Below are 60,791 nucleotides of genomic sequence, written 5' to 3' on the forward strand. Positions count from 1 at the left end.
CTCCTTATCCATGCAATTCGCTTCCTCCGCTACTTTCTTAAGAGAACTATGCTCGCATTTGCACTCCTGGCAGTGCCTAATTTTCGGCGGATCCCAAAAACCCGATTCTCTCAAAAAAAACAAAAAAAGCAGCTACACGCCTCACCGTACATTTTCGGAAGCAGAAATATACTTATGTTTGCAGAGATTACAACTTAACATAGTCCTATCAGATTTCACCGGACTGAATACACAGTGCAGAATTTTTTCAGAGATTTCCAAATTATATTTATTTGCCTTTAGTTCAATGTTTGGCGTTTCAATAGGTTCACAAAATTTTAATTTTAATAATTTAATTTTTTTTTTTCTTAAAAAATCTCTTCCACATAAAATAGGATAAGGAATGTAGTTATCTGGAACAACGTAACATAATATTCTGTGCATAATACCAGAGAATGACATAAATATCCAGATCTTCCCAAACGTACATAACCGAAAATTTCCCAATCCCTTAAAGTTCGTTTCCTTTAAACTGTTTTCTCTTAAATTAAGTGGTAATGCGGAATGACGTATTAAACTAATTGCGCTGCCGGTATCAAAAAGAGAAGTATACTGATTATAAATCCTATCTGGCGTATCTATAGTGTCGCACGAGATTCTTACCGTATTTATTACTGCCACTTCGTTATCGTCTACCACCTTGCTAGTCCCTTCCTGTCGGAATTGTTCCGACAATGCCACCGCTTTATTTCCTGAAGGTGGTGGGACCTTGCAGTTTTTTGATAGCATGGTCCATGGAGCCGCAACGGAAACAGGAGCCCTTCATCCTCTTGGGCTGTGTACACGATTGAGCGATGTGTCCAGTGCCCGAACAATTGTAGCAGCGTACCGTAATTCCACTGCTTGCCGGAATGCTATTGTGTCCCATCAGCTTCTTTGCCGACTGCGATGCGCTCCAACGTTTTTTACGCCTTTCTTCGTAACCGTGCGACAGCTTCACAAGTTCGCCAATAGTTTTGGCCGGATAGAATATGGCAATGTCCGCGGAATCGTTTTTTAGCCCGTCGATCACGAACTGTACGGCTTGTTCTTCGTCGATCGGAGCTCGTTGCGCAATTTCTTGCATTTGCAGTACATAACCTAGAACTGACATCTTTCCCGGGCAATAAACCGTAGATTTGAGAGTGTTTATTACCTCTACTATTGAGGAAATCCGGCCAAATGTGTCCAGGAAACCTTTCTTAAAGGCAGCATACGACGTCGCCTTGTTTACTTTCAAAAACAATTCTGCGTCCGTTTCCGCCTTCATTAAACGTCGCACGCACCTGAGCTTAAACGCATCCGTCCCCTTGCAGTTCAGTTCAAACTCTTCCATCCATGCATGAGCGCTGTTTACTTTTCCTGCATACGGTTCCATAATCTTGCGCAGTTCTTCCAGGGCTTGCTTCCTCTGGAGCAAACTTATCTCTGCTTCTATCATAAGGCGTTCGGCTTCCAGCCTCTTAGCTTGTGCATCTGGCGAAATTTCTGAACCGTCTGATTTTACTTCCATATTCTTGCTTTCTTCACCAGGTAATTCCATTAAGTCAGCGCCATTTGCCATTGCCAGTTGCCGAAGCTGTCTGAATGTTGCAGCCTGATCGAACTCAATGTTATTTTCGATCAGCCACTCTGAAACTGTGTGTCTGTTCATCTTCTGCAGAAACTGCGACGCCACGCCAAAATCTAACGGTACCGAACGTTCCAGAAACAGACAAATGTTCTGTATGTATGTATTTGCTTATGCTGCGACGAACAGACGCCACAACGTACATATGTAGGTCGTGCTATCTCCCTTCTGCTACTGGAGTCTTATGTGCCGAATGTATGAGTGGCAAAAAAAATTCTTCGAATTATAGGCACGTTTCCTTTATCCCACTTCTGAAGTTGTGAAGGGTTCTCCAAAGCACTATTTTGTATATTTTTACGGAGTTTAAGATTTATTTTTGCACATGTTTCCTTAAATGTATTTTTTTTTATATCCTTCTCTTCTCCATGGTGAAATTACTACGGATTCACCACAGTGCTTCTCATTCGAGGCCGATAAATCTTGTCAGTCGTTTGCCAAACGTCGACGAAAGAGGTTGAGTAGCGCACGAATTTTTTCATTGTCTTCTTCTTCTTTTTCTTCATTGCTTGCGAATGAAGGCGTAAGCGGAAGACAATGAAATTAAGTACTGTACATGCAAGTACTTTTTTATTTTGGATGTATTTTTTATTTTTAGAAATGAAAATGTCTGCAAAATATTGTTTGCTGTGCCGATCCAAAACTTTGCATGGAAGTATTTTAGCTCCATTATTTAGCTCATTTATTATCGAACACCTTTTCTTTGCTGTCAGCAGAAACATTAAAAACGAAGAGTGCAGAACGTAAAACGTTTTCTATCTGCTAGAGAGAGATAGCTTGCCTCTCTGAGAGCTGAGAGAGCGTGGTGAATAAGCTTATGGGCCTGCACTCAGCTGACGACGTTACCTATTAGTAATTCTACCATGCTCTTCTCTAAGCAATCTCTCTCTCCTCCTTCACTTCCATCGACTCCCGGCCCGATCCAGCTATCGATCGCTGGTCCACGATAGTTTATCGATAGTTAATATTTTGTTACTCGATAGCCTACTAGCTACTTCACACTCGATAGTTAACATTAGTTACTCAATAGCTTAAACTACTTAACACTACTTAACAATCGATAATTAACATCAGCTACTCACTAGCTTAAACTACTTAACACAATAAACATAAACCCCCACATTTTTGGGGGCTCGTCCGGAATTGAAGTAAGATTTAAAGAAGGCCCCACATTTTTTGAGGCTCGTACGTGTGTGAAGGAACATCGTGTGAAGAATAAGTAAAAAACTATAAGTGACGGTACGACGACGACGGCGGTGCAAGAAACGTTATTTCTGGAAACGACGCGGATATTAACAAGTTTAAAAAAGCAGAGTAAACTAAATAGACGATCTTTTTTATCTCAGCAAAATGACGTGTTTAAACGAGTTAATTCCGAAAAGCCTACGAGGAGCCACGAAATCCAGCATTTGTGCGTTACATAAATTTGTGTATGAGAGAGAAGGAGACAGAGGTAACCGAGGCCGGCTGCGCGAATTTAGTGGATTCGAATACGACGAAAACGACGCCAGATTTTTAGCGAAGCGCACTTACATACAAGCGGAGCTGACGGACCGTGATCTTGTTTCAGTATGTGTGATATTGAGCATAAAAAAAAACGCCAAAGCAACGTACAAAGGGAAAACTACGATGAGCAGGTCACACCCCGGTTTGCTATAAGTTTTCGCGATATCGAAGAGTCTATCCGAATGTTTGACGGCTCTGACCAGATAGCTGTCGAAAAATGGATAGCAGAGTTTAAGAGCAGGCTGAGTTCATGCGTTGGACTAATTTACAGAAACTTATTTTTTTGCGAAGAAGTCTGTGAAGGGCATTGCCAAATTATTTGTTTTAAGCGAAAAACATTTGAACTCATGGGAAACATTGAAGTTTGCGCTGTTGAATGAGTTTCAGTCGAAGGTAAATAGCAAACAGATACACATGCAACTCAACGAGAGTAAACGACGACCGATAGAGAATGTTCTGGAATATTTTTATCGCATGAGAGATATTGCTGCAAGAGGAAATGTCGAAGACGACGCACTCATGCAATACGTGATTGACGGAGTCGACGAGATGGCATTAAATAAATCTATTTTATATGGTGCGAAAAAGATGTCTGATTTTAAGGACAAATTCAAAGATTATAAGAAAATAAACGAGAAAATAAAAAAGAGTGAGAAGACGGGAAGAGATAAGAAGATGTCGGTTGGACAAAATTATACCCAGACTGGCAAAAAAGACGTCGTGTGTTACAACTGCGGAGAGAAGGGTCATGTGTCTAGCAGTTGCTGGAGCAAAGAGAAGGGAAAAAAGTGCTTCCAGTGCAATCAGTTTGGGCACATTTCAAAGAACTGCAAGGAGAAAAGTGAGAAGGCAAACGAAGAAAAACAAAACATGCGTGTAGTTTTGAATAAAGCGGAATTGACATCCAAAGAAGTTTCGATTAAAAATAAGAAATGTATGGCACTATTTGACACTGGCAGTAAATTCGATATTTTGCGCGAAGACTTTTACGACGAACTGTGTATGCCGAAATTAAAGAACTGCAGAGTGCGCTTGGTCGGTTTCGGAAATGAAAGCAAGGCTGACAATATCAAGACGATTGGTCAAGTGGAGCATAGCATACGTATTGACGACGAAGAATATGTTTTGACATTTTATGTTGTTGCTGCAAAGTTCATGGATATTAAACTGATAATCGGGGAAGAGCTTTGTTTGCACGCAGAAGTATCATTTAATCGCCATGGAGTAAAAGTTAATAAAATGCCAAATGATAATAGCGAAGGTGCGTATGACGAATCGTCCATAATGAAAATCGACGTAGCGGTGGACAATTGTGAACTGAACATAAACGAAGCGATAAACGAGATTACACGAAATGAAGTTCGCGAAATAATATCGACGTATTAACCGGAAAAATTCAAACCATTGACTGACATAACGAAGAACAATGCTAAGTTTGTAATTGGCCCAGACGAAGAGAACGCTATTGGAGTGTTGAAGAAATGTTTGACATCAAACCCAATGCTAGCCATTTACAATCAGCAGTACGAGACAAAGCTCCAGACGGATGCATCTATAGACGGTTTTGGAGCCGTGCTTATGCAAAAATATGACGTGCCGCTGCAGACCTATCACATCGACTTTTTGGGTCCACTGAAGTCAACCAGCAAGAGCTACAAACACATACTTGTGGTTATCGACGCTTACACGAAGTTTTGCTGGCTATACCCCACAAAGTCTACTACATCTAACGAGGTCATATTAAAGTTACGAAGCCAAAGCGTGACGTTTGGCAACCCTGCTTGTATCATTTCAGATAGAGGTTCGGCGTTTACAGCACAAGATTTCCTACAGTACTGCGAAGACGAAAAAATTAAACTGGTGAAGACGACTACCGGACTGCCACGGGTAAACGGGCAGGTGGAAAGGCTCAACTCAGTGATCATCTCCGTGCTAGCCAAGCTCAGTGTAGACGATCCATCCAAATGGTTTAAGCACGTAGATCGAGTCCAGCGAGCAATAAACTCGACGTACACCAGAAGCATCGATACAACTCCTTTCGATCTTCTGATGGGTATCAAGATGCGCACCAAAGATGACCAGCAGCTTCAGAGTTTGATCCAGAAGGAGTCCATCATTGCATTTGAAGACGACTGCAATGAGCTACGGGCTAAAGCGAAAACTGCAAGCCTGAATCTGCAAGCCGAGAACAAAAAGACGCATAACTTGCGACGTAAACCACCCAGACATTACGACGTTGGCGACCTAGTTGCCATAAAGAGGACTCAGTTTGGAAGCGGACTCAAACTTAAGCCAAAGTTTTTGGGTCCTTACCAGATCATTAAGGTGAAGCATAACAATGCTTACGACGTAAAAAAAGTTGGCAATTCCGATGGTCCAAAGCACTCCTCTTCGTGTGCGGAGTACCTAAAGCCATGGTCCACGAGCAATGACGACGATAGCGACGATGCATTCGAGGCGAGTGCATAGTCAGGACGGCCGGATGTGGGCTGGGTTTTGCCAATTGCGATCCCTAGACAAAACACCAAAACGAGCAAGGGCGAATTCGCGTCACTGCGAATTCCAAACACGAGAGTAGATACAAAGAGAAGACGAAGGAGAGCGAGAGCGGACAACCGATCGGCGAGAGAACGCTGAGAGGGGAGTTTTCTATCCAACCTCCGACGTAAAAGGTTGTGTGCGAGACCAGACGACGAACGACGCAGATATCTAATTCTTGTACCGCTATACCATACTTAATCACTTATTAACCTTTACTTATAAACAATAAACATAAACCCCCACATACATTATTTGTGCGAAACGTTTCCGACCCCATAAAGTATATATATTCTTGATCAGCATTAATAGCCGATTGAGCCATGTCTGTCTGTCCGTCCGTCCTTATGAGCGCCTGGATCTCAGAGACTATAAAAGCTAGAGCCACCAAATTTTGCATCCAGACTTCTGTATGCTCACACTGTTACAAGTGTATTTCATAAAAATTCGCATATGGTGTAATAGTGCCCTGTGTGTCGTTTTAAAAATACATTTCCGGGCAATATAAAGTGCTGTGCCGTGTACTAAATTGTGCTGAAAAATGTTCAGCATTGCTGTAGCCTTCTGCTGCCATCCAGGGATCCTCAATCGCTAAGCCTACCGCGAAGAAGGCGGCTTCAATTATCTCCAAGGCTACATACAGGACCAGATCTAAGACTAATGCTGGTCGCCCCAGGTCAAGCAACTTCTTCGAAATTCTTTCGCACAACGAATCAATGGCTGTGGATGACTGCAGCGTGGGAGAATCGAAGCTGGAGGTACCTGTCCCCAACAACAGGCCCTCTACAGCCACCAGATCTGCCCCTGTACTTAAAAATAACAATGTTCATAATGCTACATCTACTGACGCCAAAAGCGTTGGATTATGCTCTCCAGATTCTGCCAGCACTGGCAGCAGCGATTCAATGCCGGGTCTCTGCAATAAAAGGTTAATTTCCCGAACCAAAAGGATAATCCACACATACCTTGACGCCCCTGAATGCTTTGTGCAAACGCACAAACGTTCAGCATTTGTGGTATCAGGGACGTGTCTTCAGGGAGTGACGACGACGCTTGAGCACCTGCCAACGTGCCCTGTAGCGCTGCCAAATGATCTGGCCATCGCTTTTCGTGTAGTGCCATAGCCATTGCCGCACTCCAGGCTGTCCGACACAATGGTGCTGGCATCGTCCACCGTATTCGAGAGCACATGAGGCTGCAGCGTGGTCGAGCTGTTATCCATGGCGGGCACCACTAGGCAGTAGGTTTTCATATTGATTGAATTTGCCAGTCGATTGGGTTGGCTCCTGGGAGTCATCTCACGGGGTCGGCGTTGCCTCCTGTGACACATCTGAGGGTGTCTGTGATGTTTGTGCAGAGTCTTCCACTTGCATGAGTGTTTCCAGCGGCTTCTCCATGCTCGCTTCTGCTCCATTATCTGGTCGATTCTCCTTGTTGTCTGCCGGAGCAGCAATAACGTTGGCTTTTCCCGCCGCACTCAAGTTGCTTTTGGCGTGCTTTTGTTTCTCGGGTTTGCGCCTCAGTTTTTCCCTCTTTTTGGCGGCGAACTGGTGCTGGGCTTGTCATCGTTTGGCAATAGGATGTCTTCCGGCAATGGCTGCTGGCTGTCTGCCACTGTGGGATATGTTTTAACCTCAAATTCTAGATTGTTTGGCTTTTCCTCCTTCACGATTTGTTGCCCTGCAGCTGCTTCTGTGACCTGCGTCTTTACCTCCACTGGAGACACATCTCTGGATGCCTTTTCTGCCTTTTCGTTGGCTATTTTAATGGCCAGTTTGCTGGACTTTGGTTTCTTGATTTGATTCAACTCATTCTCGTTCTGCTCGTTGGCTTCCGACTTGAAGTATTACGGAAACTCATAAGCATCAAATTCAAAGTAATTAAATCCCTTCGACGGCATCCCTTCAGTGGGAAACTGCAGAACGGACATGCCAGTGCCTGCCATGGCCAGAATCCGCTTAAAGTTTTCGCTCTGCTTCGGCGATGAGATGAATGTGATGGCAATGTCCTTTGACCCGAAGCGACCGGCACGCGCCGTCCGATGCAAATATGTGACATGATCGTTGGGCGGATCCAAATTGATCACCAGCTTGTCATGATGCGGCGTGGCCGCGTGCAATCAGATCCGTGGCCACAATGGTGCGCACCGAAAAGATGCGATAGCTCTCAAAGACCTCGGAGCGCTCGCTCTGGGCGAGATCACCCGACAGCAGCATGCAGGGTATGCCGCCGCCGTTCAGGTAATTGCAGTACGAATCTATGCGCATTTTATACCCGGTACTCGAAGAGTAAATAGGGTATATTGTATTTGTGCACAAAGTGAATGTATGTAACGCACAGAAGGAAACGTTTCCGACCCCATAAAGTATATATATTCTTGATCAGCATCAATAGCCGAGTCGATTGAGCCATGTCTGTCTGTCCGTCCGTCCGTCCGTCCGTCTTGTTTGTCGGCTAGTTCTCAGAGACTATAAGAGCTAAAGCCACCCAATTTTGGCTCCAGACTGCTGTATGCTCACACTGAAACCAGTGTATTTCAAAAATTAGCCCCGCCCCCTTCCGCCCCCGTAAAATGGCGAAAACCACCCAAACCTACAGTTTTGAAGATAAAAGAAAACAAACGAGATCTGCTCCTTATCGGTTATTTGTCAAATTTTACATTTTCTCTTCATCTGTCATCTACATCAACAATACTACTCACGCCAACACGCTCCTTTAGCTCGCCACCCTCCCCTAGAGCAACACACTGCAGAGTCAGGGCAGAGTCTCGCCAGAGACGCGACAGAAGCAGAGACGTGTCAGAGGCAGAGGCCACAAACTGCGCGAAGCAGAGTGTGAATGAGAGAATGTGAAAAAAACAAATATAAGCTGCGGGACGGCGTGGGTTTAGCCACGGCTATGGCAGAGGCGCAGGAACGGCAGGGGCAGGCGCCTCACACTGCGCGAAACAGAGTGTGAATGGGAGAATATGCAAAAAACAAATACATACATACATATAAGCTGCGGGACGGGGTGGGTTTTGCCACTGCAAATTAATTTCTTCATTGTGACCATAATAATGCTCCAATCGGATCCCAATTTGGTGATCTGATAGATATGGTCATTCCGTACTGAATGGCGTTTTTAGTTTTCTTTTATTTTCTTATTTTTGCAATACACTGGTTTCAGTGTGAACATACAGCTGTCTGGAGCCAAAATTTGGTGGATCTAGCTCTTATAGTCTCTGAGAACTAGCCGACAAACAAGACGGACAGACGGACGGACAGACAGACATGGCTCAATCGACTCGGCTATTGATGCTGATCAAGAATATATATACTTTATGGGGTCGGAAACGTTTCCTTCTGTGCGTTACATACATTCACTTTGTGCACAAATACAATATACCCTATTTACTCTTCGAGTACCGGGTATAAAAACGCCATTCCGTAGGGAATGACCATATCTATCAGATCACCGAATGTGAATCAGATAGGATCATTTTTATGGCCACAATGAAGAAATTAATTTGCAGTGGCTAAACCCACCCCGTCCCCCAGCTTATATTTGTTTTTTTTACACATTCTCTCATTCACACTCTGCTTCGCGCAGTTTGTGGCCTATGCTATGTTTATTCACACAGTGAACGCTGAATACTCTAACGGAAAATATATGCAACGCCAAGTCAATTGCGGGTATTCATTATTTATATACATATTTAGATGTTTATAACCGTTTATCCCTTTCGTCCTAAATGTATTTAAGAAATATATGAGCATAGAGAGGATACACAAAGTCAATTTCTTTATTTTTTGGGGCAAGCTGAAAGTCTCAAGTTTGAAGGAAGGGTAAGTGAGCTCAGAAGCAACACAAAAAACCAAACGTCTCAAGCGCTAAAAATGAAAACGCATATGAAGTCGAGAATAGATACACGCATTTCCATCATGTATGGATGTGTCCCCGCACACATGAAATTACGAAGCAGACTTGAAAAGGAAAAACAAAACTTAGTTTTTGCAAGAATCGCTTTGCGTTCAATGCTCAAGAGAGCCAACGCCAAAATCTCTCAGCCGAAGGCTCTCTCACCAAGAGCCGAAGGCACTGGGAGCCAATCCCCTATACTGATTAGGCAGCCAGTTTCCAGTTGATTTGCAGTCTCTAAGTGTTGTTTGCTTAGTGGTAGTATCACTAAGGTAGTATCACAACTATTTTTCTCCGCTATTTCTTGACAGACTTGGGGGTCCCTCCCTTCTCGCGTAAGAGACCACTACGATTACATTTTTCAATTTTTTAATTAACTATATGTAGGTACAATATATATTTGATTTATATACACATGTAACTTTTTATAATATTCCGTCCGTAACTGCTAAAGCAATACAAAAAACTATGCTATGGTCTTACTAACTGGCATACTTAGACAAGTAGCATTGTATTATGTACAAATGTTGATTTCGGTCTATTAATAATGCTTAAACGAACGTTTATATAGTCGTACGCCCAGCCTATACAATTCGATTTACTTCCTTTGCGGGAGTTCTACTTCGTGGAGCACTGAATCCGCGTTGAGACGCGGATGAGTCCCATCGAAGAGTTTTTCAGAAATGTCTTTATGTACATATGACTACATTAATCTATGAAATAGTGAGTGCTAATAAAGACGGCTAGTACACGGTTAAGATAGCTAAATTAATTATAATATTGCAGAAATGTTTGGGACTGTTGTTTCCAAATAATTAATATGACAAGAAAGTCGTAGCCATCAGTAGCGAAACAAAACAAACCACACAGAATCTGTCCTAAATGCTTATCACAAACGACTATTATGGATAACAGCGTCTTACAGCTATCATAAGAGTTATGCTTGAATCGAAGTTCTTTGTGGATGTGATGTGTGGTCACAACGTTCTCATCCCTGGCAGGAACATTTTGCGGTTTGTTCGCCTCTTTACTATTCAAATTAACAAAAGACAATACAAAATGCATTTACAAAAGACTACAAATGACAAACTCATTCAAATTCAATTAAATCTACAATATGCGATAATCTTTCGATTTTGAAGCAGACATTAAATCAGATCTTTGGTTGATAACAATTACGATAAGTTTTTCCTTCAACTATTGTTCCCTCAAGTATGTATTTACAGTGGGGAGCAATGATGAGTACATGTTCACATTAACTGACTTTCGTCGCCCATAACTTCTAAACGCATAATGCAAACGTAACCAATTTTTTTTTAGATATCAATCACTTTATCCTTAACAAAAAGGCAATACCAGAAAAATACAAATGTGAAGCTTTTGAATAGCGAAAAATAAAAAACTAAAAAAAAGTCGCATGTACTCATTTATGCACTTTTCGTTGTTTTCACTTATTTAATATTTCAAAATTTTCTAATCAACAATATGCCTGCAGATTTGATGTTAACATCAAATTAAGACATTTCTCATAATAATCGATGCAGATTTCATGAATTTATTAAATAGTGCCTATGTTGTACCTGAGGCTGAAGAAACAATATCTAGAAAATGTAAATACTATTGTGTAGCTCACTAAAAATGGCTATACGACAGCTAATACTGCTGAAAAACATGGTATTAGTCAATCGTTGGTGATCAGAGTGGAAAATACGCGAAATTTTGTCCCGAAACAGCAAAGCCAAGGTCGCCCTAAGGCGCTAGCAGACCCAAAAGCCATACTAATAATGTCGCAAATTAGTAACAAGGACTTTCTAAGGCCCAAAGAGGTTTTTTGTAAAATGGTGTAAGTATGTTTTAGGCGGTGGAACGATGGCCAAACTTAGCCATCTAGAACAACATTGATAGTATTATGGGAAAAGAACCTCGTTGGGCCTCAGAAAGTCCTTGTTACTAAATTGCGACATTATAAGTGCGGCTTTTGGGTCTGCTAGCGCCTTAGGGCGACCTTGGCTTTACTGTTTCGGGACAACATTTCGCGTCTTTTCCACTTTGATCACCACCGATTGACTAATGCCATGTTTTTCAGCAGTATTAGCTGTCGTATATCCATTTTTAGTGAGCTACACAATAATATTTAAATTTTCTAGATATTTTTTCTTCTGTCTCAGGTACAACATAGGCACTATTTAATAAATTCATGAAATCTGCTTCGATTATTATGAGAAATGTCTTAATTTGATGTTAGTATTACTAGAATATAGCCAAAAAAATATTTAACATCAAATCTGCAGGCATATTGTTGATTAGAAAATTTTGAAATATTAAATAAGTGAAAACAACGAAAAGTGCATAAATGAGTACATGCGACTTTTTTTTAGTTTTTTATTTTTCGCTATTCAAAAGCTTCACATTTGTATTTTTCTGGTATTGCCTTTTTGTTAAGGATAAAGTGATTGATATCTAAAAAAAAATTGGTTACGTTTGCATTATGCGTTTAGAAGTTATGGGCGACGAAAGTCAGTTAATGTGAACATGTACTCATCATTGTTCCCCACTGTATGTACATATATAAATGCATTTCGGTATTGGATCTGTTAATTCAAGAGTGCAAGCACATTTTTTAAAATTTTCAGTTTTCATTCGTGGTTGAGCGTTGGCATTACATTTACAATACAAATACAATTCTCAGAAAAGGAAACGCTTTTGTTTTTCTTTGTCTACACAATACATATAATAATTGCCAAGCAAAAGTTATTCAGCCATTTTTCATTTGCATCAAACAAACATACGATACGAATAATCAAAGAGGGGTTTGGCGGCTGCTGGGATATGCTTCATAGTTCTAATTCCCATCCATTCATCTATCGTAAATTAATGTTCCATGGAGGGTGGTTACAGCTTAAGTGGTTCGTGCTCTAATTTGAAAGACATATTAGTAGACTTAGGCGTACAATGAAGCTAAAGGTAATTTGCACTAATTTCAAAATGTTTTGGTTTTAGATGTGTATTTCTTATCGATGCAATTTCATGATCTCTGTTTATGTTTCTTCTGTATTGTATTGCTTAATGCTTAAATAAATTATATCACAACAATAGAGACAAATTTTACGGTTCGGAGTGCGTCGGCGTGTGGCAGGGCGGTGAGACGGGGTGGCGTAGGCGGCAGAGTGTGGATCAAACCACAAGTTGAATCTACAGAGATATTCTCGCAATTATTAAATATTGCAATTTCTCAAGCATACACACAAACACACACACATACACAATAACGAACAATAAATCGTTTATGTGTATAAATAAAATGTAGTATGTAGATGTATAAATATGGGGAGAGTCGCCTGCACGGACGTCACTGCCGCCATGGCCACACACGCGCTGCAGTGTTTCACTGAGATCCAAGACAAATGTTAGGCTTAGCTCTGTCTTAATACTAACTCTTGCTGAGCGCCTTTTTCTTTCTTTGTACTAGGATATCGTAGAACGGATTGTGGCTGATGGACTGCGTTAGCCGCTTTATCCACTCCTGCTGATCCTCCTCCGTAGCGGCGGACATGCGGTACACGGTATGCTTGCCCTCCACCACCTAATGCGAAAGAGAAAGAAGTTAAACTGAGTATTCCTTCTTGACATTCTTGAATATCCAAAAGCACTCACCTTGCCCTCGGAGTCAGTCTTGCAGGCCTTGATTATATCGGCCCCGCCGCAGGCAAACAGCTCGAAGCAATGCGGTTTGCTGCGATCGTGTATTTCCCGCACCGATATATTCTCCAGCGGTATAATGCCACGCGGCTCCTTGTCCGTGGTGTACTCAAAGTAGTAGAGACAATTGTCGTTCAATATGAACCAGCGCCTCTTCCACGATTTGTATCTGCAAAAATAATCAAAATTAGTATGGATATTTACAAGGAATTGCCATTGATTCATTTCACCTGCCGCCCTGCTTCCACAGCCAGCCTTCCTTGTCGGGATTGAAGAAGGTGTGCATTAGATCGTTGCCATCGTCTTGGGGTATTTTGAATGGCTCCGTGCGTATGGACTCGTAGAGGGACTCCAAAAGGCCGCGGGGCAAATCACCGCCGTTGTTGATGCCCCGATTCATCGAGATGAATTGCTCAACGGTGGGTTTGTCTTTGACCTAAAGATAGATGACAGAATCAAGGGTTAGCTGACTGTTTTAATTAGTGCGGCATGTGGCTCTTAATTAGCCCGCAATTTGTCTCTCAAAGGTTCCCTAGAATATGCCATGAACTGTGCGTTGATCGGACGGAACGGACGCACGCCCTGTCCATCCGAAGCATACGGAAGTGGACCGGTGCGTCGCGTCGGTATTTGTGACCTGACAGCCGGCAAATAGGAATTAATTTTGAAGTTGAAGGGCAGGCCCATGGCCAGGGCATGACCGTGAAACGCGTCATGGCATTGCTCTTTCGCTTTTTTTTAAATTTCTTTTCGGTTTTTGGCATAAGTAGCAACTGACTGCTGCCAACAGTACGAACATCCGGTTGGGAAAAGGCAACCGATCAAACAGTGGGAAGAGGTCCAACAAAATTGAGCAGAACAGAACAGTTCTAGGGGGTATTTTTGGATGATTATAGCACTTAATAACCTTTGATGAATGACTTATGAGAGAGGTTTCTGTACCTCAACTACGATCTAAAGGTAGGATCTATGTAAACCTATAAATTGGAAAACTTTCTGCCTATTCCCTTTATGGTCCCTCTGTGTAGTACCCACCGATGGATTGTGAAGCGATGTATTGAGCATTATAATGGCGAAACTTAGCACATAGCACGTGTCCGTGTTGGTGAAAATGTCCAGATTTAGCTGGCAATAACGCTGTGCGAAGCACTCCATCATTCGATCGATTTTCTGAGCCTCGCCGGGCAACCGAAATGACCAGAGAAATTGTCTGTTAAAAAGTGGAGAATCTGCCATTAGAAAAAGTAGTTAATTTAACAGTGTGGAGGGTGGAATTACCTAAGGGCTTGCACTAGAATTAGATTGGTAAAGTCGTGTAGCGCCACAAAGGCCTTGAGGACATCCTCGTTGAAATCGTTCTTTTCTCCGAGGTAATCGCCTGATAAATAAATGTTGATTATGCGTTTAATTGAATTTTGTGACCAGCCATAAAAGAAACCCCTTCCTGAGCAACCAACTGGGCTGGAGGTAAAGTTACGACTTTTGGGTTTTCCCACTCACCTATAGCCGTTTTATTAAGGCCCTCGCCCTTGTAGAGGAAATGCGCCACATCCTGGGGATCGTGACGCAACAGTCGGTTCTCTACGAGATACTCAATGCCTGCAAATGGAAGGAAAATAAAGCATATGAGATATGGAATATACACTCCAATAGGGTCTTCTGTCTCCCCATAGAAGATTCCACTGTATTCGTAATCGATAATCGAACACCACCCGGAAGCCCAAGAGCGCAGCAAGAATCAAATCATATAATTTACCCCCATATACGGATATTTGTGTCTCATTGGAGAGCCAGCGAACCGCAACATAAACCACAGCGCAATCTCCATAAACATCGTGGAACGAAGAAAAAGAGAGACCAGAAGGAACGCCTCATAATACTCCCCGTTCGGTCGATCGGTCGGTTGTTCGGTAACGATGTCATTATTTGCCAATCAAAGAGAGACCCGAGGAACGGAGAAGGAAGCAGCGCCATCGAAGAACGCGAGCCTCTATAGAATCACAATGGAATTATTAAATGTAAACGAAAGGGAACGTGTGAGACGCATCTTAGGCGTCACAACTTTTACACCCGGTATTCAGTCAAAATACCTGTACCATATTGTTATACCCGGTACTCGAAGAGTAAATAGGGTATATCGTGTTTGTGCACAAAGTGGATTTATGTAACGCACAGAAGGAAATGTTTCCGACCCCATAGAGTATATATATTCTTGATCAGCATCAATATCCGAGTCGATAGAGCCATGTCTGTCTGTCCGTCTTGTTTGTCGGCTAGTTCTCAGATACTATAAGAGCTAGAGTCTCCAAATGTTGCCTCTAAAGAAATTAATTTGCAGTGGCTAAGCCCACCCCGTCCAGCAGTTTTTTTTTATTTTTTGCACATTCTCATTCACTTTGCTTCGTGTAGTGTACGGCTCTAGACGAGGAGGGCGAGCTAAACGAGCGTGTTGGCGTGAGAAGTGATGTAGATGTAGTTGACAGATGTAGAACAAATGTCAAATATCAAATTTAAAATGACTGAGTACCGGGTATAACATTTGTGACGCGCACGAAGCGTCTCACACGTCCCTTTTCGTCTTATTCTTATACAGTGGCGCCAGACAGGGCGTGCATTGTTGACATTGAAGAGGACAACAATAATCATGCAAGCAAATGACATCGACGATGAGAAATCTGCAAAAAGCATAAGGAGGGGGCGACACAACGGGACTGGAGTGATGGCTGAGCGCAATGTCTGCTTTGGGCCCGCAGGCAACGAAATCCGCTCCTTGGACAGACACAATATTCGACATTTTGGTAAATAACAAGTTTTTGCGTGTTTTCAGAAGGCATCAAAATTTAACAAGTATTCTTAATAAAAAGTATTCTTAACCACTCTAAAACGCTCAATTTCTGGGTTTATCGAATGGTGGGTAAGGTCAGCGCTCTTTTGCACTATCCCACAATTCTGTTGCATGTACCTTGGGCAGGCGCCTTCTCTGGATTCGTACTCCCTATGAACCTCATCCTCTTCTCCAATTCCCTGAAATCATTGGTGCGTTATGGATGGCACATTTGTGGGCTATTATTTTAAGTTTCTGTGTTCCCCTCTATCCATGGCGTGTGCAAACTACCTCTCTTTCCTTTTGTGTCTATCTAAATGGAGTATCTAGATGTGAGTGTATTTCCCCATATAGCTGATAAACGGCCGATAAAGCGACAAATGACGACGTCACCACGACAGCGTCGTCGTCCGTCTTTGGATTAGCATTTTTATTGTGCTCCGACTGACAACCACTCTAGATAGCTGGCATTCCGTACAGGATATGCCTACCCTCCTCTGCACCTATTCCCATCCCTTTGCTGCTGCTGAGAATGTGAACTGGCAGAGGGAAGATGTTGCATGGCCTAATTTTGACTTGTCGTTAATTTATGGCCAAGAGAGTTTGACGTAAATATTTGATTGGCTTTTAAAAATGTGTGTTCTGCAGGGAGCTCTGGGATGTGGTGGGATGTGGCAGACGGGAGGCGGTATGAGGGAGGTCTGTGGTCCGATAGGCCAAAGAAATTGAGATTTTTGGAGACGTGTTCCATAAGTAAACATGCTGACATGTGGGTCACCCCCACCATTATACGCACATGCAAGGGAAAAACATAAAAAGTTGTATCAAAATTTAAGACAGGATGTGGCCTGACGTTTGGAAACTCCCCAAAAAGAGGCCAGAAGTCCAACGGAAAACCCAACGGTTGGGATACATTTTCTCATACAGCTTGAGATCCTACACCTTTCTCGAGTGCCAAAATACTGGATTACTTCTCTTCTCCAAAGACCTAAAGAGTCACACATTACATAGTTAAATTTCCCATTTAGCATTTGATCTTCCCAGCCCTTTTTTTCTAATGAGGAACTACCATAAATGTCTTTAGCCTTCATCTTTCAACAATCCCAAACATCATACATACATATATGATTCTCCATCCCACCCTAATGTACTCCCACCCTATCCCATGCCTTCTTTGAACGCAATGATGTCTGAGGGTTCTCCCCTGAGACAAGCTCTTGGTGCATATTGTGGCATTGACATTCCCATTTCTATTAAACGAAACACTGGAGGCGAGAGGGGACACATCCATAAGCGTACGCGTACACGTACTTCAGATGTCAACGAACTGTAAAATTTGTCAGACTTATAAGATAGTGGAACGCCCTACCGTACACCATCACCTCGCACCCGCATTTACATCTCTCCTTTCCCACTGCTGGCCCTGCTGCATTCTGTTGCTGGTGTTTGAGCTGAATTTAATTTCGTTTCGGGCTCATTACGTTATTAAATTAACGTCGAAATTATTATTGGACGTACATTGTTTCCCCCACACCACACCACACATCTCCTCCCCTTCTTCATCTGCGTGGAAATTTGCATGGCAATTTTGCCTTTTGGCGCCGCGATACATTCTCATGGAGAGTCACCAAGCCGCACCGCACCACAATCTCCACCTCCATAGCCAATGGAAGTCTGCCCTCATCACTCATCGGCTCAATTATAAGCATTTCATCTGACTTTGTCATTTTTGCTGTCGTCGTCGCCTGGTGTCATGTCTTCGTCATTGAGATTTTATTTAAATCATCAGCGAAGTCTACATTTCTCGACTTTTAAGGGATACTCCCTCTCCCTACATTGTCAGGGATTCCGCACTGATTGTAGAGCGGGAACCCTCTCGAATTTTGCATTTGTATGTTGATTCGGCGTGAATCATTGGGGGTACAGAGGAAAATGCACTCAGAGTTTTAAAGAAATTACTGGGGTTTGTAAAGTATTCACAGAATACTCAGCTAACTTTTCGAAATCGATTGACAGAAACAATCCGATTTTCCGATATAGCAGCTCTAAAGAGTTTTAAGAACATTTCCTCAAATTTTTCATAGTTTAAGCTAAAGCTTAAATAAATATATTTATTTACACTCACCTTTCTTCGGATCCATATTGAACTTTTTTCGCCCAATGGACATTTGTTTGTCCTTGTTGGAATGCTTGCAGTCTTCGGGCACATCGAGCGCCTCCATTTCCGAGACAACTTCGCATAATTCATCTTTGATTTGCTGTAACGAGGAAGATGGAGAGAATATCTAATTAAAAGGGTGAAAAATGGAATTCATGATATCATCAACATATAAACATAGATTGAGGAAATGGCAAGCCACAATGGCACGCACGCACACACATGAGAACACATGTAAGATACACTATAGTATCCATAGTTAACAGACCAGAACAAGCAAGCGAGCGACTAGGCTACTGTTTTAATTTAAATTGCGTACAGCGACTGCTGCTATTTAAAGCCCATAAATTACACTCACACCCGCAGATACAGATACAGAGAAAGAGACACTTCGTAGCAGATAGAGTGCGAGTGAGCGAGATACAGTTGAAAATCGAGTAATTTGCATTTCCTCAGTGCCATTGCTCGTGTCGCCTGTCGCCAAATCAACAACCTACGACGGACGACATAAACTAACTTGAAATCAGTTTTCAAGTTTGTCCTATAATGGGGACATATAGTAAATGGTCCGCATACATGAAAAACCCCCCAATTTAATGCAAATTGTGATTTAATTGAATTAGAAAGCAAAGAGAAAAAAATACCTGACCCTGAGAACCCGTCAGGAGATATCGCGGAATGGTAGTGCCATCGGAGGGGTCACTCTATGCCATGCCATTTCCATTCCAATTCGCATCCATTCCAATCCAAATCGAAAAGGAAAATTTCGTGCAATGCCCAAAGAAGCGGAAAGTACGAATATGTATCTTGCATCTGTGAGCTTGACGCATGAATAATAAGAAGAACCACGAGACCGGAACATATCAATTGCCCCAGAGACGCACAGGCTTCACCTCCCCTACCCAGCCACTCAATGAATAACTTTCTGACTCATGGAATGAGTCTTTCGTATGCAAAAGGGAGACGAGACTCGGAGCGTATCCCAAACGGAGGCCCAGAGGCCGGCACAGGGGAATGTCAATTAAACACTATAAAATATACAATTGACAAATTGGTGTCCATGGGCTGTAATAAAAGATACAAATCCGATATGTAGATACACATATAAGTACGATTTGATACAACAGATAGATTAATAATCGCTGTTGAGATTAAAACATTCGCGTTTGTGGCATTAAAGTTGACTAAAATTCTCCGCATTGAATGCGGATTTGTGCGCTCAAGAAAATGTAGCTACTCCTCGCTCCCCCAACTGGCAGTGACTTGTCCAATCTAGATACAAACGGTGCTGGTGCAAGGTTTTAGAATTCATTGACTTTCCGTCAATGATTTCAAGGCATTTTAATTCCCAGAGCGTGTCACATAAGCAGCTAAAACCGGAGAGAAATTTAAAGCTCCCCCGTAAGAAGTTTATTTTTAAACAATTATGATCATCGGAGTGATGCTGTTGCTGCTGCTGCGTCTGCTGTCATAGAACAAACACAAATCTATCTGTTTTAAAGAAAAATATAAAAGTGTAGCCACCACATACTATTTCCATATTTTATATCATTTATGGCTTGTTGATTTTATGTCTCAATATTCTCATAATATTTTGTGCCTGACAAACATTTTCCCAGGCTTCAAACTATTTTTCTTTCTTTTTGTGTTGATTGTCCCCACATGCCGCAAGCCACACACCACATCCGTTTGCCCCTTAAATTCTCATAAAATTATGTGATCCTATCATTAATCGTGTTTTTATACACGGTACTCGTAGCGTAAATATGGTATATTGTATTTGTGGGGAATTACGGATGTACATGTGTATGTAACGCACAAAGGAAACGTTTCCGACCTCATAAAGTATTCTTGATCAGCTTCAATAGCCGGGTCGATAGAGCCATGTCTGTCTGTCTGTCCGACTATCCGTCCTTATGAGCGCCTAGTACTCAGAGACCATAAGAGATAGACTTCCAGTATGCTCACCCCTTCCGCCCCCGAAAATCTCACACAGCCATAATTTTAAAGATACAAGAAAACAGAAAAAACCGAGCTAAAAGACCGTGTTGGCGTGAGAAGTAATGTAGATGACAGACGAAGAAAAAGTGTAAAATTTAAAAAAAGCCGCTAAGGTACAGAAGTAGTAGTGGGAACTGGGCATAAAAGTTGTGACGCGGAAGAAGCGTCTCACACGTCCCTTTACGTTTTTACTGTCTTTGGGGTAGATTTCCTCCAACAAAGATAATTATGTTAATCTTTTTAAGTTTCCAATCAAATGATAATAGATTTACAGCTCTTATAAGCCAAAATCAACAGACTAGGAGTGGTGGGTGATCTCTGCAAAAGGGGTTTATGAATGGGATAATCTCTGCAATCGTATCAAACAATTTTGCGGCGTGTCAGTGAAGCCACATTTAGAGGAGAGTCGCTTAAAAGCCAACATTGAGTAAAGACCAACAAGTGGTCAGGGCAGGGCACAGTGTCTAATCTAGTCTAGCGATATCAAACCTGGAGGTTTGGTAGGAAACTCGGGAGACTGATACGGAGTGACAAAGCTAATGAGCGTCAAACTTAAAAATAAACTCGAATCTGTTGGGGGCCCAAAAAGAGTCTCTTTCAGTCAGGGAAGAGGCAATAGGCAAGAGATTGCTGTCGACAGGTAAGAGAATGGAGAGTTAAAGAGTGAGAAAATGCTACGAGGAAGTCCCACAAGCGGCATCAGCAAAACCTGTTTTCAACGCGACACCACAATACAAATTCTCTCAACAAAAAAGCCAAAGGGGGAATCCAATTTGGAATCGGGTTTGTTATAAATAAATTGACTAATGATACAAGCGAAAAAAAGAACAAATAAAATTGTTAAGCAGAAATCAGCCCAATTTTTGGTGTGGATTGTTCATCAAAGTTTTAAGGGGAATATCCCTGAGATATTGGAAACTCTTGCTCGCTGAATCATGAAAGAAATTCACCTTTTGCCATGTTCAAATCTTCTCTCTTATCGCCCTTGTCCTACCTTTGGATGTTGCCTGGGTATCACCACATCGCTGTTGATCTGCTTCTCCGCATTGCTGAGGTTTCTCTCGATCAAATGGCGACAACTCTCGCAGAGATTCGACTCCTGGCTGCTCCTAGTACTACTATTATTATTGTTATTATGCTGCTCTTTGGAGTTGTTGTTGTTGTTATGTTTGGGATGGCTGATGGAATTCCGATCGGATTCGCTCTGCGAATTGGAGCTTTCATCAATGAAACGCATGTCCCCCGCATCGGGTGTCAGCGGGGAACTCAAAACGGAGCTCGGTAGATCCGTATCGAGCTGCAAGCAGGGATTATCCATGCCTCCGAGACCCCCATTGGTCGTCTCCGACAGATCCTCCGCATCCAGCATGCATCCCAGCGAATTGGATCGAGTCTTGAGCGGAGATCTTCGCGAGATTATCTCCCCTTTGTCATTGAGGAGCAGTTCCACGGGTCGCGACAGTATCAGCGTCCTTGTGGTCGTCGTGGTGGTGCTGTGCGTGTACTCCGATCTCTTGCTGTACAGCTCCGTGTTAAGCTCCTGGCAGGGCAGTCGCTTTACTTCCACCTTGCGGCTGACATCGCTGCAGCTGACCGTCTCGCTGCTTAGCGTGGGACTGGCGGGTGGTGGGCTCTCGGGCGTCAAGGTCGTGATGTTGTATGTCGCCACACTCGTGTAGGGCGCCAGCGAGGGGGAGCGGGGCTTGGCTGGCGGCTTCGGTGGAGGTGTGGGTGGCAAGGGAGTTGGAGTGGGCGTCTTCTCTTCGCTCTTCGACAAAAGATTGCAGAAGCATCGCACACAGACGCTGCTGCTGCGACTGCTGCTGTCGCCACTGCTGCTGCCATTCTCCACCAGACGTCGTCGATCCTCCTTGGATGCATTCAACGGATTTATGTAGAAGGTGCTGTTGCTCCGGCTATTCCGATCCACACTGAAGCCCACTCCTTCCACATTGAAGCCCGGTATGCCGACTCCTCCAACGACTGTCGAGGAGAGATCGAAGCAGCTTCTCTGCAGTTGCTGTTTGCTCCCAAAGCTTCCGCTACTGCCCAAACTGGGACCCTTCTTGGTCTTTGGTTGGCGCCGCAGCGAGGAGAACCAGTTACTGATGCTGGGGCGCTTTTGTTGCAGGGAAGCCATCGCGTGGCTTCCGGTGGCAGAACGGGTTGCTTCTGAATTCGATCACACTATCGGGAGCCACCCTTCATGATGGCCAAAGACGATGATGATGGCTGATGGTTCACTGTAAATTTTATATTTCTTAGTCTCTGCGGATTTGGGGGGCAATCTCTGTGGCGCCTCGCTGCAGGCAATTTACAAGTACAAAAGTGGTGAAACGGCAGTCGGGTGCTTCTCCTTTTTGTTTTGAGAAATTTATTCCATCCAATTAACTAATTATCAAGTGTCTTCTTCGGTGTGAAAGAAGCCCTGCAAAGTACGAAGTATGTGACAGGGGCAGGAAATGTCTGAGGGTAGAACCTCAAAAAATAAATTTCGTGTTGACAACATTTTTTGGTGTTTCCAGCTGAGACGACGACACAAAACAAATTACGCTAATGGCTGGCAGGTTAAAAAGGTGATGGCGTTCTGCGTTCCTTAGACTAATCGCAGGACATGCAGACGGGAAACCACTTCCATGTGCCTTCGTGTCCCTTCGTGTGTGAAACAGCACACAAAACACACACTCACCGAAAACCCCACCCTCTTCCGACACTTCCTGCTCCATCTGGGATCCTGTGTTTCGTGTTTTTGTCTTGTGATTAATTGAGATATCAGTTCGTTGCTACTTTTCCCTGTGTCGCTTGCTCGTCTATTGTTTGCTTTGTGCATTTGCTCACATGAAGAGGAAGCCGGAGCGATATGCGAATATTCAAAAGTTAAGCGAAAGAACGCGAATCCTCGGGGGACGATTAATGACATTTTTAAAAAGAATTTTTTGACGAATCTGCTGCGGGTTTGAAATATGAAAGTTAATCGAAAAGGGGAAGGTGACCCAAGAAAATGCGCAAATACGGAAAGTAAGAAACAATGGGAAAAAAAAAGACGAAAAGAATATTGGAAAGGTAACAGTCAAGATAGGAACTATGAAAAAGGAGTGTGGAACAATGAAAATAAGGAGACGGCAGCAGAACTGCCACGAGCCAGAGGGGAACTATGGAAATGGAAAGACAGAAACAGCAAGAAAAGAAGGGAACGATGGAAGAGCACTGACATAAACAGTAACGAGAAGGGACGTGTGAGACGTGGATGAGAACTAGCCGACAAACAAGACGAACGGACGGACAGACAGACGGACAGACAGTCATGGCTCTATCGACTCGGCTATTGATGCTGATCAAGAATATATATACTTTATGGGGTCGGAAACGTTTCCTTCTGTACGTTACATACAACCGTTATTCGCACAAATACAATATAGCCTATTTACTCTTCGAGTACCGGGTATAAAAGGTAAAAAGACATTTATCAGTCCAATCGATTGCCTTTAGAAAATGTCAAAGGAAATATGTGTCAATTTACATCAAATGTAATGAAATTTGTCAGCAAATAAGGTCAGCGGTTACTGCTGGCAATTTGAAAATATGTGTCTCTTTGGAAAATTTCACACAACATAAAGAAAATACAAGCCCTAAAAAGAAAATTTCCTGACCAAGAAAAAAAGTGCGTTTCAATATTAATTAGGATTTCTTCTGCTCCCCAAAATGAACCAGGAATTCTTTTTGATTTTAAAGAAATATTACATTAAATTCGTACAAATATATATTTACTTTAATCAAATGTGGATTTCCTTTGGGGATTTGCAACTTGTAAACGTGGCACTGGGGACAGAACTAGTCAAGTTAAGAGTCCCCCCACCCCTTTGCCTCTTATCCAAGTTCGAAATGAAGTCTTTTGAAAGAGTTTTGGGTATCCTTTTAACGTCATACAGTTCAGAGGAGGGAGGGTGGGATGGAGGGAGTTCGGTGCGGGAGTACGTGATTGGACTTTACAAGTGCGACAGAGTCCCAGAGAGGCATTCAAATGCCTCCCTTTCGCTCTTTCCTTTTTTTTGTTCTTCCTCTTGTTTCGCGCTCTCTCTTTCTCTGTTTGCTTTGTGTGTTGGGTTATGCTTATAGAAACGTATTCTTTATATATCAAATAGCCAAATAGAGGGAAAGAAAAGAAGGCAAACAAAAGCTGCATCGAGAAGATGGTTAGTCAATGACGGAAAGGAATTATTAGATACACTGGCAGAAATATTGAGAAACGATGGAAACTGAGCGAATTTGGGAACTAAAGCGCATATTCTACGACACAACCAAGAAGAGAAATACTCTTCATGGCTTTAAAGGTCTATCTTTTTTTCATTTTTGTAAGCAGTATGCCATCGTCTACTTCAAATCAGAATACCCTCTCATTATTACCTCTTCCCAAGGTATATGTAATGAGGCGGCGACCACATAAAAGGCGCTGCCAGTCTCAGTCCCAGGCCCAGGCACAGACCCTACGGGCGTCGTTGACCAAGTTGAAAAACATTGAGAGGCAAAAAAGACAAACACATCGTTTTGTTTAGGGATAGGTAGTGGTAGTGGTAGTGGCAGGGTGGCAAGGAGAACGCACAGGTGAATGCCACAAAGAAGAGCAGACAAGATGGAAAAAAAGAACTAAAAGAAGGAAAAACAAGTCAAATTAAATTAAGTTTGTAAACAAACTATCAATCAAACTGAATAAAGCCGACACACACAGTCAGAGACAAGCGCACACACAGAGGCACACAAGAGGCGACTATAAAGATACCAAAAACAGATCCCACAGATACGAAGATAACTCAAGTGCTGGCAAGACAAAGGCCCATCAAAGCTGTGATTGCTACCTGTGTCAAGTGTATCTGTATCTGTGTGGGCAGGAAATGCACTTTGAAACTAATGTAAAATGTAAGCCGAAAACCCGTAAAGCTAACGGAAAAATACTCCAAACAGTAGCTGCCGCCGCCACAAAAGAGATGCGTGTTTTCCGTCATTTATCTTGACAATTTAATCGACACTTTACACACACTTTTTACAGACGGAAACAGCTGTAAACTTCTGCTCTTTTAAACCTTTTGTCTGGAAACACAAGGAGACGGCAGTGGAAAACCAATTTGAGAATCATACACATAAACAAAAGACCCCTAGCGCATCCTGCAAAAGGGAAAAATAATACAGGGAAAATCCCAGACACACGTCCAGACAGACAATTGTCCATGGCTGAGGAGCGGAGGAATTTGAGTTTCTCCCATAAGTGACTTTTACTTTCCTTCAATAAAATGCAATTAAACGCAAGCCCTATGTATGTTTTGCGACAGTTTTTCCCATTCTCCAGCCCATTCCCCTTTCCTTTTTCATTCCTATGTTCATTCATTGTGAAAAAAAAAAGTGAAATTATAATAATACTTGAGAAGGCAAATGACTTCACTGTCCCTCTTCAAGTGGGGAGAAACCTCTCCAGTTTTTAGCTGAGAGAAAAAAAAACAAAGAAACATAATTTGTCGAATGATACTCGCGGAAAAGAAATCTAATAAAATTGCCATATAAAAACTTAAAGTATCTTTGCATAACCTCGCCAAATGTAGAATATATTCCCCTTTTTTGTAGGTTTTTTTACAACTTTTTTGAGATACTTGCGTCATTTAGCTAAATCGAAGAAAATTTGTGCCTGTGGCATGGCTGTTGGAGCTTTTGCTTTCATTTTAGTTTTTCGCGCCTAAATGGAAAGCAACAAATAAAAAGCAAATTAAATAGACATTATAGCAAACAAACGATTGTCTGCGGTGGGGGAGCAGTAGCATCCCAAAAACGTAATGAGAAAATATCCAAACAGAAACAGACACATAGATACTACAGATTCAGATACAGATACATATACAATATTAATGTTTGACCTCCATTTTGGGGCAAGCAGCTGTCTGTCTTAACTGGACGCTTCTCCCCTTTTATCCGTTGATCATTTCAACATTTTATTTATTTTGTTTGGCATCACAAAAGATAGTTTCACTCTCTGATAAATCTAAGGAAAGTCAAGAACCAGCCTCTGTAGAGTAAAAGAAGATTTAAAGAAGTGTCCCAGGGTCTTCTATCATAGAATTTCGTAAGTAAATTAGCATTTGGATATGTGAAAAAACAAATCAATTAGCTATAGAGCACAAAACACAACAAAGGCCTTAAGTGGTGCAAAACATCATAAAATATAGTTTTTAACCGTTCAAAACATATTGCAACGCAAGAGCACTAAGCTTTTTTATACCCGGTACTCGAAGAGTAAATAGGGTATATTGTATTTGTGCGGATAACGGTTGTATGTAACGCACAGAAGGAAACGTTTCCGACCCCATAAAGTATATATATTCTTGATCAGCATCAATAGCCGAGTCGATTGAGCCATGTCTGTCTGTCCGTCCGTCCGTCCGTCCGTCCGTCCGTCCGTCCGTCCTTATGAGCGCCTGGATCTCAGAGACTATAAGAGCTAGAGCCACCAAATTTTGCATCCAGACTTCTGTGTGCTCACACTGTTACAAGTGTATTTCAAAAATGAGCCACGCCCCCTTCCGCCTCCGCAAAAGGGCGAAAACCTCCCAAATCTACAATTTTGAAGATAGCAGAAAAACGCCATTTCGTAGGGAATGACCATATCTATCAGATCACCAAATTGGGATACGATTGGATCATTTTTAAAGCCACAATGAAGAAATTAATTTGCAGTGGCCAAACCCACCCCGTCCCGCAGCATTAACACTCTGCATCGCGCTGTTTATGGCCTCTCCCCCTGACACGTCTCTGCCTTTGTCTCTGCCTCTGTCTATGCCTCTGCCGCGACTCTGCAGTGTGTGTCTATAGGGGAGGGTGGCGAGCTAAAGGAGCGTGTTGGCGTGAGCAGTGTTGTTGATGTAGATGACAGATGAAGAAAAAAATGTAAAATCTGACAAATAACCGCTAAGTTGCAGATGTAGTACTGAGTGCCGGGTATAAAAGTTGTGACGCGTAAGAAGCGTCTCACACGTCCCTTCTCGTTTTTTTTGGATTCATTTACTTCTACATGACTTCTCACGCCAACAAGCTCTTTTAGCTCCCCAAGAGCCTCACAATACACGAAGCAAAGCAATTAATAAAAAAGCTGCTGCTCTTTCTATGGAATCGCATTTTTAATTTTCTCTTACCTTAAATTTGTGGATATAGCAGATTTTCGCACTTTGCAGGGGCGAATGGGGGCGGGACAAATTTTGAAATACGCTGGTAGCAGTGTGAGTATACAAAAGTCTGTATGCAAGACTTGGTTGCCCTGTCTCTTATGGTCTCTGAGTATTAGGCGCTCATAAGGTCGGACAGACGGACGGTCGGACGGACAGACAGACATGACTATATTGACTCGGCTATTGATACCGATCAAGAATATACAGCATCGCACACTAAGATCCACTAAGAGACTAAGACATCCGTATCTAGAACAAAACATGAAGTTCATTATGCCTAAACAATGTGATAGATATTTATGAATAATTCAATCATCCGGTTCCATACAATTTTCGACTGGGAAAAATAGGTGTTAAATGTATTTAACATTCAAAAAATTCTTTCAGCATTCATGTATTTCAATATTAAAAGTAAACTTTAAGTCCACAGAAAACTGGTTGTTGGTAACGAACGATTTCTTATTATACCCGGTACTCGAAGATTAAATAGGGTATATTGTATTTGTGCACAAAGTGAATGTATGTAACGCACAGAAGGAAACGTCTCCGACCCCATAAAGTATATATATTCTTGATCATCATCAATAGCCGAGTCGATTGAGCCATGTCTGTCTGTCCGTCCGTCTGTCCGTCCGTCTTGTTGAGCGCATAGATCTCAGAGACCATAAAAGCTAGAGCCACCAAATTTTGCATCCATACTTCTGTGTGCTCACACTGTTACAAGTGTATTTCAAAAAACAGCCACGCCCCCTTCCGCCTCCGCAAAAGGCGAAAACCTCCCAAATCTACAATTTTGAAGATAGCAAAAAAAAACGCCATTCCGTAGGGAATGACCATATCTATCAGATCACCAAATTGGGATCCGATTGGATCATTATTATAGCCACAATGAAGAAATTAATTTTCAGTGGCCAAACCCACCCCGTCTCGCAGCTTATAGCAAAACACTGGCCGTCTGCCGCTGGCTCTGCCTCTGCCGTGAGTCTGCAGTGTGTGGGTCTAGGGAAGGGGGGCGAGCTAAAGGAGCGTGTTGGTGTGAGAAGTGTTGTAGATGTAAATGACAGATGAAGAAAAAATTTAAAATTTGACAAATAACCGCTAATGTACAGATGTAGTACTGAGTGCCGGGTATAAAAGTTGTGACGCGTAAGAAGCGTCTCACACGTCCCTTCTCGTTAATATATGTATTTCTGCTTAAAAACAGCATGGAAACAAAAGATTGTTTTCGGAGAATCATCATCGTTTGAGAGAGGCCTTTGATTACCAGAAAACCAAAGTCCATAGACGATTAAATGTTGAATGTTTTCTTTCTTTATTCCAAGTACAACTAAGACCCTGATAAAGCTCCAGTCATTGCAGCATTCTAGCGAATGTACATGTACATATGGAGTCAACAGCCAACTGGGGATTTGGGGAATAAAATGCGATTAAAACGAGTCGGATAACTTTAAGCTTCTCTGACTAATAAAATATGTCTCTATAAAAGATTTATTTGTTGAGAATAAAGTAGAACTTGTTTCGGTATTAAACAAGATTTTGTCTGGCTTTAAAATATATCGGATCCTTAGGAATCTTGATGAATCTGTGAATCACTCTAAGTTGCATACAAAATCAGAGATCTAGAGCTCAAAATAACATACATTTCACGAAATATTCATTAGTCCATTCATTCCTCTTTTTTATACAATCATTCAACACTTTAAGCCTCACACATACATATGTATGTGTGTATTTAAGTAACCCCGACTTTAAGCATTTATATCCCTAAATTGTTTGGAAAAGCAGAGACATGCGTTGGCTTTTTCCGTTTGTTAGCCAAAAACACTTTCTATTTTACTGTATTTGAAAGTGACATTACAAAAAGAGAGTGCCAAACAAGGAAAGAGACAGACAGAGAGGGAGCCATCCACACGGCAAGGACCGCATAATCGTAGTCTGCTAGCACACTTGCCCGCTCCAGGCCACTACAAAAGGGAACTGCTATCCGTTTCCCTACTCTCCTCCGCTCGGGTGAAGGAGAAATGAGTGGGGGGAAGACGTGCCTTGTCTGCGAATGCTGCTGCGGCTGCTGTTGCCAGAGCGAACAGCGACGTGATTTGAACGAGCAAACTATATATCTGCACTGGTTCTCTCTCTCTCTCTCTGTTTTTAAACATCTACACATTTCACTCTCTCTACATTTCATTCTACATATACATACATATCTATATCTTGTCTGTCTGTTAGCACATTTCCTTTCTTTTATTTTTGTGGGACTCTTTTGTCTGCTTTTTGACTGCTTCCTAAATATGTTTCAGCTACTCGCACGCGCATTACTTTTGTTCTCGTTCCTGGACTTTTGTTTATAAAGTGAAGATTTTATGGTTAGAAAATACAACAAGAAACGAGAAGGGACGTGTGAGACGCATCTTACGCGTCACAACTTTTATACCCGGTACTCAGTCAGTGTACCTGTCCCATATTGTTTTTTTATACCCGGTACTCGAAGAGTAAATAGGGTATATTGTATTTGTGCGAATAACGGTTGTATGTAACGCACAGAAGGATACGTTTCCGACCCCATAAAGTATATATATTCTTGATCAGCATCAATAGCCGAGTCGATTGAGCCATGTCTGTCTGTCCGTTCGTCCGTCCGTCCGTCTTGTTTGCCGGCTAGTTCTCAAAAACCATAAGAGCTAAAGCCACAGGTGGCTCTAGCTATTGACTCGGCTATTGATGCTGATCAAGAATAAATATACTTTATGTGGTTGGAAACGTTTCCTTCTCTGCGGTACATACATCCACTTTGTGCACAAATACAATATACCCTATTTACTCTTCGAGTACCTTTAGTGTTCCTTTTCCCAAAAATAAAGTCAACATATGTATACATGCTGCATTCGTGAGGTCCTTGAGAAGAGGTTTAGATGTCGACACAAACGTACCTCTCCCTCTTTCCCGCATTGTATCTGTATCTCTGTTGTGGGTTTAAAAACTAAAATGCATTTGATTCTTTGTTTATGCATCCCATGCATCGAGTCAAAACGAGAAGGGACGTGTGAGACGCTTCTTACGCGTCTCTTCTACTATACTTCTTACTATACCCGGTACTCAGTACTACATCTGTATCTTAGCGGTTTTTTGTAAAATTTTACATTTTTTCTTCATCTACAACTCTTCTCACGCCAACACGCTCCTTTAGCTCGGCACCCTTCCCTAGAGCCACACACTGCAGAGTCATGGCAGAGGCAGATGCCGCACACTACACGAAGCAGAGTGTGAATGGGAGAATGTGAAAAAAGCAATACAAGCTGCTGGACGGGGTGGGTTTTGCCACTGCAAATGAATTTCTTCATTGTGGCCATAATAATGCTCCAATTTGGCGATCTGATAGATATGGTCATTCCCTACGGAATGGGGTTTTATACCCGGTACTCGAAGAGTAAATAGGGTATATTGTATTTGTGGGGAATAACGGTTGTATGTAACGCACAGAAGGAAACGTTTCCGACCCCATAAAGTATATATATTCTTGATCAGCATAAATAGCCGAGTCGATTGAGCCATGGCTGCCTGTCCGTCCGTCCGTCCGTCCGTCCGTCCGTCCGTCCGTCCGTCCGTCCGTCCGTCCGTCCTGGATCTCAGAGACCATAAGAGCTAGAGCCACCAAATTTTGCATCCAGACTTCTGTATGCTCACACTGTTGCAAGTGTATTTCAAAGATGAGCCACGCTCCCTTCCGCCTCCGGGGTGGCCAAAGCCACCCCGTCCCGCAGCTAATATTTCTTTTTTGCATATTCTCTCATTCACACTCTCCTTCGCGCAGTGTGTGGCGTCTGCCCCTGCCGTTCCTCCGCCTCTGCCATAGCCGTGGCTAAACCCACCCCGTCCCGCAGCTTTTATTTGTTTTTTGCACATTCTCTCATTCACATACTGCTTCGCGCAGTGGCCGCACACTGGCCGCCGGCCGCTGGCTCTGCCTCTGCCGTGAGTCTGCAGTGTGTGGGTCTAGGGAAGGGGGGCGAGCTAAAGGAGCGTGTTGGTGTGAGAAGTGTTGTAGATGTAGATTACAGATGAACAACAAATTTAAAATTTGACAAATAACCGCTAATGTACAGATGTACTGAGTGCCGGGTATAAAAGTTGTGGCGCGTAAGAAGCGTCTCACACGTCCCTTCTCGTTAGTTTTCTTTTATCTTCAAAATTTTAGGATTGGGAGGTTTTCGCCCTTTTGCGGGGGCGGAAGGCGGCGGGGCTCATTTTTGAAATACACTGGTTTCAGTGTGAGCATACAGCAGTCTGGATGCAAAATTTGGTGGCTCTAGCTCTTATAGTCTCTGAGAACTTGCCGACAAACAAGACGGACGGACGGACGGACGGACAGACAGACATGGCTCAATCGACTCGGCTATTGATGCTGATCAAGAATATATATACTTTATGGGGTCGGAAACGTTTCCTTTTGTGCGTTACATACAACCGTTATTCGCACAAATACAGTATACCCTATTTACTCTTCGAGTACCGGGAATAAAAAACTCAGGTAGGGCTACACATTTCTAACAGCATGTTATTCAGAAGCATTTTCCATTCTTCTCGGGTTTCCCTTTACAGAATTTTGACTATTTTTATACACATTTCCACGCTGACATATGTTACGGATTGAGCGGAAAAAACGAATTTAGTGTGTCAATGATTACAATTGTCTGTCGAGTGAGGACCACGTTACTCGTGGATGGTTTTTCCTGTGGGAATTCTAGCATTAAATAACATTTTTGAGTGCATATCTTATCTCAGGGCAAGCATTATCGATGATTTATATATTCTCCTCTCGCAGTTCACTCTGCAGACTGTATCTCATTTCTCAGTGGAATATTTTCTGTGGAAGTTAAATGCCAATGTCTCGCAGACATTCGTTGTTTAACATTTTGTTTAACATTAATATTCTGTAGACACCGACACGAAACAAAAGTTCTTTAGGCATTCTTTAAGCCTTCCAAGAGCATCATTTTCGATTTATTTGGGGACTCAAGAGAGGGAAAATAAATTTCACTTTGGACGTTAATTTATGAACATAAATATTGTTAGCATTTCATAAAGGTAAAGTGGGAGGAATAAATAAATGCATATTAATTCGCTTAGAGGCTTAGAGTCGCTTAATTGTCACACAGCTTTAGGAGCTGTTTTGATTACCTTTTCTGTTGCGGTTTACCTTTCTCCTTTTTTTTGCTAATACAGGCTTTGCTTTTACAGGCCTGGCCTGGGCCGTGCCGAGCCCTACATACATATGTACCTCGTGCAATATATTGTATCGCCACAAAGTGGCCCTCAAACTCATTTGCATTCTCTGTGTTTCTGTTTTTCCCACGAGCATTGAAATGCATTTTCCACCGACAGATCAGAGATCGCTCTGAGAGATCTTGCCCCCTTTAAAAAGAGGGGTTGGACCCTGGGCATCCCAGCCGAAATCCCCATTCGATTCTCTCTCGCAGACAGCCAATAAAATGTTTTGCTCCTCTCTTTTTATACCCGGTACTCGAAGAGTAAATAGGGTATATTGTCTTTGTGGGGAATAACGGATGTTTGTAACGCACAGAAGAAACCGTTTCCGACCCCATAAAGTATATATATTCTTGATCAGCATCAATAGCCGAGTCGATTAGCCATGTCTGTCTGTCCGTCCGTCGGTCCGTCCTGATGAGCGTCTAGTTCTCAGAGACCATAAAAGCTAGAGCCACCAAATTTTGAATCCAGACTTCTGTATGCTCACACTGTTACAAGTTTATTTCAAAAATTAGCCCCGCCCCCTTCCACGGCCGCAAAAGGGCGAAAACCTCCCAAACCTACAATTTTGAATTGGAATTGGAATTCCATGTCATCTCTGACTAAACCAGAACAAAGCTTCCAAATTGAAGACTACGAGTAGCTGGCTTTCGCCTTTGATCCAAAGTATCCTTTTAGCTCCTACTTCTACTCTGGCCTACTCCTTTCCCGCTAAAGCAATGCATTTCGCAAAAGCATCTTTAGACTTAATGGAAGCAAGCAAAAACCATTTACACAGGCGATACTTAAAAATCGAGTACTTTTGTGGGATGAAGCAAAATCATACTCGTAAAGACCCTTGACACACATATCCACTCGTCAGTCGGTTGGTCGTTGGGAGCTGGCTAAAAGCCTCTTTTGACTGCTCCAGTTTTACAGTTTTCCCACCTCATCATCAACAATAGTCGCAAAGGGGGTCTCGACTCTCTCTCTATAGCGAGTGCTCTCGTGTGTACTTTGCATATTGTATCGAACGTCGAAAAACATTAGGCCTCGCGTGAATCAAAAATGAATGGATTTAATGACTCATGCACACGGACTCGACTCTTAATGAGACGCAACATTTACGACTGTGTAGAATTCGCAAAGTGCCAAGAGTTCAAAAATCGAATTAAAATGTAACTAACTGTTCGGGGTGTGCCATAGAGTCCACAAAAAGTATATATTTGATTGAAAAGTCCAAGAGACAGTTTTGGAGCGAGGGAGTGAGCTGGAGGTGCTGCTGCATAATCAAGAGACGAGACGAGGTCAATGGAATCGAGAAGAATGTCGACTGTCAGAGTACGAGAGGAAACAAAAAACAGAGAAACAAGTTTTATTTCAAAAGCTAATTACAGCCTGAGACTTGAAAAATTGTTGTGTCAAGTATCTGTAAGACACATTTTTGCATAATTTCCCCATGCGAATAACCAGGATGCAACAGGGAGCAGGGAAGAAAGCGAATGAAGAAAGAACAAAGAGGAAGAAAAGCTGCAAATGACAAAATCAACTAAAATAAATAAATAAAAGAACTGCGCAGTTGTGCCACAGCAGCAACTTGTTGCATGCGAATGTTATGGAATGAAGCACATTTGTCATTTTTCTTTCTGTCGAGTGTCTGATGCTTTCTCTGTCTGTCACTCCCCAATTCTCGCCTTGGTCTTGAGTGCCTCGTCATTGTCTATCTCCCTCTCTCTCTGTGTCTCTGTCCCTGGAGTAAGTCTGAAACTGGAGTCTTCGAGTGTGGCCGCATTTGCATCTGAATATATGCATTTGCTTCCTCCTCCTCCTCCTCCTGGTGGAGCATTGCAGTTTAGATGAAATTGTCTAGATTGTAGGCCTAGAAGAGACAGGCTCCCAAAGCAACTTCGTTCCTCGGTGACTCATGCGGATTCTATCCCATGCCACCACAACTATTGTTTACCCAGATGTTTATGACATACGCAGCAGGAGCAGCAGCAGGGGCAGTGACTGGGACGCACAGGAGCAGTGGCAGGGCAGTGCCTCGGCTTCTGACTTTTGTATTGCATAAATCAGAAAGTAGATTAAGAAAATTGCAGCTACATTTGTCGCAGACACACACTCAACACATAACACACTCCCTTCCAACGATAAATCAAGGACCAGAGAGACCACAGATAAGTGCAACTGCCAAGATGGAGATATTAGCCTCGGTTTCGTCATCGATTTGAATGATTGGGGGCAGCCGCGTAAGTGGACTACAGCAAGCGGGAGAAGGAGACTCGAACGAACAGTGAATGTCGTTTCTTGCGATCAAAAGAGTTGTCTACATATATTGCAGGGGTTTTTATGTAAAATGTAAAACAAAATGTAAAGATATTTGTATATCAATGCAAGGATCTTCACTGGAATAAAATAAACATAAAGTGAAGTGAAGGACCTACAAGTTATAGAATTTTTTAGCTTGCGTGGAGAACTTCCGCCATTCAATAGCGGAATCATTAGGTAACCATTTAACCGTGAACATTATAATCAATCATCAATATAACTATTCCCACAGTGATCTCTTGTGATCGTTTAATTATTATATTCTTTAATTAATATTCGATACTCCTTCCCTCTGGTGTTGACCCCCAAATGACTCTCGCTTGAACCCACAATGAATTCTAATGCTAGTTTTGCAATTCGCGAAAACTTTAATTGCTTTATTCAATTTTGTCAATCTCTGTGTGCTAATACAAACGAGAAGGGACGTGTGAGACGCTTCTTACGAGTCACATCTTTTATACCCGGCACTCAGTATTCTATCTGCACTTCAGCGGTTATTTGTCAAATTTTTTCTTCATCTGTCATCTACATCAACAACACCACTCACGCCAACAAGCTCCTTTAGCTCGCCACCCTCCCCTAGAGACACGCACTGCAGAGTCATGGCAGAGTCGCGGCAGAGACACGGACGTGTCAGGGGCAGAGGCCATAAACTGCGCAAAACAGAGTGTGAATGAGAAAATATGTAAAAAACAAATATAAGCTGCGGGACGGGGTGGGTTTAGCCACTGCAAATTAATTTCTTTATTGTGGCTATAATAATGATCCAATTGGATTTGGTGATCTGATAGATATGGTCATTCCCTACGGAATGGCGTTTTTAGTTTTCTTTTATCTTCAAAATTGTAGATTTGGGAGGTTTTCGCCCTTTTGCGGGGGCGGAAAGGGGCGGGGCTCGTTTTTGAAATACACTTGTAACAGTGTGAGCATACAGAAGTCTGGATGCAAAATTTGGTGGCTCTAGCTTTTATGGTCTCTGAGATCCAGGCGCTCAACAAGACAGACGGACGGACGGACGGATAGACAGACATGGCTCAATCGACTCGGCTATTGATGCTGATCAAGAATGATCTATCTGATCTATCTATCTGATCAATTGGGATCCGATTGGATCATTATTATGGCCACAATGAAGAAATTAAGTTGCAGTGGCTAAACCCACCCTGTCCAGCAGCTTTTGTTGCTTTTACACATTCTCTCATTCACACTCTGCTTCGCGCAGTGGCAGAGGCCTCTTCCCCTGACACGTCTCTGCCTCATCCTCTGCCACGACTCTGCCGCTGCCTCTGCCCTGACTCTGCAGTGTGTGTCTCTAGGGGAGGGTGGCGAGCTAAAGGAGCGTGTTGGCGTGAGTAGTGTTGTTGATGTAGATGACAGATGAAGAGAAGATGTAAAATTTGACAAATAACCGCTAAGGTGCAGATGTAGTACTGAGTACCGGGTATAAGAGTTGTGACACGGCTTAAGACGCGTCTCACAACGTTCCTCCTCGTTGTGTTTCTGGCTAGGCAAACAAAAAATACAAACGAGTAGATACATTTGTGAGACGCTATGTACGCGTCTCAACTTTTATAGCCTGTACTCATTCAGTATATTTGTACCCTACTGTTATTTTTTGCCGAGCTTTACATTATCCATTTTTTATACAACTGTCATCTACATATACATCAAACACGCTTTCCCCCATTGACGCACACTGCATGAGGTGTGCAAGTGTGCAAGCGAGAAAGAATAACAATAATAAACAAGCACAAGCAGACATGACTATATCGACTCGGCTATTGATTCTGATCAAGAATATATATACTTTATGGGGTCTAAATGCTTCCATCTGTGTGTTACATTTTTTTCTTACAACCACAAATATATTTACTCTTCGAGTACCGGGTATAAAAAGAGGCAAAAAGAGGTGGGTGCTGAAGGGAAACAAATACAAAAAGAAGGAATAGCAAAGAAAAAAAAATAAGAAAAAAAGGGAATACCAGGCGTAAGGGGTATAGGGCAGAAGTTGATACCCTGGGTCCTACAAGATATAATCTTTGAACAAAATCGAATTTAAATAATATGTATATCGGAACTTTGCTCAGCTTCTACGGTCTTGTGGCTCTCTCCTTCTTAGACAATCATCAATGCGTCTCCGTAGAAGAATCTCCAACCACTATTTTAAGCTACAAATATTATCTAAAAGCTAAAATAACCTCCCATAAGGGGAGGTCGCCACAGAAGTGCGAAGCAACTGTTCAAATGTGCCTTAATTGCCGACAATGGGTGTATTGGCGCAGAGTCGGAGTCAATAGAAACAACACCGAGGAGTCTGTCCAAATCCATAGACGAAACGCAGCGAAACGAAAGGAAAGACGAGAGGGAGGTCAGTCATTCGTATCCAGTTTGGCTGAACAAACGACAAAAGACACGCCCTAAGTACAACAACAGAAACCAGACAGTAGCCAAAGTAAAGGTGAGGGAAAGTATGTACAAGAAAACAAGACTGGAAGGAGGGAAAGACTGAAAGGAGCGCAAAGACTGCCCAAGACGACATGACAAAAGCACGGCTTAAACTTGGACATCAAAAAAGGTTAGCGAATATCTCCCAACGAAGGGCTTAAGTCTTGTTGGCTCTCTGTACATTAGTTTCAGTTTTTATTTATTCCACAGTCTCAGCTTTTTTTCGTTTGAGCATTTTGACTCGAAACCCTCGCAGGGGGGAGGGAAAAAGAAAAGGCAGCTCTCTAACGCCAGATGTGTCTATGCATGCAAAATATTTATATTCCCCAGCCCAGTCGAAACGCAGCCTTAAAACCCACCTCCTTCGTAGTCCTCTTGTGGCAGTGTGTGGCACGCGAAAGGAAGTTGCTTTGAAATGTAATAAAATTGCCTTTACTATAGCTTTTGAGGTATAATTAGCATTTACCGCCTGTCGGCTTGCGCCGCGTGCCAGCAGCTGTTTGAATGCGCGGGTGGTTGGTGGGGATCAAACGGCACCCAGACCCTTAGACCCAGCCACAATCCCATATCCCATATCCCATATGGTTGTGCAGTTTAGAGCCAAATAATTGCACTTGCTGTCTTGTATCTATTGTTATTTTTATCCCCGGTACTCGAAAAGTAAATAGGGTATATTGTATTTGTGGGGAATAACGGTTGTATGTAACACACAGAAGGAAATGTTTCCGACCCCATAAAGTATATATATTCTTGATCAGCATCAATAGACGAGTCGATAGAGCCATATCTGTCCGTCCGTCTGTCCGTCCGTCCGTCTGTCCGTCCGTCTTGTTGAGCGCCTGGATACCTTTAAAATACCTTTAATAGTGTAAGATTTCATTTACCCCCTAGATGGTTATTCCCTGCATTTCTTTCATGGCTCATTCACTACCACTCTACACACCACCACGTAAATGGGGTTTTCCCCCAATTAATTACATGATATTTTTCGAAACTTTAACGTTTGGCCGTTGGTTTTCATGTTCAATAGTGTAGCACTCCATAATGATGCAATCAAATCCCAATTTGGTGATCTGATAGATATGGTCATTCCCTACGGAATGGCGTTTTTAGTTTTCTTTTATCTTCAAAAGTGTATTTCAAAAATGAGCCCCGCCCCCGAAAAAGAGCGAAAACCTACAATTTTGAAGATAAAAGAAAACTAAAAACTTGTATTTCAAAAATGAGCGCCGCCCCAGTTTGAGCATACAGAAGTATGGCTGCAAAATTTGGTGGCTCTAGGTTTATGGTCTCTGAGATCCAGGCGCTCAACAAGACGGACGGACCGACGGACAGACAAACAGACAGACATAGACTCGGCTATTGATTCTGATCAAGAATATATATACTTTATGGGGTCGGAAACGTTTCCTTCTGTGCGTTACATAAATTCGCTTTGTGCACAAATACAATATACCCTATTTACTCTTCGATTACCGGGTATAAAAAAAACCTTTTCACTTAGAAGTCGAATTCATTACTTTTTAAATAAGGAAAAGAATCTTGATTAATGGAAAAATAAATTTGCTCCACTATCATTCGCTGCTCGATTTTTGGAAAAATTTTTCTTTTTGAAAACTGTTGAGTCTATTTGACTGATTTGGAGTGTACATATACAAAACGAGAAAAGACGTGTGAGACGCTTCTTACGCGTCACAACTTTTATACCCGGCACTCAGTACTACATCTGCACTTTAGCGGTTATTTGTCAAATGTTACATTTTTTCTTCATCTGTCATCTACATCAACAACACTGCTCACGCCAACACGCTCCTTTAGCTCGCCACCCTCCCCTAGAGCCACACACTACAGAGTATGGGCAGAGACGCGGCCGAGGCAGAGGCAGAGACGTGTCAGAGGCAGAGGCCACAAACTGCGCGAAGCAGAGTGTGAATGAGAGAATGTGTAAAAAAAACAAATATAAGCTGCGGGACGGGGTGGGTTTAGCCACTGCAAATTAATTTCTTCATTGTGGCCATAATAATGATCCAATCGTATCCCAATTTGGTGATCTGATAGATATGGTCATTCCCTACGGAATGGCGTTTTTAGTTTTTTGCTATCTTCAAAATGTAGATTTGGGAGGCTTTCGCCCTTTTGCGGAGGCGGAAGGGGGCGTGGCTCATTTTTGAAATACACTTGTAACAGTGTGAGAATACAGAAGTCTGGATGCAAAATTAGCTGGCTCTAGCTCTTATAGTCTCTGAGTACTAGGCGCTGATCAGGACGGACAGACGGACAGACGGACAGACAGACAGACAGACATAGACTCGGCTATTGATGCTGATCAAGAATATATATACTTTATGGGGTCGGAAACGTTTCCTTCTGTGCGTTACAAACAACCGTTATTCGCACAAATACAATATACCCTATTTACTCTTCGAGTACCGTGTATAAATATATGTATATCTCGTTAAAATGGGAAAAGCTCTTTTATCAAAAGCCAACGCAAGGTACGTGCAGGGACAATTTAATTAATTAAGCACAACACTTGTTGTTTTTCCTATTTTGTAGATTTATGAAATGATCAAAGATAGGAAAGCTTCTCCTCGTACCTGTGGTCCATACTATTCAGCAAAGTTTTTCACTAGTATCTGTAATTGTTTTTCGCATGAAAGGACCATTCAACTAGTCTTAGAGATTATATCTGCAAATTTATGTGTACGAGTGTTTCCCTTTATAATTGCATAAATAATCTTACGCTTGAGGGGAGATTCATGAATCATAAGGACACACGCAAAGGTGTGCTCACAGCCTGTCGTGACCCTCACTTGATTACGAGTTTTTTCGCATAATCTAATTATTGCTGATATTTTTCGCATTTTGTTAATCATCTGTTTGGCTAGAAGGATAGAATATAACGCCATAATACTTTGTCTAGACCCTAGAGAGGTGCGGTTCGGTGTTCCGTGTGTGCATTGATTGAGATCTCTCAATGGCATCGCTTTAATTGATTCCGAAATGCGCAGTGTCTGTGTCTGTCTGAACTGACGCTGGCACTGCCACTGCCACTCTATCCACTACATTATTAACGCCTTTCATTCGCTCATCACATCGATGTAAATAGCTTGTTGTTTTGATGCTAGTTTTAGCAACAGTCCTACATGTTTCGTACTCTGCACAGGAAGTACCGCCCAAGTTCTAAAAGTGACCCAAGGAGTTGGAAGTTTGTTTTGGCCATTACCCAAAAAGTTATAGAAAAGAGGCATTCAACTTACACTCACGATCCGCACAAAATTAAACTATAAGCTAAACGCGAGTCATTGCGAGTCTCAGAAACACAAATACATTCATGACTTTTTCACAGACATTAGTTGTGTGTAATATTGAATTTCCATTGAATGAATACAATACCCGAAAAATAATGCTGGCGCGTGTAAAAACCCATCTATGGAACGTTTTTATGGAACACTTGTTTGCCCCGTTCATGGTTTTTGCTAGTGTCCGTACATTTTTAAGGCGGCTACCGAGCGGCCGTCGAATGTTTAAACTACAATTGAGATTCAGATTGAGGAAGGTTTAATTTTCATGCGTTGTTGAGGCGAAAATTAGCCTAATTTTGTAAGACACTTGGCACTTTTTACGGCCAGTTAAATGGAGGGTCATATTTTTGAGAGTGGTTGAATATGTAGAATATATTTTTTACAGAATCAAATTTCCACTTTAAGGAAACCCTAATAACAGCAACCTTTTTTTGGCAGTGAGTGAGTGTTTTTTAATTTTAGTCCCCGCTCTGTAAAGAAATAGTTCAAGATTTTCTATTTATTTCAGATCAAATTTTAAGCAAACTTAGAGCCCAAAACCTGTCTCAAAGTCTCAAAAAAAAATCGTTAAAAAGTATGTAACTTCGGTAGCCGAAAATCGAATAGAAAATGTGCAGTCTAGCTAAAACCGCGCGTTTATCGGTGGCAATATCCGTTAACTGTTTTGCACCTGCCTGCCGCTGATTATGGCCACTGCCTGACACTGTTCGTTGTGGTCGGTCGGTCAGTTGGGTTGGTTGCCTACTAACTCGAATGGAGAACACGTGTCCGAAGTGCAGCAGTTTTCGCTAATTTCGGGCTAATGTACGTCAAAAAGCAGAGGGTGGTTCTGGGCCAGGTCTGCGACTGCGGCTGGGTCTGGTTATGGCGTTGCATTTGCATTAAATATTAATGGTAAAATGCAATTATTTTCGCATAAGCAACGCCCCGAGTGTGTCCCCCCTCAGCACTCGTTGGCCGACACACGCGTTGCGCATGTTGACAATTAATGCGAATTTTTCTTGCTCTTTTGTGGCAGGCGGCAGTCTCTGGTGTTGCTCCTGCTCCTGCTGTCTGCAGTGTCTAAAAATGGCCCGGGCCTGTGCACACCAAACCACACCCAAAAACAAGTATGAACACAATTTTCGCATTAATTTCCGCATAACTTGGACACAAAACAAACGAAAATTGAATGCAGTAGTGCATCACAGCCAAAGTGATAATCAACTATGAAAAACTGACCAACACAGAAGATAGGGGAAATTCTTGCACGGCAGCCAGCAGCCAGTCATTGGTTGACCCCCGCGCCAACAAAGCCATCCATGACTTAAATGAATGCATCCGCTGGGCATGGCTGCAACGTTGACACAAAAGTAACGAGAAGGGACGTGTGAGACGCTTCTTACGCGTCACAACTTTTATACCCGGCACTCAGTACTACATCTGCAACTTAGCGGTTATTTGTCAAATTTTACATTTATTTTTTTTCATCTGTCATCTACATCAACAACACTACTCACGCCAACACGCTCCTTTAGCTCGCCACCCTCCCCTAGAAACACACTTTGTAGAGTCAGGGCAGAGTCGCGGCAGAGGCAGCGGCAGAGGCAGCGGCAGAGACGTGAGGGGCAGAGGCCATAAACTGCGCGAAGCAGAGCGTGCTGCTATAAGCTGCGGGACGGGGTGGGTTTGGCCACTGAAAATTAATTTCTCCATTGTGGCTCCATTTAGTTTTCTGTTATCTTCAAAATCGTAGATTTGGGAGGTTTTCTCCCTTTTGCGGGGGCGGAAGGGGGCGGGGCTCATATTTGAAATACACTGGTTTCAGTGTGAGCATACAGCAGTCTGGTGCCAAAATTTGGTGGCTCTAGCTCATATAGTCTCTGAGAACTAGCCGACAAACAAGACGGACAGACGGACAGACAGACATGGCTCAATCGACTCGGCTATTGATGCTGATCAAGAATATATATACTTTATGGGGTCGGAAACGTTTCCTTCTGTGCGTTACATACATTCACTTTGTGCACAAATACAATATACCCTATTTACTGTTCGCGTACCGGGTATAAAAACACCAAATACAACAGAAAGGAAGCAGAGGAGGAATCCAGGAGATCGAAGTAGGGAATACTCTTCCATGTGAAATTTCCCCCAAATTTGTTCATTTTCTATCCATTTTCCTACATTCTTGTATCAAAGTTACTTCATTTTAAATTCTCCTTTAAAGGGTATTTACTGCAAAATTCCAATCATGCATTGCACTCTACTGAACTCTTCTCCTGTTGCTGCATGTTTCATGTTGCTTCTTTTTTCAACATCATCATCTCATCATTCTCTTTCACTTGCGCTTAATTCATTCAACTTGAGTATGGGTGTCGTCCGTCGCGGTTGAGGTCCGGCTAGCACTTTGATGTTGTTTTAGTGGCTTCTCTTCTCCACTCTACACTCTCCCTTTTCTCCACCTCCCTGCTGACCCTCACCCCTGCTGCTTTCCGTAGAGGTTATTATCCCCTGATTAACCACAATTGCTGACAGGCTGACTGGTCCTCTTCTTTTTCTGCTCTCTGGTCTCGGGTCTGCACTAAACCCCAATACAATATCTTGTATCATTTGATTATAGTCATTACAAGAGTCGTCTTGGGCTTTACCTAGAGTTAATCTCCAGTCATTGTGGATTTTTCTTAGGGATTTATAGAGACTAATCTTCATTTGACATTAGAACAAATAACAAAGAAACGGGATTCGGGATTGTATTTCATTCTTAAATTTGAATAAATTGTATCTAAAATGTTCGATTTTTTGCAAGACATATTTGTTAGATTTCCGCAGATAAAACAGATTATCTTTGGAAAACTTTCACTAAATGCAGCAGCAACTCTCTCGAGAGCTCACAAAACACACAGAACAATCTTATAGTTGAACGTAGAAGTACTATACGAAGCAATCCTCTTCCTTTGATGGGAAAGCAACTCCCATCCAGAACTCTGTACTTTTAATCAAATAACATTTGGAGTACTCCTCCAAAGACACAAAAGCTGGATCGCCAGAGATTTCCATCCCACAAATAAAGAGGAACAGAAAAGAAAAAAGAGCAAACGCATAATTCCAGTGTCAACCCAAGTGGCAGCAAAAGTATTGATTTTTTTGTCATTTGCTCTTTTATTTGGCGGCTAGTTGGGAAATTCAAAAATACTGCGCACCGCAGTCAATGCACAATGCACAAACATTCACATTCTCAGCGGAGACATTTGGGGCCAACAGTGGGGTCTACTTCGAGCTGTACAGTGGAGTGTGGGTATACCCAATGCCGAGTGCTAACACTACGGATGTACGCCAGAGCCGGAGGAAGATCAGCAGTCCCAGGAGGAAGGGACCAAGTACTTTCTCATAAAAAATTGTTGGTAACACTCTCTGGCCCATTCCTGCATAGGCACACGGCCTCGTGTCGTCCCGCTCTCTTCTGACTTGTAGTTTCGGTATCTGCTTGGCATGTTTCACTGGCAGACGCGCCTCAAATATGCAGATAAAGCGAAAGAAAGGTGCAGCTCTAAAACCCAAGATGGGAATACTCTTGCTGATCGATTGATCGTCAAATTTGGATTCTATTTGGGGTACATTTTTTTTTATTTTTTTTTTTTTGAGCCGTCTTTTAACTTTTATTTAAGATCTGTCTTTTTGGCAGACAATTATTAAATTTCCTCTCTGGGTAATTGGCAATCTTATTTCAGTTATAATTATTAGCAATTATCATTACTAGCATTTGAACCGCTGACGTTTGTTCGGTTCGGTTGCAGCAGCCAGATGAGAACTTAACGCTCAGCACCATGGCTTGTGCCATATGGTACATATGATAAAAAAAACAATTCGAATAACAGATTGCTTTTTGTTTCCTTCAAAGATTTTCAGTTCCTTCCGAATTAGCAACAAAAAAGAAAATAACACTTGAGATAGAAATGGCAATGAATGACATAAGCAAACCGTACTTTACTGATGTTTTTTTTTCAAATTTATTCAAGTAAATTAAAGGGATACACTTGGAACTCCTTGCAAACATCTGCATAAAATCATTGAAGCTCATCTGTCAAAAGGGTATACGAACTCGCGAATAAAGAGCGCAGCAGGTGGAATACTGAGAAGGGGGGTCACAGCGAATTTAAATGGAACAGAACAGAACAGAGTGGAACGATGTGTTGTTGGATGGTTTGGAATCGTGGGTGGTGGCAAGTTAAGTAAGTTACTGCACACCCATTTTTCAATTGCTTTGTAAAGCAATTGTGGGTAATGTGGCTGTTGTGTATTGTTCGCCTGATAAAATGCTGCCAGTCGTGGCACCCGCAGCAACAGCCCAATTGGTTTTCTCGATATTTTTCCCGAAAAATCGAGCGGAAAAGGAAGTGAAACTGAATTGAAAGCAGAAACAGGAGCACAGTTGTCAAAACTACCACTGCAATGGCGTGCCAACGTCTCTCCCGGTCCGTATACTTCTTGCTATCCTTTTTCCCCTCACCGCATTTCTGTAAGATAAGGTAAGGTCGCTTCAAACTTATTTTAGAACAAAGTTGTAGGGGACTACTACTGCAAATGTCGTTGCTGGGCAGGCCGCCTCCCCCAACAAACTGTTTAGTGTCTGCGACAGACTCTTGGGTCTGGGGTTTCTGTTTGGGGTCTGTTTGTGCCACATGCGGTCTAAAGGTTACGCATCTCTTCTTCTGCCGGCGATGGGGAAATGCTCATTGGGCTGTGTCTGACCCTTTCTTTTCGTTTCGGCCATAGAATGTGATTTGTTTTGTATTTTTTCATCATTTTTCACTTTTGGCAAATGAAATGCTGTGGTCATAAAATGTATGTACTGTTTGGGTTTATTTATACAACAAAAGAGTTTATTGTTTCTGTATAGTGAAACGGTTATTAGGTGGACAGAGAGACAAGTGGGGAGAAAAAGTTAAAGGAAATTGAATAAAACAAGGGAAAATCTCTGGATTTGTCATTTTGATTTACGAGTGGTTTCTTAATAATGAAACATATCCCCCTACATGTTTACATATTCAATGAATTATCCATAAATCTCAATGAACCTTTGCACATAATTATGATATTTAAATCCCAATTAATGCCTTCAATTATGGCGCTACGTATACAAATCAAATGAAGAGTCCAAATAACGCGGTGTGACCTACCACACAAAACAATTTTCTAAAAAAAAAAACAACAATACAAAATGTTTTCTAACCAACTGGCAACAGAAATCTACAACAAAAGTATGCCCATGAATGTTTATTACTCATATGTATGAGAGTTTAAGCAAATAAAAAATGCCACAGCGTCAGATAGATAGAGAAGTGGAGGGAGAAGAAAAACCGGCTAGCGTCATCACAAATATAAGAATTCGACGGAGGAACAACTACAAACACAAGTAAATATTGTATACTGATAATTTAAGCAAACTCTGACAATAAATGATAAAGGTAACTGCCACTGACGTCACGAAACGACGATTGCAACATGTTAAGTATTTAACACAATTCTGAATGTCGGTAGGTGGACAGCATATCAATTTTTAATTTATTATCTTGATTATCTAAAGGGGTAAATGACGCTCATTCCGACTTTTTGTACTTGTAAATTGCCTGCAAACAATTTATATAGAGCGAGGAATTGTACAATCAGCATATATATTATATTTACATGGAATATTCCGATGATTTAACTGCGAAAAGCTGCTTTGCTGCTGATATTTCCTATTAATTTTATTGCACTTTGTCCTCACTTTATACACTGAACACTAACAGCTTCTAATGAAGGGTTTCCTTTCTCTCTCTTTTCTTTTAATTATTATTTTGCACTATCGACTGGCGGCTGATAAGCCCGAACACCTTATCAATGGAATTCTTCGGCCGTTTTCCAACTCTTTCAATGATATTTCGCGAGCGTGATATTAAACAAAGCGTATTCACTTCCACACACAAGCCCGAACAGACAGCAACGAAACCAATTTATTTATAAATATTATCAATTTTCCTTTTTGCGAGGTTTTTCTATCACTAAAAATACAACGCACTGTGCAGCTGTATAATTTTTTTTGCACGCGGAAAGAGCGAGACAGAAAACGCAAAACTAAATACAATTTTTGTTTATTTTATTTGTCAGAGTGCTCTCGCGTACAACCTCCACGTTCAGCATATTCAGTTCTCACGATTTTTGTTTCTGTAATTAATTTAATTTTATCTTTAATTTATGGTTTCTTTTCTGTTTTTTTTTTCAATAATTCCTAACCGTTCGCGTCGAAAGTCAAAAATTATTGTGGATACGATACGGCGACGATTTGAAATTGAAATGCACAACTTTGGTTTGCTTTTTGCCTTCACCATACAAACTTTTTCCCTTATCATAGGGAAGGGACGGAAACAGAGGATGGAAAATAAGGTGTCGATAAGCGGTCAAAACGTCACAAAAAAATTCAGGCTTGCAATGTAAATTACACCCTGCGATTTCATCCCCGTGATGGAAATTTTCCAAGGAAATCCTCTCCTGTGTCTAAACGGTCAGGGAAATCCTCTCCTGTGTCTAAACGGTCAAGGAAATTTTTGTACGAAATCCAACACGCCAAAGAGAGGATTTTTCAGCAAGATGCTCTCTCCTCTCTCTCCTCATTTTTGCGTCTCATATGAGTTTGAGTCTAGACATGTTGTGCTCATTTTTGCGTTGTATTGCTGAGTTGAGTTCCTTGGCAACTTATACGCAGCATTTTGATTTTTATTTAATTATTATAATTATTAATTATTTTCATTTGTTTTATGGGCAGACCGAATAGGAAAAAAATCAATCCACGTTCAGCATACGATTTTAGACTCGGCCAAAATATACGATGCGCCGGCCAAAAAACCGTAAGAGTAGCCTTTGTGCGACTTACTCTGCTATTCGAATGATTGCAACCCAACAATCGATTACTGGATTACTGTACCTATTCTCGGTGTTATAGAGAACTGACTTGGGTGCCTGCCCCTGGATATAAATATTTACTTAATACTATAACTGTCCTTTTATTACATTTATATCCCGTTTTGCTGGGAGGCAAGGTCGTTTCCTTCACATTTCCGCCCGCAATTGTTGCTGGTACCTAACAATTTTACTGAGGAAAAAAAACAAAAGGTATGGGACAACAGCCAAGACAGAAAATACAAAGGCTGCAAGTTAACATTACCCCAATGATAATATGCCATGCATTTATGGTAGCTAAGGTGAGGTGGTGTTCGTTTATGTTGCTGGGTACCTAAACATGTTGCTTGGCTAGAAATCGTATGTTGCTAAGTGTTTTAAAGAGAGTTCTGAAACATTTAAGTCTCTCCTATTCGGCCGACTTTCTTTCTTGTATGTCTGACTGCCAACAAGTGTTTTTAAGAGAGCCGCTCGTGGGTGGGTTCTCTTTCATTATGTTTTTATTATACCCGGTACTCGAAGAGTAAATAGGGTATATTGTATTTGTGCACAAAATTGAATGTACATATGTAACGCACAGAAGGAAACAGTTCCGAACCCATAAAGTATATATATTCTTGATCAGCATCAATAGCCGAGTCGATTAAGCAATGTCTGTCTGTCCGTCCATCCGTGCGTCTTGTTGAGCGGCTGGATCTTAGAGACTATAAAAGCTAGAGCCATCCAATTTTGCATCCAGATGGCTGTAAGCTCACACTGTTACAAGTGCATTTCAGAATTTCGCCCTGCCCCCTTCCGCCCACGCGAAGGGCGAAAATCTGCTGTTTACACAATTTTGAAAATAAGAGAAAACTAGGGAATGGAAATATCTATCAGATCACCTAGTTGGGATCATATAGGATGATTATTATAGCCAGAATGAAGAAATTAGCTAAAACAGCGTGTTGGCGTGAGAAGTGATGTAGAGGTCGATGTAGATGACATACATACATACATACATGTGCCGAAGCACACAAATTGCAAACTGTCATGGGAGAAAGTCATTACAATTTACTTTGCTTCTGTTTGCATAAATACGAATATTGTTCTGTACACATTCAATTGAAACATGTGATTCAAGTGGAAGCCATTTGCATGCAGACGCCATAAACTGCATTTGTTGTTGGTGGTCGTTCCTTTCACCACTTGGCAGTAGCCTCTGTACCCACCCGGGTTTTCTGCACTATGCTGTTTCCATTTTACATTTGGGTTTTGTTGGGTCTCTTCGATTAGTTTCCATTGTTGGGAGCCCGGAGTCCCAGTCGTAGAGTGATGGCATAAACAAGAGCGTCCATGGAGTGGAGCGGTGGAGACTAATGGCCAGTGCAATGGCCATTGTTGCCAGTAGTGATGTTCCCAGTTCTGTCCTTTTCTGTCCCTTTCCTAAACTCAAAGCAGACATCATAAATCAAAGAACAAATTTGCACTTCAAGTTCCTTTTCAATAAGTTTCCTACTCTTGTTCTGTTGTTTCTGTTGCTGCTTTTACACTCATAAATCATAATTTAAAGTTTATGTAGGGCCGAGAAATAAGGAGTGTGAGAGATGTGGGAATATATTAAACTAAACTTAATGAAAACGAGAAAGGACGTGTAAAACACTTCTTACGCGTCACAACTTTTATACCCGGTACTCAGTAGTACATCTGTACCTTAGCGGTTTTTCGAATTTTAAATTTTTTTACACTTTTTCTACGTCTGTCATCTACATCATCACTTCTCACGCCAACACGCTCTTTTAGACGAGTCGATAGAGCCATGTCTGTCTGTCCGTCTGTCCGTCCGTCTTGTTGAGCGCCTGCATCTCAGAGACTATAAAAGCTAGAGCCACCAAATTTTGCATCCATACTTCTGTATGCTCACACTGTTACAAGTGTATTTCAAAAATGAGCCACGCCCCCTTCCGCCTCCGCAAAAGGGCGAAAACCTCCCAAAAGATAGCAGAAAACTAAAAACGCCATTCCGTAGGGAATGACCACATCTATCAGATCACCAAATTGGGATCCGATTGGGTCATTATTATAGCCACAATGAAGAAATTAATTAGCAGTGGCCAAACTCACCCCGTCCCGCAGCTTATATTTGTTTTTTACATATTTTCTCATTCACACTCTGTTTTGCGCAGTTTATGGCCTCTTCCCCTGACACGTCCGTGTCTCTGCCACGACTCTGCCATGACTCTGCAGTGCGTGTCTCTAGTGTGGGGAGGGTGGCGAGCTAAAGGAGCGTGTTGGCGTGAGTGGTGTTGTTGATGTAGATGACAGATGAAGAAATAATTTGACAAATAACCGCTGAAGTGCAGATGTAGTACTGAGTGCCGGGTATAAAAGTTGTGACGCGTAAGAAGCGTCTCACACGTCCCTTCTCGTTTTTTAAATACACTTGTAACAGTGTGAGCATACAGAAGTCTGGATGCAAAATTTTGTGGCTCTAGTTTTTATAGTCCCTGAGATCCAGGCGCTCAACAAGACGGACGGACAGACAGACATGACTCAATCGGCTATTGATGCTAATCAAGAATATATATACTTTATGGGGTACACTTAAAAACAACTTTTCTATTTGCAAACTTGCACATTTAAAGAAAAGTGATTCAATAAAGAGAAAACGAGTGCACAAGAGACAGATGAAGAGAGATAAAGAAAGTTTCATAGTCACATAATTCAGATAAAGAGAGAGAGAGAGGAGGCCACAATCTTAAAAGAGCAAACAACAATAAACAGCAGCAGCAAGCAGAAAATAAACGATCAAGCTAAAAAAAAAATGGCGAAAGTTCAACGGAACATTTTTTCTTTCGATTTGTTGTTTGTTTTTTATCCAAAAGTTATCAAAATATTTTAGCAAACAGCAGCAACAACAACAAAAATCGCACAGCTGTCGCCATCATCATCATGGGAGAGCGTGACTCGTGGGCCCCAAAGAAGAAGAGCAGGCAAAGCAGATATGATGAGAGCGTACCGAGAGGGAACCACAAATCACGCGTTGGATGGATGCCTTATCAGCGGTGCGGCAAAGCGAATGAATAACTAAAAATGTGTCATACAAGAGAATTCTCTATGCAGGCGCAACTAATCGTCGCTCAAGGGTCGCTCAAGAGACCCCAGAGAATCTCTTTATAGCATAAGCAGTTCTGATAATAAGCGCGAAGTCTTGTACGTCAGCCATGAATCATAAAATTTAATACAAATATTGGATATTGGTTTTGTCCGTTTGTGCACGACGGAAAGTACATATTTCTTGAGAAACTTATCTGAAAGTATTTCTTGGAGCTTTATGTGAATAGACGACTTACATGGGACAGAAAGTGGCCAAGCAATTTTTGTTATCTATTTATGCCAAGGAGCCTTGAAACCATTTTTCTTTGTGGTTGCAACTATTTTCTCTAGTGGGTATAAAATAATCCTTATGTATTAAAATGAATAAATTAAAATAATTTTTTTGAAAATTTTTCAATTGGGAAAAGTCTTATACCCTAATCTACACTACGATAATTTTAGTTGTTATTGCCCAAAAGGCACAAGCCACGGTGCTGAGCGTTAAGTTCTCATCTGGCTGCCACAACCGAACCGAACAAACGTCAGCGGTTCAAATGCTAGTAATGATAATTGCTAATAATAATAACTGAAATAAGATTGCCAAGTACCCAGAGAGGAAATTTAATAATTGTCTTAAATAAGAACTGAAAGACGGCTCAAGAAAAAGAAAAAAATTGCCCTAAAAGTGTTGCATACTTTTGGACAGACCGGAAAATTGACATTTATTCACTGAAGCAAAATAAAATACTTAACTAGTAGTTCTTTTAAGTAGAAGCATCCAATTTCCTCTTTGTTATCAAAAAGAATCTCCAAAATCTATTTAAATTAGTTTTCGCTAGAAATATCAAAGGAAAATCGACAGAAATAATATTTTATACTCCTTCTTGTCAGCGCAGTTGTAAATTTAATGGCCGCCGCAAACAAAAGCTAACCCAAAAAACTTGACCCAACTTAACCCGAAAGCTGAACTCAGCTAATTGCCGAAAAATTGAAACAAAAACCACTACGGCACCAGAAGCCAGGACAGCGAAATAAATAGAGGAGAGCGCTCAAACAGCAGAGAATTGCATTTCGGGAAAGGGCGTGCACACACACATATACATATAGAAAGAGAGGTTTAGGTAGGGAGGGAATTATAGAGGTTATCCTAGCCCTAGATGAGGTGTCAATTGCCACGCCAGGTAGAAATAATATACTCCCGACCCCAGGCAATGAAACCCAAATTGTGCCTAATAAACCGTGGCGAATATTTTTGCGGAATAGTCCGAATTTTGTGGAAAATGTGCAAAGGGACGTAGGACTAGCGGTTTTTGCTTAAAACTTAAAACCATCTAAAAATAGCTGCATATTTTTACACCACCACAGACCTAGACCTAATTAAAGGCACACTCAACACAATCCACAAACATGAAAAAACATGTGGGCTTTGCGGATGTACCTTATCAGTTGTGATACAACTTTTAATCAATTTCTTAACCTTCTCAACAAACATTTTCTATATTTCATTCATTAAATGGCATTTTCACTGCTCTACCTCTGCCGATAACCCACATATAAAGTATTATCATTCACTGAGTCACTTGGTAGCCGCACTTGATCACTCACCTTGACTTTACTTTTGTTTATAATCCTACGATATAGAAACCTGTACATGGCACAGCAGCAGGGCAGCAGCAGCAGGGGCAGACGAAGAAAAACAACAACAGCAAACGTTTTATACGAGGAAAAGTAACACTTTTTGGATATTTGAACACGTTCTTTCACAGACTCACACACTCACACACTCACCCACTCACGGAAGTAGTATTTTTTTAGCAAACAAAAATAATAACAATTTGACAGTCGTTGGGCACCAACTTGAACGCTCAGCGTGGGTTGGAAACGGACATACGATCGACGAGCGTCCCGCGAAACGTCATTAATGACTAAGAGAGTGAAACGGGTCGCGAGATATGTGTTATGAGAGAGCGGGACGGGACAGCAGCGAGTTTCATTGCATTTTGCATGCGTTTCACGCACAGGAGCGAAGTTTACTCAAGAGCAGGTAGTCAGATAGACAGACCAAACAGGGCCGGCTGTATGTGGTATAAAACTATAAAATATGTTGGTACTACAAGATTAGGACTTTCGAAATCCTTTGCAGATGTGGTGTTCTAAAAAAGCCGATCCGCTGCTGTTGTTCGGCTTCTACTTACCCTGCACATATATTGGTGGCCCAACTATTTCCCCTCGATTACGCCCCTGATCATCGGTGTCTCTGCAACAGTTACTTGTTCTCAGGCTTCGAATTCAGAGAGCAAGCAACGGCTCCCACGTTGTTATTGGCAAGCGCCAAAGCAAATACAAAGCGCAAATGGCAAAAATAGCCATACAACAAATGTCATCCCAAAAAGTTCAAAGATGAGCTTAGCGACAGCGACAACAGCGGGCAGCGGACCTCGACGGGCCGGCACACTCCACGATAACGGCACTATTTTTAATGCACTATGTTGCCTTTTGCGCTGTGACCAGATGAATGCCAATGAGGAAATGTCAAGACAAGTTTTAAATAAAAAGAAAAGACGAGCTAAAAACCTATGCAAGACAACCAAATAAATGTACAATAATAAAATGTTTGTATTCAAAGAAAATTGTACAAAGGCAAAATGTGAACAAACTAATTAGCTTCGCCAGGAAGAAGAGAAGATGATCAACTAGAAGAAGATGAAGAGAGGCATTTGCATGGAGAGAGGTGAAGGCTTAGCAAATGTGAATCAGCAATCAGCGGCGGGGGGGGGCAAAGAACAATAAGAATAGGCTGGCCCGCGAGTGCTGAACGGTCAGCTGTAACAATCTAGCCGTTTTAAAGCCAGCAAATGCCTGCGCTGTATATAGTAATGGTATAAAAACAACAAAAAACTCTCAGGAACACTTTTTAGCTTCTTTAAAGCTACAATTTTTTGGGCAGCACTGATTGTCCACTCACCTGTATTTCCAATAAAAGTTCCTGCTTCTTGCGGCGCAGCTCTATTAGTAGCTTATGCTGATCTGGCGTTAGTTCTGCATAAAAGAAAGAGACAGGGACAATTTTTTTTTAATTGGAACACAGCAGAAAAACAACACATTCCAGCAGAACGCACCCACACACACAGCCACAGAAAACACGCACGCACTCACGCATACCCTATTCATTTTTGCTGCATCTGATGCCTGCCTGCGCAGAAGCGAGATGGCAATGGGACGGCTTGTGACGTAGAAACTATGGTCTTCGTCAATCAATAAACATTTTGCTGCTCCTCTTCTTTCACGCACAATGGGCGACTAATTGTTTAAATTGACTTATTAGCTATAATTTAGCATTGAGGATTATTATTATTAATTCAATTGAAGGCCAGCGTAAATGAGAACAGACGCACACACCAACAGAGAGAGGGAGAAACACAGACACACACACATAGTACACACACGCACACGTAGATTGCTTGTTGCTTCATTAAATGTTTAATGCGGGACTCGCCCCATGCATTTCATGCATTTTGTGTAGGCATTTTCCCACTTATTTCACACAATTTCACTGGGATTAAAGTTAATCCGCTGACTGGGGCTTCTGGCGCACTGGGTTTTGCTTTCGCCTCGTTTCGTTTTGCTTGCGTTTCGTTTCGTTTCGTTTACCTGGCATCGAGAATTCACTGCGCCCCTTTGAAACGGCACCATACGATCTGTTGTCGAAATTGTCCATGGCACTAATCATTGTGGTGGTCCACAATAATCACGCACACACACGCACACTGAGAAGCACGGCACCACAACTATTTAAACATAATTTGACTGAATTTATTCAAGTTTCCTATAATTTTCATTGAATAATCACAATGATTTGATAATAAACAAAAAGTCAACACCAAAAAATTCTATCGCCATTTTCTTTAAGGGATGGACTACTACCGATTTCTCGGCCATCGATGTATCGCAGGGCTGGAAGGCAAGAAACTAGGTGGCAGCGCTCGCCAAAACACATGTTCTTTGTAGGCACATCGATATGCATTTGCTGACTGACAATAGCTAGATTGCGTTATTTGGATGAGTATGTGCTTTAAGAAACTATTTTTAGTGGCCGAAAAACCAGGGTGACCATTTAAGATATATTATATATACTGTTACGAACCTGTATTGGTGTTGGGGCAAGGCCGGCTAGCCAGTCATCCCAGGGATAGGTTTTTCCCAGGCCCCCAGGTCGCACAACAAACCAACTGTTCGGACATCTCGAACCAACAAACGATAATTCAAAAAAAATACTCTACAATCTAACGGACACATCTCTCCGACGCAGAACAACTACAAATCTCCTTTCCCAAGTGCAGCGGCCGATCTCCATTTCGCCGCTGTGGTCCCCTTTCCACCCCACATACTAAATACACTAGCAATTCATATCAAACGTTATAATTTCACTTCAAAAACTTAACACATACACAAATCCCTACACTAAATTCTGTTGGCGCGTCCGCCTACTCCCGCCTCCTCAAATTACACTAATGGGTGGAAATAAATAGGTGTAAATAAATATAAATACAAAACTACATTTATATGTTTACATGAATACGGGGAATAAATATATGTGGGACGGTTAATAAATTAAATATTAAATATTTATATATATATTTATATAGGTATTTATGTATGCATGTTGGTATATTAGGGCGTTTTTAAGGTGTATGTGTTTATGTAGGCGTTTTTATTTAATTAATTATCTGTTGTCGCTGTCGTGTATTTATTTTATGTATTTATGGTGGGCGCATTTAATTGTGTATTATTTATCTGTCGGTGTGTGTTTAGGTGGCGTATTTATTTTAATTCATTTATTGTTATTGGCGGCGCTCTAGAGGCGGGCTCGCGCCCGGGCAGGGGTGTGACCAATACCGCGGGCCGGGGAATGGAAATTTGGCCAAATCCAGGAGGCCAGCCTGCTCTATCTTTTCCCTAAGAGTATTCCAATATTAATCGTTGGAATTTTCTCCCTCTTCTGGCTAGTCCAGCTGGTCAGCTTGAAATCCGTGATCCCTCAAAGTGGTCCAAAGTGCTCCACGGTCACACACACTTTTTACGCTTTACTTTGCCGACGGTTATTTTTCTACTACCTGCCTGCTTAGCGTAGCTGCTCTATCCAGCCCCTCTCAATGCAGTTAATCCCATCTCTTCGATTGCCCTTGAACCAAGTTCAAGGGCATGGCATTGCATTTCTTTGAGGGTGTGGGTGATGTTTTCGAGCCTCTCTTATATTTTCCTTCTCTCTCTCTCCGGCACCGTTTATCGACTTGCCCCTTCACCTATCGCCCTGCCAACCTTCCAAAAAAAATACTGCTAAATCCAGTATTTTGCCGATCGATTTCCTTCGACTGCAACACTACATATATATATATATATTATTAAAAATATATGTATATATTATATAATTATAATTATATAATTTATGTATATGTATATCCGAGCTCCCATACGCATGTTTTTTATTTCTTTCTCACAAGATGGGAATTTTAATCACAGCAATGAGGGTTTATATAAATATTTATTTATTTAATTGTTTCAATTAAGAATTGCATATATATATACTAGCTGACCTGGCGAACTTCGCACCGCCTAACAGTCAATAAATGTCGTGTTACTTTTTAGCTGAACTAATTTAGGCTTTGATGAACGTAAAATATAACTTTGATGATACAAAATAATATGTTTATATAGATAGAAACAAAAAAGTACCAACTTGACAGCGCGTGATTTTATCGTTGGTATTGGATGTTTGGATACCAAAAACCGCCATGTCGCTCCCTTTCGTGACATATTTGCAAATGTATTTAATTGACTTGACCGAATTGCAATCACTTGGCATGCGCTCTAAAGCAGTCTTGAACAGCCTGACCAATGCATGATGTTCATGAAGCATTTGCTGCAGATCTTGGAGAAGTGCTCTCTTCGTAGCTGTGTTGATCCCTTGACGCCTGTCAAGGTGTTCTTCCATATTGCCCATGAAGTATATTTGCAAGAATTTATGCTGTGCATCTTTTATAGGTTGCAATGATCCAATGCGATGGTAATAGGATTTTCATTCAAGCACTTTGTGGTAAACGACATTCTTTGTTTTTTTGGTCAGGCGCAAGAACAAATAAAACGGATGGTTTGCCGACACGTGAGCGTGCCACGTACAATTGACCATGAGAAAAACATGCATTTTCTAGATTGAGTCCACAAATAGTCAAGGATTGGCCCTGTGATTTCTTGATCGTCATGGCGAAGGCAAGACGAATCGGAATCCGTTGGGATCATCGGAATCCTTGGAATAAGAACTTACTTCCTCATCTTTAAATTTTCCTTTAAGTATCGACGCGTGAATCACATTGCTCATCAGTTTTCTTATCACCAAACGCGTTCCATTACACAGTTTTGGTTGGTTTAAATTTCTAAGCATGATGACTACCGAGCCAACTTTAAGTTTTAAATTGTGCGGTGGTAAACCAGGCACATCCAAGGAGTTTAAAAATTCAGTTGGATTATTAGTGGCTTCTTCTTCGTTTGTTACACAGTCGATAGATTTGAATGAATACATAGTCCCTACGATTTGATTTAGAATTATAAGATTGAGGTCATCTACATCTTTATTTTTAGCGGCCAAAACTGCTCGCTCACTTAACCATTTAGTATTTTTGTGGTTAGCAATGATATCCGAGAATACTTTGTTGATAAGCTCGTCTTTTGATGATACGAAATTGAAAAAATTTGGAGGAAATGAAATCAAACCGCTCGATTTGTCAACAGGAACACGGCCATTACCGATAGTCAGCAACTGCTTCGAGAAATCATCAGCAGATAGATCGTTCAGCAATGCAGAAACGCTAGAAAATGTCGTGATTCTAGTGTTTCGCCATAAAGCAGGGAGCACAATGGCTCTGGTTGCGGGACCAATAATGGCAATTTCACTTTACCACTAAGGCAGCACAAACCAGGCGTTTCACCAGCAAACTTCAATGCTCCACAATGCTGGCAAACAACGTCCATTGGACCAATGCAAACTAAACGATGCAAGCTGTAGTCGATGGTGCAATCATACAGAAACGCTGCTCGATTCAAATCAATACTTGAACCATTTCTTCTTGCACTTCGAAGATTATTCCTCTGTTCATCTGTACGATAAGCTCGACGATTTCTCTCTCTTTGCTCTTGTGTTTGAGAAGCACGAATTAAGGCCCTTCTTTGCTCCATACTAACGCGGCGCTGTTCTCGTGCAATTTCTCGCGATATTCCGTTGCCTAATTGCATTACGGCTTCGCTGGGAAATATTAGATCTTCTAGGACGCGGCATTGTTATTAAAATGATTGATACAAAATTAAACAAATAAATAAAACAAATATTAAATATGATTAAACAAAAACAAATGAACAACAAATGAACAATTGTTATGATCCGCCTTTTTGCCGCCCTGGTCTATCGTTCCCGGCTAGCTCTCGGGGAAGTCAGGGGTGTTTCCGACCCGATAGCCAGGGGACGGATTTAACAAAAAAAAAAACCTACTTTCTCGCGTGCAACGGACAGATCTAGTTTTTTTTTTACACGCATCTACATTGGCACTCGTTTCGGCGGGGTCAGTCGGTGTTGTATTTGACCATTGCGAGTCCCTCCCTTCCATGAGCGTTCAACCTGTTGAGCGTTCCCATAACAAAACATTAGGTTCACTCTTCCGCCCTTCTCGTCCCACCCAAACTAAGGATCTCTACTCCACTTTCATTTTTCTTTCAAATCTTCAAATATAATTCATTATTTCTTTCGTCTTATAAATCTACTTAATTCCTAAAACATTTTCACCTTGACTGACTTTTACCTTGCGGATTAAATAAATACTAACATAAAAATACTGACATTCAAAGAAAAATACTGATGGATTCTATTTTTTTTTTTTCCCGAGGTGGCATCCCCAATTTAATGTCAACAAACCGGCTGTAATAGAAATTTAAATGCAAATTCAAATGGTTAACTTAAACTAAAAAGAGCTCTTGTTAGTAGTTATTGCATGTGTATAAATTAGGAAGGGGTGTGGTTTTCGGGGGGGAAAATAGACTCCGCTTACATAGATTGACGAACTGGAACTTAACAAAAAAAACTATCCTAAAATACTTTGTGTTGTTTTTTTTTTTTATTTTATTTTATTTTAATTTGCGTACTGTGGACTGTTCAGTCCGAGAAGGTATATCTGTGATATGAGTTGTGTACGGAATCTTACATCCAAAAAAATAAGTATGTGTGCTTGTGTAAAGTGATGATTGTTACCGGGAATAAATATATGAATTGCGGAGGAGGTTGTAGAGAAAGAAAGGGTATGGTGTGTGAATTCGTGATGGGGCTTGTTGGGTGCAGGGTATTATTTCTCGTATATAATTTTAATGGTGTTAATATATGTATGTGTTTACGTTCTATTTTCTACGTTAATACATGCGGGTTTTTGGTGTGTGTGATGTGGGTATGATGTGATGTGTGTACGATGTGACGTGTGTTGTATGTGATGGGTGTGTATGTTGCGGTGTGCGTGTCGCCGGTGCGGGTCTGGTGTCTTCGTCTGGATCTGGCCGCCGTTCGCGCTGATTGCCGCTCCCTGTATGTTCCTCCAGGGGTGCTCCGGCCGGGCCAGTCTTGGCGCTGACCCAGCTGTCGGCTCCTTGAATGATGTCCGCTGTGCTGTCGTCGCCTCGTTGTCGTCCTTTGGTGTATGGGCTGCTCACTTATTTATTTTTATTTTTATTATTTTTTTTAAATCTTTTTTCTTCCAGTTTTTTCTGGCGATTTCCTTCTGGCCTCTCTTTTTCCCGGAAACTCTTCATCCAAATCTAACCTCCACGCACACGTTTTTCTTCTCTCCTCTTCCTTGCCACCTTGCAACCCTTTTCCAGTCTCCCAGGATCCACACCAGAGGCCGCTGCCTCCTCTCCTTCTCCAGCCCTGTCGGTTATCGGCTACCTCCAAAAGCCGTCCATAACACCACACTCTCGTTTAAAGGTCCTGCCGTCGAAACGGGAGTGCAAAACCAAGGCGGCTTTCGGATTTTCGGAGCCCAAACGTAGGCCATCGCCCACGCCCTGAGATGCGGAGTCTTATGCTCTACCGACCGAGAGAACCAGGCTACTGTTTGATGTCCTTTGCATGGAACACTCCTATCCGTGCCCCCTGCAGCGTTTCCAGTTCATATAAGCTGTTTCCCAAGCTCCGGACCACTCTGCACTTTCCATACTTCCGACTAAACTTGGCATTTATGTTGTTTTTAAAATTGCTTAATACGAAGTTCCGCTTATACACTTCCTGTCCTGGTAAGTACCGGATCTCTCTCGCCTTTCGATCATACTGCTCCTTCGATCTCTTGTAGGCCTCATGCGCATTCTTCCGGACCTCATCGCGGATGATTTCCTGCTGGTCTTGTCTTGCCACGAGTGATACTTGCGCGTCGTTCAAGGCTCCCAGTCTCCGTGCTAATTTGTAGTCTCGCCCACTGGTGAACATGTGCTGCCCGAACAGCACGAAGTATGGTGACGTGCCTATGGCTGTGTGTATCGCACTCCTGGCCGCCCCCTGTATCTCCGGCAATTTCTCATCCCAGCGTGTGTGATCTTCGCTGACATAAGTCCGGATCGCTGCGAGAACGGTCTGATTCACGCGTTCTGCCGCGTTCGCCTGTGGTGCATAATTCCCAGATTTCATGTGAGCTATACTTCTTTTGGTCAAGAAATGTGCAAATTCCGCTGATACAAATTGCTTTCCGTTGTCCGTGTGTACCATTTCAGGAACGCCAAACTGTGCGAAGACCTCCTCATGCAGGAATTGGATAACGGCCGCCGATGTGGCTTTGGGCAAGGCCTTCAGCCAAACAAATCGAGACATGTGATCAAGGACTATCAAGATGACTACATTCCCCCTTCGGGTTCTAGGATATGGACCCAGAAAGTCGAGGTATATCTTCTGCATCGGCCTTTCGGTTACAGTCTCGGCACC

General features: G+C 41.9%; 1 protein-coding gene and 1 long non-coding RNA gene across 3 annotated transcripts; both read right to left on the bottom strand.

Moving 5' to 3' along the window:
- Positions 1-12,154: 12,154 nt before the first annotated feature.
- On the bottom strand, positions 12,155-54,696 carry LOC117900340 (cytohesin-1). 2 transcript variants are annotated; one of them, XM_034810679.1, is made up of 9 exons: positions 54,440-54,696; positions 53,754-53,827; positions 18,238-18,370; positions 14,789-14,887; positions 14,567-14,666; positions 14,324-14,498; positions 13,519-13,724; positions 13,244-13,457; positions 13,020-13,172 (listed from the first exon to the last, which is right to left on the bottom strand). In XM_034810679.1, exons 1-9 carry the CDS (start codon positions 54,516-54,518, stop codon positions 13,020-13,022), a joined length of 1,233 nt encoding a protein of 410 aa, XP_034666570.1. In that variant the 5' UTR covers positions 54,519-54,696. The 2 variants fall into 2 exon arrangements, with proteins under 2 accessions (XP_034666569.1, XP_034666570.1); XM_034810678.1 differs by lacking the exons at positions 53,754-53,827; positions 54,440-54,696 and adding an exon at positions 21,266-22,411 and having other exon boundaries at positions 12,155-13,172.
- On the bottom strand, positions 30,312-46,401 carry LOC117900341. The gene is made up of 4 exons (XR_004649278.1): positions 46,388-46,401; positions 43,227-43,236; positions 32,652-32,656; positions 30,312-30,411 (listed from the first exon to the last, which is right to left on the bottom strand). It is a non-coding gene; the product is annotated as an uncharacterized LOC117900341 (long non-coding RNA).
- Positions 54,697-60,791: the final 6,095 nt, after the last annotated feature.

The sequence above is a fragment of the Drosophila subobscura genome, chromosome U, assembly GCF_008121235.1.
Source record: "Drosophila subobscura isolate 14011-0131.10 chromosome U, UCBerk_Dsub_1.0, whole genome shotgun sequence".
NCBI lineage: Eukaryota > Metazoa > Arthropoda > Insecta > Diptera > Drosophilidae > Drosophila > Drosophila subobscura.

Excerpts from the sequence above, each read along its gene's own strand:
- LOC117900340 (XM_034810678.1), bottom strand. The coding sequence starts at position 22,411 with ATGGCTTCCCTGCAACAAAAGCGCCCCAGCATCAGTAACTGGTTCTCC. Across the intron at positions 14,888-18,237 it reads CAATATGGATCCGAAGAAAG|GCATTGAGTATCTCGTAGAG; the intron begins GTGAGTGTAAAT and ends TTCCATTTGCAG. Across the intron at positions 14,667-14,788 it reads CCTTAATAAAACGGCTATAG|GCGATTACCTCGGAGAAAAG; the intron begins GTGAGTGGGAAA and ends TTTATTTATCAG.